General features: G+C 44.4%; 1 protein-coding gene across 1 annotated transcript; it reads left to right on the top strand.

Moving 5' to 3' along the window:
* Positions 1-16,025: 16,025 nt before the first annotated feature.
* On the top strand, positions 16,026-63,156 carry ATP6V0A4 (ATPase H+ transporting V0 subunit a4; the record flags this gene model as incomplete). Its single annotated transcript, XM_081244609.1, has 20 exons — positions 16,026-16,142; positions 17,728-17,806; positions 18,085-18,179; positions 25,199-25,324; positions 25,845-25,939; positions 27,146-27,272; positions 29,689-29,771; positions 29,978-30,071; positions 32,290-32,502; positions 35,717-35,867; positions 36,761-36,900; positions 38,563-38,720; positions 42,026-42,119; positions 45,732-45,850; positions 47,857-48,073; positions 51,182-51,283; positions 55,597-55,725; positions 59,356-59,473; positions 61,047-61,218; positions 62,978-63,156. 20 exons carry the CDS (start codon positions 16,026-16,028, stop codon positions 63,069-63,071), a joined length of 2,523 nt encoding a protein of 840 aa, XP_081100735.1. The 3' UTR covers positions 63,072-63,156.
* Positions 63,157-72,089: the final 8,933 nt, after the last annotated feature.

Below are 72,089 nucleotides of genomic sequence, written 5' to 3'. Positions count from 1 at the left end.
GAGAGAATGAGGAGTACCCTTGTAAGAAAAATGGAGAACTACGTAGCGTCCAATTTGAGATCATACCATAGAGCTGATAGAAGGAACAAAGTGACCAAGGCCTGGAGCCCCCCATTTGGAACCATCTCTGAGCTGTTCCAGGGTGACTCATCTTGCCCTTAATCCACAGTTGCACTAGAGGGCGGTGATACGGTGGCCAGGACAGAGGTGGGTTTAATAAAAAAGAATGGAACTTCCGCTTGGCTAAGGCCATATTCCGCCTCTGCCCTGGATCTCATTATTTCACATCTTCTCAGAGTATATTTCTGAATTTTCAAACATATGGAGGTTTTCTAGTTATCTTTTTGTTATTGATTTCTAGCTTAATTGCATCGTGATCTGCAAACACACTTGAATGACTTTTATTTTGTGTATTCTTTAAGAACCATCATATGGTCAAATTTTGTAAATGGTTGATGGTGCTTGTAAAGACTATCGTAGTTGTGGGGCTCAGTATTCTACGTAGGTCTATTAGAGTACTAATTGTGTGGTTCATATCTTCTATATTTTTCCTGTTTTATTTTTGTTTAATTCTATTGACTACTGAGATAGATGATTGTGGATTTCTGTCTTTTCCTTGTAGTCTTGTCGATTTTTGCATGAAATATTCGAGGTTGTAATTAGGCTTCATACAAACACAGAATTATGACACCTTCCCAGTGAATTGAACCTCCTTTAAAAAATAATTTTGTAACATCCCTTTTCATCTCTAGTAATGCTTTTTGCCGTAAAGTTTACTTTGTCTGCTATTACTATAGCTATCCCACTTTTCTACAGCAAAGTGAAGTAGACTTCTCTGGCTATATAGCGGGTTCTCATTAGTTACCTGTTTTATACATATTAATGTGTATATGTCAATCCCAGTCTCCCAATTCATCCCACCCTCTGCTTTTGCTTAGTTTTGCATGCTATATCTTTTTCCATCATTTCTTTCAACTTTCCTAAATTTTTATTATGTTTTTAGATATGTACCTTATAAAAACATAGTATAGGATTTTTAAAAACCGTTTCTAACCATCTATGTCTTTAACTGGCCAATGGCTCTATTCCCATTGACTGTATTTACTGATTGGTTTAGGTTTTTTTTGTGTGTGTGTGGTACGCGGGCCTCACTGTTGTGGCCTCTCCCGTTGCGGAGCACAGGCTCCAGACGCGCAGGCTCAGTGGCCATGGCTCGTGGACCCAGCCGCTCCGTGGCATGTGGGATCTTACTGGACCGGGGCATGAACCCGTGTCCCCTGCATTGGCAGGCGGACTCTCAACCACTGCGCCACCAGGGAAGCCCTGGTTTAGGTTTTAATCTACCATCTTACCAAGCGCTGTCTGGTTTTCCCATCTGTCTTATGTTCTGTTTTTTCTTTTTCTTACTAAGTTTGGATTGAGTTTTTTATTATTCAGTTTTTTAGAGGTTACAGCATGCATTCTGGTCTTATCAGAGTCACTATTAGTTGATACTTTTACCTTTTTCATAGATAATGCAAAGACTTTGGAGCTTTACTTATCAACTCCTGATTTTTATCCCATTATGGTCATGTATTTTTTAACTCTATACATACATTTTAACTCTAAGTCATTGCTACTATTTTATAAAATAAATTAAATTTATCCCCATATTAGCCAGTTTATTGCTCTTGACTCGTTTCTGCATGTCTGTTCTTCTATCTGGGATCATTTCCCTTCTCCTTGAAGAACAGCTTTTAGTATTCCCTCAATGTAGTGGTTAATGCTCTCAGTGTTTGTTTATCTGGATATTTTTTTTTCTTGAAGATATCCTTGAAAGATATTTTCATTGCGTGTAGAATTCTAGGTTGACAGATATTTTCTTTCAGTGCTTTGAAGATATCATTCTATTTCTTTTGACTTTTATTGTTTTTGTTGAGAGCTGTCCATCTAGTTGGTGTGTCCTTGTAGGTAATTTGTCTCCTTTTTCTATGATTGTTTCTAGGCATTTTGCTCTGTCTTTGCTTTTCAGCAGTTTTATTCTGATATGCTCAGGTATTGATTTCCTTTTATTTGTCTTGCTTGAGGTTTGTAGGCAATTGAATATGGAGTTTGATGTCTTTCATCAGTTTTGAAAAGTTCTCAGTCATCAAATACTACTTCTCTCCCATTCTTTTCTCTCCTTCCAGGACTCCAATTACACATGTTAGGCTTTCCCATAGAATCTTCTAATTCTCTACCCTCTTTTCTATTCTCCATCCTATTGTTTTCATGTGCTTTATTCTAGATATTTTCTTCTGCCCTATCTTTTATTAAATCTCTTGTCATCTGTGTCTAATCCACTTTTATAACTACCCATTCGGTTCTTAATTTCAATTATTTTAGTTTTAGTTCTTAAATTTTCATTTTGTACTTTAAAAAATAGTTTTCTGTTATTCAGTCATGTTTTTCATCTTCATGAACAGAGTGAACATAATTTTTAAAAAATCTTTGTGTGACAACTTCAATATTTGCCCACCCCATTGGTCTGTTTCTATTGTCTATTATTTCTGTTGGTTTCCATGCATGTTGTTGTGTTTCCCTGTGTACCTGGTTATTTTTTATTGTGTGAAAAATTGTAATTACATACAATTGTTTGTAGAAATAACTTGTGACCTAGGATGACCTAGGATGAGACATGATTTTTTTTTTGGTTGCTTTAATCAGGTGCTTGGGGCAATAACAATGTGCCGTCATGTCAGTCCAGGCTCAGTAATTGAGATGATTTATAGCTAAGTTGTAGATTTTGTTAGGGTCAGCTTATTTTGGTCACTTTTCCTTCTATAGAGCAGCTCTTTGGAATATTTTTCCCCAAGGAAATAGTTAGAGATGAGCACACACATGCACAAAATATATATCCAAGGTTCTCTATCTCAACATTACAATATTTGTAAAAATAAAAGCTTAGAAGCAACTTATAATGGAATAAAATGTTAAACAATTTTTAAAATTAATATGTTTGGAATAACATTTATTATTTGGGAAAACACTTGCTATATAATACAAAGCAGAAAAAGCAGGATATAAAACTGTATATTCAGTATCACTGCAGTTTTGTAAGCACACACATATATAAAGAAAAAAGTTTGGAAAGCATCTTACCAAGATGTTAGCAGTGGTCATATCTAAAATTACACTTTGATGATTTTTATTTTCTTTTTTATACTTTTTTATGTCTTTCAAATCCTCTACAAGGAATGTGTATTACTCTTATAGTCAGGAAATAAAATCAAGTTAATACATTTTTTTAAAGAGTAGTTCACAGGAAAGCAATGTAGTCACAATGGAGCAGATAGACTACAGTTTGCAATGTTTGACTGCTTGGGGAAAATTTCAATGTCAGGAAATCTTCTCCATTAAAAAAAATCTTAATGAAGTTTCAAGTTGCATATGGTACAGAGAACTGCTTATTGACAGCCTCTGCTCTTGAGGTGCCCAAGGTGTATAACAGAAAGTGCAGACAAACCCAAGAATGTCAGGACAAGAAGAAGACTAGAAATAAGACATGGGAAAAACAACAACAACGACAACATGGAATCTCAATGTTGGCAAGGCACCTAGAGTCCGCCTGGCCCAATCCTTAACCCGTAAGAATTCTCTCCTACAAACAACGTAGTAGGTTAGAGTTTGGTATTGCTGCATTTGACTTCTCAAGGTTGTTACTTGGACTTTGCTAAAATGCCTTAAGTGTGACAGGTTTATTACTAACTTTTAAGGCAGCCATGTCCACTGAGGGATAGCTCCAGCTGTGGGAATGTTAGTGAGTTACTAGCATGAAGCAGGGAAGGGCATTTTAAGGTGAAGTTAATCAGCAATGGAGGGGAGATCCTGTTCAGCTCCGGGCCTCTGTGATTGGCAATTTCTGGCTCCCTTCAGTTCCCAGTCTGACCATTTGTGCAAAATGTTTCTGTTGGTACAACAGTGTTTGTGGTCAGATTCATCTTTTGTTTAATAAACAGAGATGTGTGTTCCCCCAAAGTAATTTTAAGCTAAGGTTTTTGGGAAATAAGCTGCATGTTTGCAATAAACACTTGGCCAATTTTTCTTCTCCAGTTTTGTCCACATGAAACTAAAGAGGACCAGGTAGCCAAGTGAGAGATTGTTGGTCCTCTCTTCCCAACATCTAACTTCTCTCCTCCCTGACCTTCCAGTCTCGTCTATGACTTTCCTTCACTCTCTCTCTCATTTTCTCATCTCTCCTGTCCAGGCTGCCCAGAGCCCCTTGGGATCAGCAAAACCAACCCTGAGTCAGGAGTCCTGGATTCCAGTTTTCATGTAGTCACTTCCCGTGAGACCCTGGGGGAGTCACATCATCTTGCCGATGATGTTACCCAAGAAAGATGGTGGGCGTCTCTCTGGGAGGGGGATATAGGGGGGGAAATCTAGGGAAATGCTGCCTTCAATCCTGTGTGGGATGACCTTTGTCTGGGGTCCTCCGGACTCCCCAGAGGGGATAAATTATCCCCAGAAGGGGTTTTGCTCCATATGGTGCCTACACAAAGGGAGGTTAACTCCCGTGAGAAACAAACTGGGAAGCTACAAGGATGAAGCGAAAACCCTGTGTCCGGAGCCCTGGGTTCTGCATCCAGCTTGGTCACTGATTAGCTGTGTGACCTTAGGCAAATTCCTTCACCTCCCTGGGCTTGTTTCCTTACCTCTGAAGTAAAGGGACTGGATTAGACCTCTAAGTTTTCTTCCAGTGGCACGATTCTATGACTCTGTGCTCAGTATTGTATATTAAATGGAGAAAGAAGAGAAATGAGCTAGTAAAGTCTTTTTTTTTTTAAGAAAGTAGAGGTAGAATCATGCTGAAAAGAAACTCCCTAATAGAGTTTAGAGTAAATATTATTACAGAAAAGGTGAATAACTGGGGAAATGCTCCCCAGTGAAAAACTTGGAGAGGTGATGGGTAAAGTTGGCCAGTGACAAACTTAGAGGTGTTCTGTTCTCTTCATGATGAAATTTTATTTCCCTAAATCTCACTCCCAGTCAGCCTGTGACTTGAAGTGAAGACAGGCATGAAAGGGATGTAAAGTAGTTCTGCTCTGGAGAGAAAGGAAACAGAGACAAGACCAAGGCATGTTGAGGTGGAGAAAAGGGAGCCGGAGGGTACCATGATGGAGGGTCTTTGCCTCGGGAACGAGACGGCCATGTGCTGAGGCAGGGAGGTGGGATGCGATGGAGGGTGGAAGAGAAAGTGGCTGTCCCTGGGAGGACTCTCTCTCTCCGGGCGTGATCTAGAGGATGGAAAGCTGTAGAACAACAGTGAGGGCCAAATGGACATTGGATGGCACCAACGCACCCTGAGACCCATCACTGGAGAAGGTCTGAGGCTAGGAGGGAGTGGGGATGTTCACGGCAGGGGACGGTCCTGGCTCCAGCAAACATAATATCATCCTCAGTGTGCTGACAGCACAGACTCGTGATCTCATGAATGTTACTGTCAACAAACTGCACCTAATCGTGTGTGTGTGTGTGTGTGTGTGTGTGTGTGTGTGTGAAGCTGGATGTCATTCTCTCTCTTTTGAGCAACCTCAAATCATTCTCTTTCTGTCTCCAGCACTTTCTCTGTTAGAGCCTGTTGTGAAGGCTGGTGGATGGTGAGCTCAGTGCCTGGCCTGTGGTGGACAAATGCTAGGTAAGTGGATGGGAAAATCAGTTCTTTGAATGAAGGTGATCTGGCTGGGATTCCGTTTAGAAAAATTAGACACTGTTTTAGAAAAATCAGGTTGTTAGTGTTGCAGCTTACCTTTTTTGGAATTGCTGACGTAAATTTCTTGCAAGGATTTTGGCTTGCTTTCCACTTACCCCTTTTCATTTTTTAAATTATGTGACGATCACCTGTAAATTGATCTTGTACAGCTGAACATGTGGTTGTTCCCAGTATCGTCCTAATCCTGGGTACAGGGCTATGAGAACAAAGGAGGCCCTTTGTTGAAAGGAATGTCCACTTTGAAGTGGTGTAAATCGAGGGCTTCCCTCTTCAGCAACTCAAGAGCCATTTTATAGACAGTCCTCAGGGCACGAAAGTGTCTTGCCAGAAACCTGCACGGACAAGTGTATAGTGGCCGCAGCTGGCATTGTGCCCCAGACTTGTCTAGAGAATGGGGACTGTGGTATTAAACACTCGGTATCAAAAACAATGTTCATTTGGATAATATAGGGGATTGATTCTGCTCTAAGAATGTAGTTTCTCTCAAGACCTAATGCCAAATTTAAGTGTTACTGGGGATTCTGAGAGTATATTAAAAATATATAGTATTTAATGATTAATAGGAGAATTACTTGCATTTTTAAAAAAGTCAGTGACACAAATAGTTAAAGAAATGCGAGTGTTCTATGTGGCTTTGGTAAATCTTTTAGCCTCACAGGCCTCCACTCCAGTGAGTGGATTGGAGTAAATCTCAGTTCTTTTCTACCAGTCACTGCAAAACCCTTTTAGGGCCGGAGCTGGGCTTGGTTCTTCTCTCACTCTCTCTCTCCTTCCTTCACTGTGGAGATTTACAGTATGGCTAGAGAATTCAGAAAGTTTACTTTGGTTTTAGACTAACTGGGCTGTGGTTGCTAACACCTTCTCTTTCAACCTCCCATGAGTCAGCAGTGCTATGAAAAGTTGCCTATAAAATATTGAGCTCAGTCAGGAAACTTCCAGAGAAATTTAAGTGATATCCTTGTATGGTTCAAAGTGATTGTCTCAAATGTGCTTAGTGGGTGAGAAAAAGTAGAAGTTGCTATTTTCTAGAGTGCAACTAGAGCTCACAGAGTTCTCTTGGATAGTCAACTGTCTCTGCCCTTAAAAAAATAAATGAAACCTCCCATGATGCTTTATTTTCTCATCAGCTACTGCCGTGGTCCCTCTTTCCCTTTCCTTAGCCTGATATTTTGAAAGAATTGTTGTTATCTATCTTCTGTTCACCAGCCGCTGACTTCCCAAGGCCACAGTCTACTTTGAATTCTGCACCTTTCATTCCACTGAAGTAAGTCCATTGGGGTCATCAGTAACCTCCAGATGCTTCTCAGCCCTCCTCTGGCATGACCAATCCATGGTTCTTGAGACCCTTTCTTCTTTAGAATTCTCCTTCTTCGGATTATCCTTCTCCCTCTCTGTTTCTTGTCCATCTACTCTGTCCTGTCTTGAAACCTTGAGTTCTCCCATGCTCAGGCCTGACTTTATTGCTTCCTCCTTCTTATGGGCTGAGTTGTGTACACCCCCAAATTCATATGTTGCAGTCCTAACTCCAGTCCCTCAGAATGTGACCTTATTTGGAAATAGGGTCTTTGCAGAGGTAATTTGTTAAGATGAGGTCACACTCATACTCAAGTAGGCTGGGCCCCTACTCTAGTATGTGTGGTGTCCATGTAAAAAAGGGAGATTTGGACACAGACACATGCATGTGAAAATGAAGACAGAGATCAGATGATGCTTCTACAAGCCAAGGAACCCTAAAGATTGCCAGCAAATCACCCGAAGCTAGGGGAGAGGCATGGACCAGATTATCTCTCACAGCCATTAGAAGGGCTGATTTAACCTTGCTGACATCTTGGACTCTAGCTTCCAGAACTCCTAAATGATAAATTCTGTTGTTTAAACTATGGAATTTGTGGTACTTTGTTCGGGCAGCCCTAGCAAGCTAATATACCCCTCTGTTCTCTCCCCAGGCCAGTTCCAATGTTTTGGTCTAGGTGGCCCTTTATACCCTTAAAAATTATTGAGAACCCCAAAGAGCTATGGCTTATGTGGATTCTATCCACTGATATTTACCACACTAGAAATTAAAACTGAGAAATTCTAAGAATACTTAGATATTAGCTCATCTAAAATAATATGAAACCTGTTGTATGTTGATATAATATATAGGTTAATGAAAATAACTCTATTTTCCAAAACAAACAACAATTTAGTGAGAAGAGTGACAATTGTTTTATTTTGCAGATCTCTTTAATGTCTGACAATAGGAGACAGCTTTTGTCTTTTGTATCTATTTTTGCGTTCAATCTGTTGCTATTTGTTATTTTTGTTTGAGTATATAAAGAAAGTCTGGCCTCACATAGATATGTAGTTTCAAAAGGGGGAAAATATTTTACCAGCTTTTTCAGATAGTTGTGGATATTTTTCTTTAATACTACACCAAAACTTAACAAGTAGTAATTTTTATTTTTATTTTCTTTTTAAAAAATATTTATTGGGCTTCCCTGGTGGCGCAGTGGTTGAGAGTCCGCCTGCCGATGCAGGGGACATGGGTTCGTGCCCCGGTCCGGGAAGATCCCACATGCTGCGGAGCAGCTGGACCCGTGAGCCATGGCCGCTGAGCCTGCGCATCCGGAGCCTGTGCTCCGCAACGGGAGAGGCCACAACAGTGAGAGGCCCGCGTACCACAAAAAACAAAAAAACAAAACAAAACAAAAAATTTATTTATTGAGCTTCCCTGATGGCACAGTGGTTAAGAATCCGCCTGCCAATTCAGGGGACACAGGTTCAAGCCCTGGGCCGGGAAGATCCCACATGCTGTGGAGCAACTAAGCCCATGCGCCACAACTACTAAGCCTGTGCTCACGAGCACAACTAAGCCTGTGCTCACGAGCCACAACTACTGAGCCCACATGCCACAACTACTGAAGCCCGAGCACCTAGAGCCCATGCTCCTCAACAAGAGAAGCCACCGCAATGAGAAGCCTGTGCATTGCAATGAAGAGTATCCCCCACTCACCACAACTAGAGAAAGCCCGCATGCAACAACGAAGACCCAATGCAGCCAAAAATAAATAAATAAATAAATAGATTTTTTAAAAATTTATTTATCTATTTATTTATTTGGTTGTGCCGGGTCTTAGTTGTGGCTTGCTGGCCCTTTAGTTGCAGCACATGGGCTCCTTAGTTGCAGCAGGCAGGCTCCTTTAGTTGCAGCTCAAGGGCTCCTTAGTTGTGGCTTGTGGGCTCCTTAGTTGTGGCATGCGGGTTCCTTAGTTGTGGCATGCGACTCTTAGTTGTGGCATGCATGTGCATCTAGTTCCCTGGCCAGGGATTGAACCCAGGCCCCCTGCGTTGGGAGCACGGAGTCTTAACCACTACACCACCAAGGAAGTCCCTTAAATCAGCTTTAATACTGAATATTTTCCCAGGTCGTTAGAACCTGAAATTCATTTGGGTTAGTTTCTATTATATTTCTGAGAGTTTCTATAAGCACTTACTTGTTTAAGTCAATTAAATAGAGCTTTTTTTTTTTTTTTTTTTGCGTTACGCGGGCTTCTCACTGTTTTGGCCTCTCCCGTTGCGGAGCACAGGCTCCGGACGCGCAGGCTCAGCAGCCATGGCTCACGGGCCCAGCCGCTCCACGGCATGTGGGATCTTCCCGGACCGGGGCATGAACCCGTGTCCCCTGCATCGGCAGGCGGACACTCAACCACTGCGCCACCAGGGAAACCCAAAATAGAGTTTTTACAAATTAATTTTGGCCATACCATCTGGATATAGACTGACACAACCAGAGATCTCATAGTTTTCATTTTAAAGCTTTAGTCATTGGTGGACTTCCCTGGTGGCGCAGTGGTTAAGGATCCACCTGCCAATGCAGGGGACATGGGTTTGATCCCTGGTCCAGGAAGATCCCACATGCTGTGGAGCAACTAAGCCCATGTGCCACAATTACGGAGCCTGTGCTCTAGAGCCCGCGAGCCACAACTACTGAGCCCGTGTGCCACAACTACTGAAGCCTGTGCACCTAGAGCTGGTGCTCCGCAACAAGAGAAGCCACTGCAGTGAGAAGCCCGCGCACTGCAACGAAGAGTAGCACCTGTTCGCTGCAACTAGAGAAAGCCCACGTGCAGCAACTAAGACCCAGTGCAGCCAAAACAAAAACAAAAACAAAAAAACTTTAGTCATTGGGGACTTCCCTGGTGGCGCAGTGATTTAGAACCCTCCTGCCAATGCAGGGGGACATGGGTTCGAGCCCTGCTCCGGGAAGATCCCTCATGCTGCAGAGCAATAAAGCCCCTGCGCTACAACTACTGAGCCTGTGCTCTAGAGCCCACAAACCACAACTACTGAGCCCACGAGCCACAACTACCGAAGCCCACGTGCCTAGAGCCCGTGCTCCATAACAAGAGAAGCCACCGCAATGAGAAGCCCGTGCATCGCAATGAGGAGTACCTAGCTTGCTGCAACTAGAGAAATCCTGCGCACAGCAACAAAGACCCAATGCAGCCAAAAATAAATAAATAATTTAAAAAAAATAAATAAAACTTTAGTCATGAATTGGTGCACTACAAAACTCACTAGTTTATAAATAACAGTTGGAATAAATTAGATAATTAGATTACTTGCTCAGTTGGCTAAAGTCTTTTATAGTTTATGGAGAAGACTTAAGATCTGTCTTTGCCTTTGACAAGCAACTTTAAGGGGCCTCTTTCAGCAAGAGGGTCCTTTTAGAAGTTTGTGTTTGAAACGGTCTCTCTCCCTGTTTTTCTCTTTTTAGTTTTGGGTTCTACTGATTGAGCTAAGGCTGCAGTCTCAGGTGATGTGGCTGTGTTTACATTTCATTGAAATGATAAGATTTATAACTTTATAGGACAGAGAAAGAAAATGTATCTATTATTATAAGTCTTAGGATGATGATTATTTTAAAAAAATTTAAAGTACAGGACATTTTTTTTTCTGATATCCTGATCTTTTATAATATCTATAATCATTTTGAGAGGAATAGGTGAGGCCTTGGGGCTGGTGAAGTGTAGGTGGGTAGTAGTAGTTTGTAGTAGTTGTAGAGATTTGCAAAACAAAAACAGTTGCTTCTATTAGCCCTTGAATATTGGCTTACAGCTGATTTATTTCCTGATTACTTGTAGGAGGGCCTGGGGAATTGCTGAGGTGCCAGGGCAGGTCTTTTCTCTTGTCCAGAGGGCTTAGTTTTAAAAGTGCCTGCCAGGAGGGGGGTTAGAGGGGAGGAAAGGAGGAGGAAGGGGATCCAGTGGAGAAGGAGAAGGGAGGGGGGTCTTGCAGATGAAAGAAAAGGAGTTTGGGAAAAGGTGCATAAAAGGATAGAGAAGATGCAGACTTTGGGAGGGGGTAGGAGGGGGGCAAGAGAGTTCATTCAACTGATTTTTCAAGTTTAGAGACAGTCTGAGTCAACTTTTCATTTACAGCTTGGAGGGAAGCAGTTTTCTTGATATTACATTTAGAGGCCTCCAGACACTAATTAAACTATGCTTCCTATTATTTGTCTGTTTCTGAAACATTTTTAGTCACGCATGAAGATAGACTAATTTGGGAATTTTGAAAGTTTGCCATTTTGGCCAATGCAATGTAAATCATCCCAGCTTAAATGGACCCATTTTGATAAGTAGTTACAGGATGAGGGTCCATAGATGTTAAACATAAGGCCAGCAGGGATTTCTGGGGGTGGGTGTGTCATCTTTCTTTGAATTTCTCTCTGTAAGAGCGTTCCATTATTCCGAATACTCGTGGAAACATGAAACTCACATCTCAAGACAGAAAAATAAGCAAACAAGAAAACCCCACTCTCAGAAAGGGAGGGGGACTAGTGTCGACACCAGTAAAACCCCCAAATAAAGGCCTGAGGCTCAACCGGAAGGACCCCGGCCAGGAGACCTGATGCAGCTGATGAGACGGCTGGACCCAATGGGTCTGTGTAGGTCCTTACACCAAATCTGAGGGAGTGCCGATTGCCACTGAATCCTGCCGGCTACACCAAGTATGTTCATTTTAGAAACAGAAAATTTTAGAAACAGAGACCTGATTGAAATAAAAAGGTGTTGATTTGGGGTTTGTTAGGACTGCAGCTTGGGAGACACAAATTCAAGAAGCACGTGAATTGTGTTCTGCTGGACTACAAAATGGGGGAGACTTAGGCAAAAATGGCAAGGTTACAGTGGTTTATCAAGAATTACAATCGGAGCTGGCAAGAAGTAAGGGTGCTTGTTGACTAAAGATTGGTTGGAGTCCAAAATGGTTGCATAGTTACAAGGGGAGACCTTGAGACCATAAGGGTGTAGCTGGCAGGTGTTGTTTGGAATATAGCTGGTAGTGTCCTTGGATCTGGTATAGTTCAAAGAAAGTTCAGGTTCTCAGTGGTACAGAGACATGTCTGAGACCAGATCCTCAATAGCCACCTGGCTCCATTTTTGTCTGCCTGAACTGTGATCACTCCATTATAATTTCAATTTGTCATCAGTACTATACATACACTTTCATAAAATACTTTTTCATCAACAGTGTACCAAGAAGGGATTTCCTTGTCAGTAGAATGCTTTTGGTGCTATTTTCATAGCTGCACTGTATTCTATCACACAGCTGTGTCATAATTTATTTAACCAGTTCTGTAATGTTGAACATTTATATTGTTTCTAACTTCTTAAGATCTTTTCCCCAAAGTTTTGCAATTTGTTTTTATAAAATTATGTATGCCTATCACAAAAAGATTAAATAATCAAAAATTCATAACATGACAGCTATAAAGGCTGCATCATTCTTTTTACCAATTACAGTGTAAGGACAAACCACTTGCTCTCACTGAAATCATTTCAAAGTTCTTCCTGACAAACTAGATTCCTCTCTTGTCCATTACTAATCCTTTCTTCATGCAGCTTTCAGAGTAATTTGTTTTTTATTTCTTTCCCCTCCCCCTAGTTTTCATACTTTTTTTTTTTTTTTCCGGTACGCGGGCCCCTCACTGCTGTGGCCTCTCCCGTCGCGGAGCAAGGCTCCGGATGCGCAGGCTCAGTGGCCATGGCTCACGGGCCCAGCCGCTCCGCGGTATGTGGGATCCCCGTGTCCCCTGCATCGGCAGGCGGACTCTCCACCACTGTGCCGCCAGGGAAGCCCAGGATGTACTTTTTTCTCTATATGCTTCTCAGTGACTCCTGGGCACCAGGACCTTTGGGAGCTACTGTTCCACCCACTGACCGGAAGACACAGCACTCCCAGCTGGGGTGAAGAGCAGAAGGGAGGTGGGCGGGGGGAGGGGCAAGAAGAGGAAGGCACTAAGTGGGGCAGGGGCTCGTCTTGCCTCCGGAGCTTATCTGACGGGAGAGGCAGAGTCAACACTGATGGTGCCTTTGGAAGTTTTCGGTTCTAATCTTCCTGCTCTGCTTTGCGAATCCTGAGTTCAGTCTTTGAAACTTTGCCCAGGTGAGTCTGGACTCTTGAGTGGATCTGCCCTGTTGAGGTGGGTGGGTGTGGCCAAGTTTGGCTTCTTAATACCAGTCCTCCACTGCCCCAGGTGCAAAATTGCTGCTGCTTCTTAGCTGATTGTTTCCAAACTGCCTACACCCTGCTTCCCTCTGCTTCCTCCCAGGCTAAAGTTAGATTTTTCACCCTGTGTTCTCAAAAGCAATGGTTCTAATTCGATCATACACAAAAATCACCTGAGGGGCTGACTAAAAAGGCACATCTCAGACAACCTGGGAAGTGTGAACACTGATGGGATATTTGATAATAAGGAATTATTGTTGAATTTTAGGTGTGACCATAGTATTGTGTGTGTGTGTGTGTGTGTGTGTACAACATATACACGGAAGAATCCTTATCTTTTGAATATTTTGATATTCAAATATTTTGAAAGAAAAATGTGATGTATGAGATTTGCTTCAAAATAGCCCAGAGTAGGTAGGAGAAGTGGGTGCGGATTAGACGATGCAAAATTCAACAACTGTTGCTGCTGACTGGTGTGTACATGGGGGGTTCTTATACTATCCTCTGTACTTGTGCAGATGCTTGAAATTTTCCATAACAAAGTGCAGAGAAACAAAAAGCACGCTCCTCATTCTAGGGTACATTTTCCAGGCACTCGGGGCCTCCGTGAGGGATCTGCTCACCTCACAACGTGAACTCAGGTGGCCCCTGCAGAGAAACACATCTAATTGGCTCACTCTTTTGCCCCTCACCCCTCCACCAGATAAATGGGAAAGACAGCAAACCTCAGTCAGAAAAGAATAAATCTCTCGACTGGCTCCGTCTCTTTACCTGGGCCACCTGGAAGCTGAATTTTAGCCATAGGCTATATAGATGGATTTGTTTGTCTATTCTCCTTTGAAAGTAAGTGTTTTTGAAATTGTTGGTAAGGTAGTGTGTGTGTGTTTGTTTGTTTTCCCAAAACCATTTTTAAATGTTATTTCATTTCTCCACCGAAAAGGAGTGTTTTGATGTGCGCAGTAGATACGCAGGAAGTTGTCTCTGGGGCCCTTCTGAGGGCTCGAGCAACCTCTTCCCAAACCCTCCGCTCGCTGGGGGGTAGGTTTCTTCCTTAGGGAGGAAAGTCACTGCTTCCTGGTGGGGCCCCAAGGTCATGGCCGAGGGCACAGGTGGGGCGGGGAGAGGGAGGGGGTTTGAGCAGGGCCGGCCGGCGGGGCAGGTTTGTCTTCGCCCCGGACAGGTCGGTGTTGGTACAACAGAGCCGCCTCCCGGCCTCTGCGGGCGCCCGGGGAGGAGAAGCCGCAGGAGGGGCTCGGCCGTCGCCGCAGGGAGGTCGCCTGCGGAGTCCCCGGCCGGGCTGGTCCCATCCGGCCCGCCGCTCGCCAGCCCGACACACCCGGCCCGCGCTGCCTGCTCGGGGTCCGGCGAAGGAAGCCGCGGGAGACCCACGCCCAGGACCTGCTCGGACAAGGCTGGGTAGGAAGGAAGGGTCTCTACCTTGTGCTCTTTGGTCTGCAAGAAGCTAACGTCTTCCGTCTCTTTTCTATGAAAACATCACCGTACTTACCAGAATGGGCAGGATGAAAAATTCATTCATCTCGGTGTCAAAAGGCAAAAATGGAAAGCCAGACTCTGCATTCTGGAGGGAGGGATGAGGGTTAGCCTCTAGTCCATAAATCGGGAACGTTTTCTGAGCACCTTCTTTGGCATTGAGCTAGACTGGTGATGGAGTGAAAAACACAGAGTTCTGACCTCATGGATTTTTCTGGTTAGTGGGCAAAACAGACACTAAGCAAGTAATTGCAGATGATTATATTCTGGGAGGAATATATAGGAGGGGCCTGAGTTCACTGGGAGTGCTGGGGATGGGAAAGCTTATGGGGGAAGAGGATCCTGACACCCAGAGTGAGGAATGACAGGAGTATGCGCTGTGCGGGGAATGCAGGGTGGGGAGGAAGCAGTTGAGGTTCTAAATCTAGGGTAAGAAGGAGAAATTCTGTGAAGCTGGAGGGGAAGGCCGAGGCCGGAGATGCACGCAGCCCTTCGTTGGCTACGTCAAGGGTTTTAGACTTTATCCTGTGGGAAAATGGGACAATGGAAGGATTAAAACAGGAAGGATAAACCCAGTGTCTGGCAAATAGTAGATTATATATTATAAAATGATAAGGAAAAGGGACTCCCTCTGGGATGTGTGACAGTTCTTCCAAAAGGTTGGACTTCGAGGAAGACAATTTGGCTTGGCAGCAATAGGGTAGTCTATTGGGTCTTGGATGAGAATGGATTCTAGGTGAATATCCTTTTTCCTTATAGAGGACATACAGATTTTTTTTTTTTATTCCTGCTGACTGCACAGGGTTCTGTTGTATCAGTTGAATTATTCCCCTGTTGATGGATATCTAGGTTAGGTCTATTTATTATAATTAGTATACACAATGTTATCAGAAACATCCTTGTGAGTCTATTTCCCCATACATCTCCAAGTTTATCTGGGTGAAGAGCAGTAGAAATCTTGGGTCAAGGATATGAGTAATATAAAGTTTGGTAGATATTGACAAATTGCTCTCTAAAAAGCTGTACAAATGTAACACTTCAAGTATTAAGTGTATGAAAATGCCTGCTTCCCCATACCCTCCACAAACGTGAGTTTTTAATCATATCTTTTAATCTTTTGCCAATCTGATAGGTGGTGAAAAGTGCTACCTTGTTTTTGTTAATATTTTTAAAATCAGGAGTGATTCCTGTTGCATTTTTTAGTTCTGTTGGGTTTTAATTTGACGCAACTAAAACCAGTTTTCGTCCTAAAGTTTTCACCCATTTGTTACCTCAAATACCTTTGTCTCCTGCAGACCAAGGCTGGGTCAAGATGGCGTCCGTATTCCGAAGTGAGGAGATGTGTTTGTCACAGCTCTTCCTCCAGGTTGAAGCTGCATATTGCTGTGTAGCTGAGCTTGGAGAGCTTGGATTGGTTCAGTTCAAAGATGTAAGTACTGCATTCTTTGGAGACCAGAAGAAGGTGGAGTTTCCACTTCTTGGCAGTGAACAAAGTTCAGGGAGAAGAGCCCTGGGCTGGAATAGATGGAATTCGGTGTTTCTAGTTCTTCTGGCTAGGATTTGCGATAACACTGGGCGAGTGACTTGCAAACATGTTCTCCCTTCCTCCCTATGTGTCTCCTCTATAGGAATGTTTTGAAACTCTAATCACAAAGATGGCACTGTATTTTATTTTCTGATGTACCATCTTCAAAACATTTGATATATCCAATGGGCACATGGATTACCAACCTTGTTCTCAGGGCAGAAACCAGTTCTTCCTGACTAGTTAGTCTGAGGAAAAAGTATCCTGGAGTCCACAGTCTCTGCAGAGTGACATTCTTGGGCTAGACTGTTTCTTTTTTTTTTTCTTCCAGTTTTATTGAGATATAATTGACCTATAACTCTGTGTAAGTTTAAGGTGTACGGCATAATGGTTTGACTTTCATACATCATGAAATGATGACCACAGTAAGTTTAGTGAACATCCATTATCTCCTGTAGATACGAAATTAAATAGAAAAAAAATTTTTTTCCTTGTGATGAGAACTCAGGATTTGCTCTCTTAACTTTCATATATAACGTACAGCAGTGTTAGTTATAATTTACCATGTTGTGCATTACATCCCTAGTACTTGTTTATCTTATAGTTGGAAGTTTGTACCTTTTGGCTATCTTCATCCAATTTCTCCATTCCCTCACCCCCCACCTCTGGTAACCACAGATCTGATCTCTTTTTCTTTGAGTTGGTTTGTTTTTGAAGTATAATTGACCTACACCTATGACTATGTTAGTTCCCGGTATACAGTGATACCAGGATATTGATATTTCTTTTCATTTCAAAATGATCACCATGAGAAGTCTGTTAACCATCTGTCACCATTGGACTGTTTTGAGTATGATGTTGGGTTATCATTTCCCAGAGGCAGTTTAGATCCTCAAAAAAATCTTTTGAATCCAATTTAGAAAATTGAACTCTATTTTCTCACTAAGGTCAGGGTCAAAAGTAAGCCCTGCAGAGAAGGGTCATGTCTTGTTCTTTGTGGCCCTAGTTCCTAGCTCAGGACCTGATATGGGGCAGTTCCTCAATAACATTTATTGGGCTGAGCTGTGAAGTCACCACCACAAGGACGCTGACTTTTTGTTGAAGACAGGGATACATTGCAGGGAGCTGTGCAGTTTTCAAGGTCCTGCCATATGCATGACTCCATTGAGGAATTCAAGGCAATTTGGATAGTCAGTGCAGCTAAAAATAAGGAAACCTTAGCTACAAGAGGACTCATAGAAGTATAAGGAGGCCAGAGTTAAGGCATTTGGGGGGTTGAGTGTGAGAACATCAAGGTGTGTTTTGCCTGGAACTCTCCTGTCTTGTGCACAGAAGTATCTAGTCCTAAGATGATTCTAGCAACATTCTCCAGCATTTAAAAAAAAATAATAAAATAACCAAAGTGAATATGTTGCTACTAATGTGTGCAGTTGCTACTAATGTGTGCTTTGTGGTTTCACGTGCCTTGTGGTTTCTTCCCCCCGCCTAGTTAAATGTGAATGAGAGCCGCTTCCAAAGGAAATTTGTGAATGAAGTCAGAAGGTGTGAATCGCTGGAGAGAATCCTCCGTGAGCCAATTTTCTGCTTTCTGTCTAAAAGTGAACTGGAAGGGAGGGAAATGGTTTGCAGGGCTGATGTCCTGTAATATGCCCCTATTTGTAATGCTACTCTAGGTGATTCTGGAGATGGGTCGGGGAGGTTAGAGATGGGATCCAGGTGCTGTGGCAGGTCCCCAGGGCAATTCAGGCAGCTGAGCTGGGAAAGGCACCTGTCCTGCTTGACCTCGTTTTGTAGGTATGAGAAAGTACAATCACCTCGGGCTCTCTGATGGGGTTTTGTCCCTCAGGTTTTCTGGAAGATCAGATGCAAAATGAGATTGAGATTCAGGTGCCTGAGAAGTCCCCATCGACCCCTCTCCCACGGGAGATGATTACCCTGGAGGTAGGTTCTTTTGCGACTTTACTGAGGACAGTCCCGAAGTCTGTCTCCTGGGGACTCTGCAAGCCTCTCATGGGTCCTTTACCCCGTTGCTGAAGGCGGGGAGGCGGATTTATGTGTTGGTCTACTTTTCAGTGTTACTCCCCCAGGAAAATCCCGTGGTGCAATTTTTAGAGTCACTCTCCCTGATCCAGGAGAGAGCTCTCTTTCTCAACGTAGCCCTAGGGAAGCTCACCCCGCCTCGAGGAGTGGTTTCCTTTTTTGTGTGTGTGTGGTACGCGGGCCTCTCACTGCTGTGGCCTGTCCCGTGGTGGAGCACAGGCTCCGGACGCGCAGGCTCAGCGACCATGGCTCACGGGCCCAACCGCTCCGCGGCATGTGGGATCCTCCCGGACCGGGGCGCGAACCCGTGTCCCCTGCATCGGCAGGTGGACTCTCAACCACTGCGCCACCAGGGAAGCCTGAGTGGTTTCCTTTGGGACATAAGATTCTTACAGGTAGCAAAGTTTTGTCTATATGATGCCACTGAACAGACCTTACGCTGGCACGGGGGATGTTTTCTTTTTTTCTTTCTTCTTTTTTAAAACGACAGTCGTCATGCTGTACATTACATTCGCAGGACTTATAACTGGAACTTCGCACCTTTTGATCCCCTTCACCCATTTCACCCACCCACCCCCCACCCCGCCTCTGGCAACCGCCAATCTATTCTCTGTATCTCTGAGTTTAGTTTCTTTTTTAGGCTCCACATTCTACATGTAAGTGAGATCATACAGTATTTGTCTTTCTCAGCCTGACTCAGCTCACTTAGCAGAATGCCCTCAAGGTACATCCATGTCTCAAATGGCAGGATTTCCTTCCCTTTTTTATGGCTGAATAATATTCCTTTGTGTATATATACCACATATTCTTTATCCACGCACCTGTTGGTGGACACTTGTGTTTTTCCATGTCTTGGCTATTGTTAATTCTGCAGTGAACATGGGGATGTCGATATCTTTTTAAGATAGTGATTTCATTTCCTTTGGATAAATACCCAGAAGTGGAATTGCTGGATCCAATGGGTTGTTTCCTAATTATGTGTCTGGTGGGAAATAGCTGATGCATTTGTTCCAGTCTGGATTGAGGCCTCTCCTCAGACTGGCTCCTAAGGTCAAGTGTGAGGAGACAGCAGTTTTCTTTAGCCAAGGTCACTGTGGCCGGTGGGGCCCTTCCTCTTTCTTTCCCCTTTCTGTCTAGTTGCTTTATAAAACACTGAGTACCTGCCACGCACAGGGCACCTTAGAGAGAAGTGAAACATGGCCTTGCCCTCTAGGAGCCCGCTAGAGCAGGTGGTGGAGAAGGCAGGGTGAGGCAGAGGGAGAGGATGCTAAAAGGTAGGCAGAGCCAGATCCCAGAAGGCCCTGTAGATCTTTTTTAAAAAATAAATTTATTTAGTTAGTTAGTTTTGGCTGCGTTGGGTCTTTGTTGCTGCGCGCGGGCTTTCTCTAGTTGCGGTGTGCGGGGGCTACTCTTCATTGTGGTACGCGGGCTTTTCACTGTGGTGGCTTCTCTTGTTGTGGAGCACGGGCTCTGGGCGCACGGGCTTCAGTAGTTGTGGCACATGGATTCAGTAGTTGTGGCTCGCGGGCTCTAGAGCACAGGCTCCGTCGTTGTGGCTGTGGCGCACGGGCTTAGTTGCTCCGAGGCATGTGGGATCTTCCCGGGCCAGGGATCGAACCTGTGTCTCCTGCATTGGCAGGCAGATTCTTAACCACTGTGCCACCAGGGAAGTCCCAGCCCTGTAGATCTTGATTAAAAAAAAATTGGACTTTTTATTGTCAGAGGAGGAAGGGCTCCCTAAGGGAGGCGTGCGGGTAAGGAGGAGCTTCACTGAGTTGAACCTTATCTCTGGCTGGGTTTTCTCCGTTTGTTTTTTGTTTTCTTTTAAGATAACTTAAAATTCTTGAAATTGTTGAAGCCATCAGTAGTACAAATCTAGATCCTCTAACAGAAATATGAGACTGGCAACTCCCCTAGAAAATATTTTGGATCTTGTCTTATTAAAATCTGGATATTTTGGGAGACCGTTTTTAATCCATATGAATAGGATTTCCATAAAATCATCTCCAGTTTCAGTCTTATCACTAGTCTTCGCATACCAGCCCTGTTAATTAACAGCTCCCCTCCCCCTCACCTTCCTAAACACCTAGAGCTGATCTTGTGGACTGTGAGATATCTTAATGGCTCATGTTTTTACCATTATCTTTTTTTTTTTAATTGACGTATGGTTGATTTACAATGTTGTGTTAGTTTCTGGTGTACAGCAAAATGATTCAGTTATACATATACACATATATATTCTTTTTCAGGTTCTTTTCCATAATAGGTTATTAGAAGACATTGTTCCCTGTGCTATGTAGTATGAATCTGTTTTATATATGGTAGTGTGTATCTGTTCATCTCAAATTCCTAATGTATCCCTCCTCCCCTGCCTGACTCACTTCACTTAGTATGATAATCTCTAGGTCCATCCATGTTGCTGCAAAATCACTCTAATCTTATTTCTGAGTTTTGGCAGAAGTTTTCCTAGTTTTCCAACTTCTTAACTATTTCATTCTTTTTTTTTTTTTACAATGTTGTTAGTTTCTGGCATTCAGCAAAGTGGCTCAGTTATCCATATGTATAATCTTTTTCATCCACTTTTCATTCCAGTCCATTCTGCCTCCCTACCGCCAGCCTAATTTTTGTCATGGTGTCGCTCTATCTTGTCACTTCCCTGCTTGAGAATGTACGATGGTTCCCTTCTTGCCTATGTCAGGCCCATCCTGGCAGCAAAGCCTGTTCTCCTCAGCCCTGTCCTACCTCTCAAGTCCTCCACTGTCCTCGGGCAGGTCCCTTGACTGTATACTCTTATACGATATTGAGGATCCCAAAGAGCTTTATTTATGAGGGTTATATTTACTGATATTACTGCATTAGGAACTAAAACTGAAAAAAAGCAAAATATTTATTACAGTGGGCCCCCTACATACAAACCTTCAAGTTGCAAACTTTCAAAGATGCGAACGTGCATCTGGTTCCAGCAAAGAACCAGAACCTGTGCCATCAGCGTCAGGCGTGAGTGAAATTGCAGCTTGCTCTCCGTCTCCTGTTGCTGACAATCCTTCAGCTCTACCATCTCCCACTTCCTCTCCCTCCTCCAGTCAGTAACTCTTTTGGCCTGTTCACTCGATGCCAGCCTCTGTATGCCAGCTGTTGTACTGTACAGTTGTACCTTTCAAAGTACTGTACTGTAAGATTAAGAATGTTTTTTTTGTGTGTGTGTGTTTGTTTTTCATGTATTATTTGTGTGAAAAGTATTATAAACCTATTACAATACAGTACTACATAGCCGATGTGTTGTTAGTTGAGTACCTAGGTTAATTTTGTTGGACTTACAAACGCGCTCTTGGAACAGAACTTGTTGGTAAGTAGGTGACTTACTGTAACTCATTTAAAAATAACAATATCTCATTACATGTTAGCATTTTTTTAATGAAAAATAATTGTATTTTCCAAAACAAAAACTTTAGTGAAAAGAGTGATGTTGTTTGCAAATTTTTTAAATGCATGGCTTAATAGAAGACTGACTTCTCGTGTCCTGCTTTGAATCTGTTGGGATATGTTATTCTCATTGAAGTATGTAGAGAGAATTCAGCCTTGCACAATAGGTAGTTGGAAAAGGGAGGAGAATTTTAATAGCCTTTTCAAATAATTGCAGATATTCTTTGATATTACATTGAAACTTGACACGCATGGAGACTCTTGCTTTTGTTAAACAGGTAACAAGTATTTTTATTTCCAAATTGACATTGGTTATATGTTTTAGACAGGAGCTTAAAAAATCACTGCACCCCAATGAGTTTGTTGTGGGCTGACTGGTTGGTTTGAAACTGTACACATTTGTAATAATAACCAGTTAGATAAGGGGCAGTCAGATGTGTGCCAGCAGTCTTTGCTCAGCATTTTCCTTCTAGATACTATTTATTGTAAAGATGAAATTAAAACAACGTGTGCTTATGAGAGTAATATCTGTCTTACCATTGATCACGGGGATTGGTTAATTGATTCAGCTGATCTGGCAGTGACTTGAGTGTTCCTCCCACATTACTAGAAAGGAGAATCCTGGCAATAGTACACAGTGGCTTGGGCCCTTGCCTTGTAGAATTTCTAAAGAGGTTTTCATAGCAATCCTAGAGGGAATAATAATTCAGGAAATAAAATCTACCCACAAATCTACCATCTCAGCATAAACAGCCTTAATTTTTCTGTTTTTATTCTTGCCAGCTGTATTTTTTATAACTACGTATCCATAATATACATTATAGTTTTCTACTTTTCCATTTACTATCATGTTGTAAACCACTTCTTAGATACTGCGTAGTTCTCCAAAAAATATATATATATTTTTCGGTACACGGGCCTCTTACTGCTGTGGCCTCTCCCGTTGTGGAGCACAGGCTCCGGACATGCAGGCTCAGCGGCCACGGCTCACGGGCCCAGCCGCTCTGCGGCATGTGGGATCCTCCCAGACCGGGGCACAAACCCGTGTCCCCTGCATTGGCAGGCGGACTCTCAACCACTATGTCACCAGGGAAGCCCTCTCCAAAATATTTTTAATGGCAACATTACTTTTAATGGAATCATTAAATGGATAGAGCAGATGGTTAAGAAATGAGGATTTTGGGGCTTCCCTGGTGGCACAGTGGTTGAGAGTCCGCCTGCCAACGCGGGGGACATGGGTTCGAGCCCTGGTCCGGGAGGATCCCACATGCTGCGGAGCAACTGGGCCCATGAGCCACAACTACTGAGCCTGCGCTCTGGAGCCCATGAGCCGCAACTGCTGAGCCCGCGTGCCACAACTACTGAAGCCTGCGTGCAGTAACGAAGACCCAACGCAGCCAAAAATAAATAAATAAATAAATATATTTAAAAAAAAAAAAAGAAAAGAAATGAGGATTTCATTTTTTCCCCCAACTTGTGCCACCTATAGTCAGTGTTCAAAATTCAGGGTAGTGATTGCTTTTGAGAGGGGAAGGAATGGGATGCAATTGAAGCTGGGTGACCAGTGTGTGGGTTCATTGTGTAGTCTCCCTACTAAAGTATGTTTGAAAAATGTTAAATATTCAATTTTGTCTGATATTAAGGTGCTTTTTTAGAAGATAGGAACTAACATTTTCATGGATATCTTTTTATTTTTTGTTTGTTTAATTTCTTTGGTAAGGGTGTCTCTTAGATGGATTTTTAAAACATCTAGCATGATACTGTCAGTCTTTTAATAGGTGACCTTAACCATTTTCATGTATTGTGATTACTGAGTTACTGGCTCTTTGTTATACCATTCCTTTGGTTTTTTCCCCCCCTTTCCTGCCTTTCTGTAATACCCTTCAACCCTTTTCACCCTTCTCTTGGGTTGAAAGCTATAGATTATAGTTAAGCTTAACATCTGGAGATACATGCTTAGTAAATTTTTCCCATAAAATCTGCTGCTGGTTCAATGCTCCTTCCTTTGTGGATTATATGTCTTTTTTCCCCCAATGGCCTTTAAGGTTTTGTCTTTGTTCTATAGTTTCACTACAATGTGTTTAAGTATGGATTTATTTGTAATTGTTTTTATTAAATAATTGGTGTATTAGGATTTTTAGAAAATAACATGTATGGTACAAAGAATAATGATATAGCAAATATCAAGTGTCACCACCCTGTATAAGATGAAAAGTGACCACAGTGATGCTCTTAAAGCCCTCTGTGTGCCACTCATCACCCCTCCCCTCCTCCCTTGGAGATAATCACTACCTGAGTTTTGTATTTTTCATGTTTCTGAAATAAATTCATTTTCACTGCTGGGTAGTGTTTCTTTTATTTAATGTACCACATTTTATCCAGATAGATATTGGATGAATGAGAAATGAGCTTTCATATTTTAACATTATTTGCTAAATCTCAAATTGTGTCCAGTAGAGAGTTGGTCCTCAACTGTTGGATTTTTTAAAAATATTTATTTACTTGGTTGCACTGGGTCCTGGTTGCAGCTTGAGGGCTCCTTAGTTGTGGCATGTGAACTCTTAGTTGTGGCATGAATGTGGGATCTAGTTCCCTGACCAGGGATTGAACCCAGGCCCTCTGCATTGGGAGTGCAGAGTCTTAACCACTACACCACCAGGGAAGTCCCTACTCACCTATTGGATTTTGAATTTCAGTAGCTGTATGTTACATTTTTAAGATTTCTAAGTAGTTCTTTTTTAATACTTCCTGTTCTTTCATTTTATGATGTTTGTTTAGTAATTTCTTGTTTTACTTTTTAGTGGAAGTAATACCTTTGTTTATCTCTTCGAACATTCAAAACTCTTTCAGACTATTCTGTAAAAATAATTCCACCCACTGCGATTTTGTGTTCTGGTTGTTGATTTTGTTGGTGACTTTTCCTATCATTAGACTTCTTCATGAGCCATATTCTTTTTGTAGCCTCACTTGAGAGGGGGATTGGTTTCTTCTTCGTTTTTGTCATCTTGCCTTCTGTGCTCACTCTTCTCTGTGTTGCCTTTTTCACTTGCTTGTACCTGGTTCTCCAGGCCCCCCAACTCAGAACTGGTGGTTTCTCTTTTTATATTTTATGAGAAAATATATTTTGTATTTTATCACTACAGTGTGTTTGGGGCAGAAGGAATTCTCAACATGTAAATTTACTCCAGCTTCACCATTCAGTGTTTAAAATGGGGGAAGAGACGTGATTTGCTGAAATGCCTTCACTTCCTCATGCAGCTAACGTCCCTTCCCCCAGATTGTTTTCTGATCCCCCACATTTGATGAGAGAACTCCTGTGAGTGGCTTTACTTACAGCTCTACAATCTTGCTGAGTTTGATTGAACAGGCCTCTCAACTTCAAGCTACCTTGTGATGCACTGAATACTGCTTTGATATTTAGTTATCCGTTACTGTTAATGTACAGTAAGTGTCATAGTGCTTTCTGCCTGGCTTACTTTCTTTTCCCTCCTGCATAGACTGCTCTAGAAAAACTGGAAGGAGAGTTACAGGAAGCCAATCAGAACTATCAGGCTTTGAAGAAAAGCTTCCTAGAACTGACTGAATTCAAACATCTCCTGAAGAAAACCCAGGACTTCTTTGAGGTTGTAATTTGGGAACTATTTATTCAAGGGCCTTTTCCTCCAGAACCTCAAATTTCCATATTGACAACTGGCTGGTTTGGAATATGAATAAATTGCGCTGTTTCTGTCACATGGCTGGGCTGAGGGGGAGGGGGAGGGTTAGGGTGGCATGTGGTATTGGTTGAAATGAATGCAAAATATTAAGGCGCTCACTAAAAAGTGTGTGCCCCAAATGGCCCAGACAGAAGTGGAAGTCAGAAAAAAGCACAAGTTAGTTTGAGCAGATTTGGGATTTTGGTAGGAAGAGACTGGGGAAGCTTTTTGATCTGGCAAGGAGCACTCCGCCTCTTTTTTTTTTTTTGACACACACATAAATCTTTATTTAAAACAGAAAAATAGATCAGGTCTAAGCAGTCTACCTTTTGAATTCTAACTATTTGTGGACAATTGAAATATCATTAAAAGCAGACAAAACCATGAGGTGTGGTTTTAAGGTAGTCTAAATACATTTAAATGAAAATAGTGATTCTTTGACTTTCAGACGGAAACCAATTTAGCTGATGATTTCTTTATGGAAGACACTTCTGGTCTCCTGGAGTTAAGACCTACACCTGCATACATGAGTGGAAAGCTGGGGTTAGTGAAACTCCCTGCTCTGAAGGTTATGTGTAGATGGCTCCCTGGTCCGTAGCTCAGTGCCCGGCGCGTGGTACATTTCCCTGAGTGAGTGAATGAATGAATGGACAAATAGCGACTGGCATGAGGCCTCTTTCACACGACTCTAAGGCCTCCCTCCATCCAGTAATAAACCCAAGTCTAACCTGACCAGGTTAGTGGAGTTGCAGGTAGTGTTACCTTGTTTATGGTGATACTGACCTTCTTGAGTCTGAAGAGTGTGATGTGTGTATTGTCTCCACATGGGAAGGATGTAGTGATAATTGTTTGGATGGGGTTTCACAACTGTTCCCTGGCTTTGGAACAAGGCTATGGGATACATGTTTTTTTCCCCCTTGTCTCTGAAATACTGTTTTGGTAATAAAATAGATTTGGTGTGTGAAGTTTGAGTGTAATTAGCGATGAGGTAGTTATGCAATCGTGTCTTCCACAAGTAGAGGTAATAGGATCTGATAATACCCACCAAAATGTGTGGTGATTCAAAATCGTGGGATTTCATTCAGTGTCCAAGTAAAACTGATGAAAGTGAGTTTTAGAATTCTAGTTTTTTATTCAATAGGTACTTGGGGGCCTGCTATTTGAGGCACTAGACATTGAATTTGAAATGGCAAGGAAAATATGTACTGAAAATATTTGATCAGAAGGTAATACAGAATCAATGTACATTTAAAGTAATAGGCCAGTGAAAGTAACCATTCTAAAGTTCATTTGAAAAGTTCGGATCAGAAATTATCTAGATACCTAGATGATTGTAAAAGCAGAGATGTATAGAAATCAATATATATGTTTCAGTTTTAGTACCTTATTTGTATAAACTCATAGAGACCATTGTAGAGCAGATTGAACACTTGCTCCCTTTAGCTACAACGCTATAATGAATGGTCTATCATATTTTTAATTGCAAATAAGTGAATGTATAGTATTGGGATGATTAAGGAAACCCGGACATGTCAAAGGAAACAGGAGATCAAAAGGGACTTGGGGAAAGTTGGGGCTGGGATCCAGAGTGGCCTTGTGGCCCCTGCCCATCAGGGCGATGTCCTTACCTCCTGCTCAGAGGGAAGGTGGTCCTCCACCTCGTGATTGCACATCTTCCTATCCTACAGGGCCTTCTCCCTGCACCCCGCTCCCTGTGCCTCAGTAATATGTTCTCTTCTGACTGCCCAGGTTCACGGCTGGTGTGGTCAACCGGGAGAGGATGGCTTCCTTTGAAAGGCTGCTGTGGCGAATTTGCCGAGGAAACATCTACTTAAAGTTCAGTGAGATGGACACAGTTCTGGAAGATCCCGTTACAGTGGGTATCTCAGGCTGCAGGAAATGTTTTCTGAAATTTTCTGTAGCCCCACCAGAAGGTTCTCTCAAACACTGAGTCTTTAGCTCTATGAAGCTAATATCGATTTCCTTTTTTCCTCCTTTCTTTTCTTTTTTCCTCCCCAACCCCTCCTTTTAAAAAATACCCATGAAAGGACTGAGTCTTGTTAACACCTCGTAAGTGTTCATTCCTCCAAATACCGTAGCTATACCTGTTCCTGGAAACTTAGCTGTAGTAGTGTCAGGTGGAATGGCAGCTGTGTCTTCATCACAAAGCACTGAGAACTGATTTAGGTCAGTGCGTCCCAAGCTCCAGTGTTCATGGGAGCATGAGATCTTGTTCAATGTATCGACAGATTCTGATTCAGTGGGTGGTGGTGCCCGGGAGCCCGAATTTCTAATCAGCTTGCAGTTAGTTGCTGGAAGTCAATGGGCCACACACTTCGAACGAAGATTTTGAGGGTCCCCTTCACTGAGTGCCACACGGTTATCGCTACTAATTCTGTAGGGTATGCTTCCTCCACCCTTCCGATTAGTATTTAAATCCACTTACTTTTTTTTTTTTTTTTTTTTTTTTTTTTGTGGTTCACGGACCTCTCACTGTTGTGGCCTCTCCTGTTGCGGAGCACAGGCTCCGGATGCGCAGGCTCAGCGGCCATGGCTCACGGGCCCAGCCGCTCCACGGCATGTGGGATCTTCCCGGACCGGGGCACGAACCCGTGTCCTCTGCATTGGCAGGCGGACTGTCAACCACTGCGCCACCAGGGAAGCCCCACTTACTTTTTAATTCCAAGAAGCTGGGCTTATTTCTAAAAGAGTCATAATCTTGTCTAGAGTGAGGCTAAAAAATGTAATTTTAAGCTTTATTTCATGGAAAACAACTTCATTGTTAAAACACATACAATTTAAAATAAGAAAAAAGCACTTGTTTAAAAAAACAAACGCATTACCATTCTAATGTCTTTATTTTTTTCTTGTCCTCTTTCTCTCTAGTCCATAGCCGTAGGCAGGTGTAATTTAATATGGTTGTAGTAGTAACATGGAAATCATTCTTTTGGCCTTCTCTTGATTTTAGATAATATAAATGCCCTCCTGTATTACTATGTGCCATTTATAAATATTATTTTAAAATTCGACATTGAATCATTACTTTTCACAATCATGTTTTGACATGGGATAGTCGTGGTGGTAGAGAGAGTCTTTACAAAGTAAGATGACTTTAGCCTGATGACATTGAAGATCACTGAACAGATAGCATGAGATCAGAATGGATTCCTGGTTCTGGTGGATCAAGAGACAAGAAGATCTGAGAGATTCAGCAAAGGACTAGGGGTGAACTCCATGGTTGAAGGAACCTTTGTTCCTTCAAATAATGTAAAGCAGGCAGTTCCCCAAATCCTGAAATACTCCTTCCCTGCTCCCATGAGCAACTACCAAAGAGACAGTTCGTTCTGATATTATTTTCAGTTGGTGCCTCATATTTCCATTGAGTTGATGTGACACTAACTGTCTATTATTAGACACTTTATTTCCAATTTTTCTTCAGAATATAGACACTATGATAAGCATCTTCATGCATGTGGATTTTTATTTTGAACTATTTCCATGGTATGAATTCAGGAAATAGGATTGCTGGCTTAAAGGGTGTGAGCATTTTCATGACCCTTGATAGGTCCTGACAAGTGGCTTTTCAGTGGGGTCGTACCTGATTCCAAAGATACATGATACCTGAGTGGTGTGTGATGAGTGCGTTGCATTTGTTACCACTTTTCCAACAATGGGTTTCATTTTGCCTTTACCCCCCATCCCAAACTAAATAAGAGTAAAACAGCACATTTCTATGCTTATAGTAAAAGTTGAACATTTCCATATATTCTTGTGAAATGCATATTTTTTCCTTTCTTGTGAAATGTCAAACTTGGACTTTTAAATTGCATTTAATCAGGGTTCTTACGGGCATACAGTGAGTGTGTGAGTCCAACTTTAGACCTGGCTCTACCTTTGTTAAATATCAAACACCCACTCCCCCCCCGCTGAGATGTAAATGTTGTGTATGAGCTAACTCTGGTGAGCTAGGTCAGCTATTTTTATTTTAAACCTTGCAATATCCTGGTCCCTCTCTTCTGGATGTTTTCTTAACACATCTCTTAAGCACAGGGCTTAGAGCTGAACACAAGGCTCAGCTGTGATCCAAATAGTGTAGCAAACAGCAAGGTGGTCCCTTTAAGGCTGTATCAGCCTTCCTGGGGGCCCCACCCAGCCTGCCTCAGTGGCCTTGCCCTCAACCATCATGAGTTACGAACTTGAATCAACTGGGAGAAGTTTAAGTTTTCCAATTTTAAATTTAGAAAATTTTAAAATTTTCTAAAAATATATTTTTTACTGTTTTGATTTCCCAGAGAGAAGAAATTAAAAAGAATATATTCATCATATTTTATCAAGGAGAGCAGCTCAGGCAGAAAATCAAGAAGATTTGTGATGGGTAAGTGGCTATTAAGGGCTCTTTTCATCAGCAATTTGGGTCAGCATTAGGTCAGGGTGTGTGCAATACATTGAATACGATACGTAGAACCTAGGGGAAGGCGGTCATCTAACCAAAGTGGGCAAATGATGGGTTAGCGGAAAAGTATGTGCAGAATGCTTCTTGGCAATAACCCATGTGTGTCCTTTGAAATGTATGAAACACAGGTTTCGAGCCACCATATACCCCTGCCCAGAGCCGGCGTCAGAGCGCAGAGAGATGCTGGATGGTGTCAACATGAGGCTGGAAGATTTAATCACTGTGAGTGAGGCATTCGGGCTGGTGACCTGAGTGGGGGCTGCCGATGGGCCACATCTGCCATTTCCTTATAAGTCCTGTCTCCCAGGGCCCTTGCTCCAAGGCTGGCTGGAATGTCTGCTATGCTCTTCTGGCTGTTGTGGCAGAAGGCTTCATAATTAGGAAACAGTGTTCACTAAGCTCACGGTGATGATTCTGCATGTCAGTGATGCTTTGCCTGGGCTTAGAATTAACCACAGCCCTGGTCAACCTGCAGGTGCCCACCCCAGTCTGATAAAAGGAGCCTTTTATTGCCAGACTGGCCTAGGCCGCATCTGTGATATAACTCACTAGCCAATTAAGTCGACCAGCCAGTCTTGCTGATTCTTTTCCCACGGAATTGCCCAGTTGTGGGAGCCAAGCAATTAATTCTGTCAAGACAGTGAGTCTAGTTTCACATATGAACACGCCCCCAGTTCATATCCTCTTGTCGCATCTGTCATCACCTAGGATGGCTCTCAACACATATGATTTTCTTCAGTAAGCTTTGCAAGTAATCACTGAAAGGAGCTGGGCCTACATCAAATCGCCTATTCCAGATCAGCCCTGTCCAATAGAACTCTCTGTGGTGGTGAAAATATTATATAACCTGCAAGTCCAGTGCGATAGCCATGGACCACATGTGACCACTGAGCACTTGAAACGTGGCTAGTGCAACTGGGGGACGGGATTTTTATTTGTATAAAATGCGGCTGCTATATTGGTCAGCACAGTTCTAGGTCTTCAATGAGTATCTTTAGAAATTAGGTGTGTGTGTTTTTCGAAACTCCTAGGCTAACAAACATCTTTATCTTCCCAGAAAAAGCTGTGTTTAATTGTTCTAATCCTCTCTGTTCCCTCTTTGTCACTTGTCAGGGAGACTGTGGTTCCCTGAAGCAATTAATTACCCTTGAAGTCCTTTCCCCCCAAATACTCTGCTGGATTTTATGAAAACTGCATGAGGAGAATGGAAGTTATGCTAAACTTATATTTCGGATGACTTGAGCAGCCCCGTAGAGGTTACTGAAGAGGGTTTCTGTGTTGTATCACCAGAACAAAAACTAATTCCACTAAATAAATTCTGTGGGGGCCAAATTGCCTATTCATTCCTTCATTCATTAATTCATTTGTCATTTATTGGAGAGGTTATGTATGTAAGGCATTTTGATAGGTGTATTTGTTTCCTATTGCTGCTATAACAAGTTACCACAAACTGCGAGGCTTAAAACAACAGAAATTTATTCTCTCACAGTTCTGAGGTGAAAAGTCTGAAATCAAGGTGTCAGCAGAGCCAGGCTTCCTCTGAACGCACTAGGAAATGATCCTTCCTTGCCTGTTCTCCTATGGTTTGAGTGTTTGTATTGCCCCAAAATTTGAATGTCAAAAACCTAATGCCCAAGGTGATGGTGCTGGGAGGTGGGACCTTCGGTGAGGGTGGAGTCCTCGTGGATGGATTAGTGTTCTTCTAAAAAAGACCCCAGAGAGCTTGCTTGCCCTTTCTGCCATGTGAAGTTAGAATTTGAGGTCTGCAACCCAGAAGAGGGCCTTCACCCAACCGTGCTGGCATTCTGATCTCAGACTTCCAGCTTCCAGAACTGTGAAAACTTTCTGTTGTTCATAAGGCACCCAGTCTATGGTATTTCATTATAGCTGCCCGAGTTGACTAAGGCATCTATCTTCCTAGCCTCTGGCGGTTGTCAGCAGTCCTTGATGGTCCTTGCTTTGTAGATGCATCACTCTGGTCTCTGCCTGCATCACACATATCTTCCCTGTGTGCCTCCATGTCCAAATTTCTTATAAAAACACCAGTCATACTGGAATAGCGCCCACCCTACTCCTCATCTTATGATCTCATTTTAACTCGATTATATCTGCAAAGACCCCATTTCCAAATAAGATCACATTCACAGTTACCAGGGGTTAGTACTTCAGCATATCTTCTGGGAAGGACACAATTCAATACATCGCAATAGTACTATAAGGAATTTAGAAGAAAAGGAAGATATAGTCCGTGCCTGAGGGTTTTACCCTCTAGTGGGGGACATAAACTGCTCGTGAGAGTTAAAGGCCGGGTGAGAGCTGCAGGCCAGAAGAGGGGCCAGGAGCAGAGGACGCCTCCGTGGCCGATGAGCCTCCATTGTTGCCACACTGTCCGGCATCTCCATGAGTGCCCCTTGTTTTGCTGTTGGTATTTTTTGCCCAGGTCATAACACAGACAGAGTCTCACCGTCAGCACCTCCTGCAAGAAGCAGCTGCCAACTGGCACTCCTGGGTCATCAAAGTGCACAAGATGAAGGCCGTTTACCACATTCTGAACATGTGCAACATTGACGTCACCCAGCAGTGCATCATCGCTGAGATCTGGTTCCCGGTGGCAGACGCTGTGCGCATCAGGAGGGCATTGGAGCAAGGCATGGTGCGTGGTGCGCGGAGCAGGAGGCGGGTGGCAACGTCCAGCCTGAGCAGCCTCTCTGCCGGGCACTCAGCTTGTCAGCCTCCTCAGTCAAGCGAACCTCACCTGGTGGGATTGTCTCCTTTATCTTTGCGCCTTCGGTCCTTACCCAGGGCGTGGGCGCATGTCAGAAGCTCCCGCTCTTCTCAGCGTTTGATAAACGTACAACATTTCTTTGATCTTAGCGAGTGTGTACTGGGCACTGATGTGCTGTCACTCTGCTAGTTATACCTGTAGATACCTCCTTTGTCTAGCTGGAAAGACAAATAACCAGGCACCTGCAATAACAGCCAGGACGCAGGGAGTGGATTGCTCCCTTGTGCCAGCCGCTGTGCTGAGCACTCAGCGCACCTTTTGTAACTCTCACCAGGCTCTTGAGTCATCCCTCTAGGTGTTCACTGTGCCCCAGGAACTGATCTAGGGCTGTGCTGGCAGAACAAAGCCCTACTCTGATAGACTTTCTCGAAAGGGAGATAGACAGCAGGCTTGTCCCTAACTAATGTGATTTCAGGCAGTGATGCATGGTGAACGGGAAGTAAAGCAGAGGGAAAAGAAAGGGTGTGGGCAGTGAGGGGCCTGTCCGATCACCTATTCACCCCATTGGTGAAGAAGGGACCCTCTGCCCTAAATATCGCAAGGTGGCCAAACACACGACACCTGATACTGGACAGATGAGGTGGGCCACAGTTTATTAGTCACATATACTCACAGCCCAGGGGAGGACACTGCACGTCACACAGGGCCACATGGAGGTTGCACTTGGGACCTGCACTTGGGAGCAGAATGAATCAGTAGGAGCTATAGGGGAGGCAGGTTTTATAGTGACAGGAGGATAGGGGGACCCCTGTTTCCATGGGAGAATGTGATTATTAGCTTGTTTGAATGATCTTCTGGGGCGGCAGGGAGGTGAAACTCATCAGGTTGAAGCCTGGGCAGTGTGCCGTTGGTCTGGCTGCTGGGAGAACTGGCTAGGTGGGGAGCCTTTCCTGTTAAGTGGGTGGCATAGCTGGTGGGAGCAGAGGAATGCATGGCTCGGCCTTTGGGGCCCTGAAGCTTTAGGCATTTCTAATACCGTGCTAGGGCTGTTGGGGAGAAGGCCCCTCCGAGCAGCTGGCACTGGAGCAGACTTTCCTGCACGTCATGGGAAGACGAGGCAGGGTGGGAGGAAGAGCTTTCGGTGAAGGGTCTGAAGGGACCCAACCTGGAGGTCGGGTTGGATGAGGAGATAGGAGCTATCTTTATCCCCTCTGTACAGACGAGGAAACCGAGGCACAGAGAGTGGAAGTAACTTGACCCCGGTCCTGTAGCCAGGAGGTAGGATTTGAATGTCCCCACATCGTGGTCCAGTAACTACCCAAACGGGGCACTTACACAGAGCGTTTCACCCCGACTGGGAGGGGCAGCTGCTTCCCAGAGGAGTGCATGGGCTGAGCCGTGGAAGGGCGGTCGGTGGGCAGGTGGAGGGAGGTGGGGCGGCCGGTGGTTGGAGCTGGGGCGCAGCAAGTTGAAAGGCTTCGAGTATGGTCGGGGAGAGACTGCAGGGCAGGTGCTGGTGGACGGAGTCTCTAGTGTGTCTTCCTGTGCTGGAGCGACATGGTCCCGTTTGGGTTTTAGAAACATGTCACTGCCGTGTGGGGCAGACAGCCGGGCTGTGGGAGAGGGCTGCCCTAACGCAGCGGTCTGCACCCAACAGTGACATCCTGTCATCGTGAAGGGGCCAGACTCCTACAGGGCTACTTGGGACCATTTCTACAGCATCTCCAGTCCTCTGAGATGATTACTTCGCGAGGTCGGAGTGGAGGACCTGTGTGGGTAGGAGGTGAGGAGAGAAGTGGAAGGGGGTGGCTATCATTATCATCATCACATAAGCAAAAGATACTTACTCCATGGCAGGCATGGTGTCAGCTCCTGGAGGGCATGTTTAGAAAAAAGGAGGAAGCCACAGTCCTTGCCCTCAAGGAGATCATAATCACACGTACGAAAAGGCATATAAAAATGGAGTGAGGATCTCCTCGACTTGCTGTGTGACCTTGGGGAAGTTACTTAATCTCTCGGCACCTTAGTTTCCTCATCTGTAAAGTGAGGCTTGTGGTGATGCCTGTGTCATCGAGTTGTTAGGAGGATGGCTGAGCACTCATTTGGTTGGTGCTAAGTTGTACTGAGTGTTCAGGTGGTAAAAGCACTGCTGGAGTTTGGAGTGACCAGAAGGTTCCTGGGGGGTGAGCTGGAGAATTGTTAATACTTGGAGAAGGGAAGAAGAGAGAAGCCTAGTATGGAGTTGGCTGATTTCCATGGAGAAGTAGTGCAGGTGAAGGTGTGAATAGAGGATTAAATCAGTGTTGTAAAGAAGTCTGGATTATGAGACCAAAGAGATTTGATTTCATTCTTTAGGTAATAGGAAGCCTTTGAAGATTTTTGAGTAGGAGGGTAACATGACTAAAGTAGTGCTTTTTGTTTATTTTGTTTTATTAAAAGAAGGATTACGCAGTCTGGAGTAGGCACTAAATGGAAGGGAAAGAGACTGGAGTCCGATGGTGAGGCTCGGGGCCAGGCTGGTGGCTGTGGGAATGGGAAGAGGAGGGACTTAAAGGGGACGATTAGCAAGATTTGGTGATTAATTGAATCAAGAGAAGGGACGAGTCTCATGATTCCAAAGTTTCTGGAATCTGGAGATTGGAGATTACTGAGAGGTCAGGGGAGGACCTGGCTATGGGGCAAGTTGGTGAGTTCAGTTTTAGGCTCCTGGATTTTTGGGGGGTTGCTGAGACATGAGTGTTTGAAAGCCTAGGCAGGCAATTAAAAGAGAATTGAAATTTCGGAGAGGGTCAGGGCCATTGGGAATATAGGCACAGAATTAGGAAAATGAATGAACTCTTGAGAGAGTAAGTGGGAAGGAAGGAAGGAAGAGTGGAGGGCTCAGAACTGTGCACAACATTTGCAGGAGCAGGAGAATGGAAATTGCCAGAGAATCAGGAGGAACTCTACTCTCTCGACAACTCTCCTGTAAGAGAAATTAGATAAGTACTAACTTTACAGATGAGGTCATGAGTCTCAGAGAGGTCAGAAAATTGTCCCAAGTTCACCCAGTAAGGGATGGCAGGAGGTGGACTGTGATGCACCTGCTGACACCTAGCCTATGGCTCTCTTCCTTACATCTTCTTATATGTTCTTTTTGCAGGAACTAAGTGGCTCCTCCATGGTCCCCATCATGACAGCAGTGCAATCTAAAACAGCTCCTCCCACATTTAACAGGACCAATAAATTCACAGCTGGCTTCCAGAATATTGTAGATGCATATGGTGTAGGCAGTTACCGGGAGATGAACCCAGGTAAAGGGACTGATGTGTTGCGCAACTAAGCAGCTTGAAAATGAAAACTGGATAAGATTTACCCCTTCGGTGGCCTTGGCAGTTAATCACTTTGAACTGTGACATTCCTAAAATCCTATTTGGCTTCCTAATGCCCTGCATTGTCTTTTGCAAATGGTGATTAGTGAAAGATTTGCTCTTTGTCAAGATTTCACCTGTTCTCCCTTAAACCGTAGATGTATCAGGCAGCCAAATTCAGTTCTTGTTTCCTTACTGATTCAATGAGGGTCATCTGTAGGCATCTGCACAGTCCCATGGGCGTTGTGTGGGAGAGATGGAGATGGACGTAGACAGGACTTGTAGTCAGAAGACTGGAGTCACAAGCTGTGTCACTAAGTTGATTTGTAAAATAAAGGGGATTTGTAAAATAGACCAGATGTCCTTAAGCCAAGCAGTTTATGGTGCTGTTCTTCTCCAGCCTGAGTCCCAATCTAATTTGTGACCCATACTGTAGGGACCCTGGAAGGTTGAGGGTCCTGTGAGTAACTGCTGGAGGTGTGTGGTGCATGGAATGGAGAAACAGACAAAAGATGGTGGTAGAAAGAGTATAGAAAGCACTTAGAGATAGGAAACTGGTTTTAAGTCCCATTAAGCTTTGTGATCATGGGGAGAGTCACTTAGCTGCTCCAAAACTCAGCTCATCTGTAAACTGGGGAATAATACTACTTACTCATTGATGAGTTAATGTATGGGGGAGGTAAGCGAGTGTCAGGGGTGGGGATGGTGAGGGAAGACAGAATCAGAAAGACACAAGGAACCAGCTTGTAGATCGTGGAGCCTGGTAGAGACATCTTTGATGTGGGGCCCAAAGAACGTTGGGAGGACTCAGGCTGTTGTGGGTCTCACCTCTACAGCTCCCTACACCATCATCACTTTCCCCTTCCTGTTCGCTGTGATGTTTGGAGACTGTGGTCACGGAACCGTGATGCTACTGGCAGCCCTTTGGATGGTCCTTAATGAGAGACGCTTGCTGTCCCAGAAGACGGCCAATGAGGTGAGTGTTCATCAAATGTCTCACCTTGTTTCTTGGAGGTTATAAGTAGAATATTAAAAATGTGAATATTGTTTTCACCATGGAAATAACATGTTGTTATAAAAAGTAAGAGAAAGATGGAAAGTAAAAAAGGACCAAAGTTCAACATAAAAACTCCTGGCCAAAAGTAAATCCTTTGGATGGTTTGGTGCAGTAGCATCTTTGTTTTTTGTACCTTACTTGACAAGGCGTTGATCTTTTCCTTTACTTTTTTTTCTTAACATTGATTTTCTCCTTTGATTATAAAAGCAATATATGTTCACTGCAAAAATGGGGAAAATACAATAATCTCACTACCTAGAGAAAATCACAATTAATGTTTTTTTTTCTGTGCTTATACACAGGTATATAATTTTCTAAAATTGGGATGAAATAGTGCATATTAATTTGTAGCTTCCTTTTTTTTTCACTCAAAATATCACAAATATTTTTTTATGGCAGAGCCCTTCTACGATCAGCCCATGATCAGCATTCTTATGAACTGCTGAGAAATCCTGAATATTGGGTCTTCACTTGCACACTTGAAGTTTCCACATTTTCTGTGAAATCCCTGCACAGCGTTGTGAAAGTTAAGACAATTCAAGTCCGCATTGTTTCAAAGTTAATCAGCTATCATCACTTTATGTCCACTGTAATACATTATATAAACTGGAAACATGCTTTTCACTCTGTTCTGAATTTTAAGAATATCTGCAGTCTTTTCATACAAGTTGACTTAAGTTGAGCTAGTTCAATGATGTCATAGCAAGTCAGTCATAAGCAGCGTTAGTGGGAGAATCAACCTGTGACCAATAGAGTTTTCCATGACAAGCATCTTAACAGCTGTGCTTTCCTATAATAAATATTTAAAGTCTCAAATGGACACTTCAGCAGTTCTGAGAACGGCTGATACACATTATCCTGTCCTAAGGAAAACGCTTTACTCTTCTTGGTGGATGTGCTTAGACAGAGACTCACTGTTATAACAAGACCCCAAATGAGTGTAGACTTCACTTGCTGTAAAACTTAGCAGCATAGGAGGCAGGTCCTAGAAGCACTTGAGGTAGCTGCCACCCACTTTCAAGTCCCTTCCTTTATAAGGGAAGCCTCAGCTTCTTCAGTTTCGTTTTCTAACCAAGGCTGAATTAAAGAGTATGAAGCTTATAGTGCTTTGTTTCCACAGTAACAGCTACCATTCTAGGACTTTTCTGAATCACCCGTAGAAGCTCAGGAATATCAGGACGTGTGTGCCCTGTTTGGATCACTTTTTTTTTTTCTTTTTTTTTGCCGTACGCGGGCCTCTCACTGTTGTGGCCCCTCCCGTTGCGGAGCACAGGCTCCGGATGCGCAGGCCCAGCGGCCATGGCTCACGGGCCCAGCCGCTCCGCGGCATATGGGATCCTCCCGGACCGGGGCACGAACCCGTATCCCCTGCATCGGCAGGCGGACTCTCAACCACTGCGCCACCAGGGAGGCCCTGTTTGGATCACTTTGATGCCTGCCTGGTCACATGGCCCCTCTGGGTGGGATGCCCATGTGCCTTGCAGTGGCTGTCCCAGTGGTGCTGGAGGCATCCTGTAACACACGTCCCCGGGGTCTGGTTCAGAGCCCACTGACAATCGTCCTCTGTCTCCCTGGGGCCAGATTTGGAACACCTTCTTCCACGGTCGCTACCTGATCCTCCTCATGGGCATCTTCTCCATCTACACGGGCTTGATTTACAACGACTGCTTCTCCAAGTCTTTCAACATCTTCGGCTCTTCTTGGAGCGTCCAACCCATGTTCAGAAATGGCACATGGAAGTAAGTTGGGACAGAGCTGGGTCACTCAGTGGCCATCCAGGTGGCCTCAGTGACAGTTCTCATGGCCGGGGGATTCTACGCCTGGCTCTGCTCAGAGGTGCGCCCACCACTTCAACAAATAATTTGGTTTTATCTATTGAGTGTGAGACCTTGTACCACTTCCTCAGTAACTGCGCTGGTAACTGTAATACATGGAAAGAGTTTTTAAAATTTCAGCTGAATTAAGTAGGTATCCTGGAGTGCATCCCATGTGCCAGGCACTGTTGCGAAAACAACGGTGGGGCAGGTATAAACTGGGCATCTGAGTAGCAGTCGTGGAAGTGAGGCTTCCGGGAGAAGGAGGTGGCGTTTGAAACATACCTTACTTGGCAGGGAATCGGGGATAGAGTGAAATTATGCAGCCACATACTTAGGACAGAAGGCTTTGCTTTAAGAAAGGCTGATGCAGGTTTGAACTATAGATAAGGGATTGGTTTTCCATGTTCCCATGCCCGGACTCACCAGAAGGGCATTTTTTTTTTTTTTGACTGCTCAGAGCAGCTTGATTGTTGAAAGCAAAGGAGGAGACGGTTAGTTTTGCGCTACTATACTTGTTCCCTGTACTTGTGGGTGACGGGGTGAGGAAGGCAGAGGGTAGGATGTGCAGGCTGGTGAGAAGTTTGGGCTGCAGGAGAGAGACCTGGAAGCTCTCTGCGTCCCCACCCACCACACCTTCCGCAGGCATCCCCAGTTATTATGCAGTGTGTCAGACACACAGTCATCAGGATGGAGACAGCGCTTCGGAATGGAGACCTTTATGGGGAGGGAGAAAGATTTTCGAGTCTGAGGGGTGGGTCAGTGTGATGAATTGGGGGAGAAGAGGAGGGCAGTGGAGGGGCAGGGGCTTCGAGGGAGAATGTTGGCTCCCTTGGGATCTTTGGGGCACCTTCGGCTGCCTGCATCACACACTCGAGACAACCACAGTGGTTTCCGGGTCACTTTGCGAGGCCTAAAAGTCCCAGGTGATGTTCCCTCACGTCTGCCCACTCACCTGCTTCAGGGCAGCGTCAGGTTTCTCTGTCTCTTTCTGGAATGTCCAGTGGGAAGTGTGACAGGAGAGCACCGCGAGAAAGGGGAGGCGGAGATGTGTAACCGTATCTGCAACCTTGCTTCCATCTTTTCTCTCTCAAGCATGGTAGGACTTTCTATTTAAGGCACGTCAGGGGTCTTATCTGCTCACCAAAATCTGCACCACACATCGTAAGTGGGGGGAGAGAATACACCATCCGTCTCATCCGAGGATTTCTCAGTTAGGAAAGATTCAACGCAGGGTTCCTTTCGACGTGAATGTTCCTAAGTGCATTTGGGGGCTTGGTGCTGACTGAGGGCCCAGGGGGGCTCAGGGGCTATCGTAGTACAGGTGGGTGTGTCACAGAGGCTCCGTGCCTCTCCTTTTAGTCCCTTTGCTGGGTCCAAGTGCCCTGTAGGAGAGGACAGGAATGTTGAACAATAAATAAGTAAATAAAAATGAAGAAGAAAACATTTTGCAGGGCTACAATTACAGATGGCTATGTGTATGGGGTTTTGTTTGTTTTTTCTTTGCAATTAGTATCCTGAAGAGCTGCCTACAAGAACAAAACTGTCATAACATTTGGAGAGAAATGGCTGAGTTTTGCTCTTCAGCTTTAAACTCATAAGCACAGTGATGGATCCCGAAACATGTGTTAAATCAGCATAACTTCAGCAAACTATTTACACAAAATTTCATTTGCCCTGGAGTGTGACTGGGAAAAGTCCGAGTCAACTGACTTACTCTGCAAACGTGGGTTGTGTGCATGTAAATTACCCTGGCCCCAGTTCCAGGCTGTGGAGGCCAAGCCTAGTCGGAGAGACCCCAAGCTCAGCCCCACGCCCAAGCATGGATGGTATGAAGCACACCCTCTTCAGCAGGGAGGCGAAAGGAAATCGTAGGCATCCATCAGAGCGGCAGAGGGCCCAGCGGGCTGATTTTGTCACTGGCCACAAGCTAGGTCTTGGGCCTGCTTTCCCTGACAGTGGGCTAGAGACACTGTCACACCATCCTTCAGCCACAGACCACAAGAATCACGTGTGTTGTCACCAAAATTGGGTTGATTGACTCAGTGAGGGAGATGGTGCCCTCTGGGGATGGTGAGCATCTCAGTAAGAGGGTGTTAGAAGGGCTTAGAGGATTTGGCCTCTGGGAGGATAAGGGGAATGTTGGTCATTTTTGTGGTTTGGACAACATCCTTATTTTGAACTGTCCGTATTTTGATATCAGATATGATTGTGGAATGGTCTTGTTTTTGTCTTGATCCATGATGGTCACAGGGTGGCCTTGTCTGATGTTGTTCTGTGAAACAGATAACATGGCTTAGCTGTGGGCGCCAGGCCAGTTCCCTCTTTTTTCTTTGTTGGCACACAAACACATCTCTGATCATTAGATCCAACCATTTGCACTGAGGCGTGCTGTTAGGACCGGAGTCTAGGTCTGAGATGGCTGGTCAGGGCCAGCTGTTTACACTGTCTCTGAGGGCCTTGGTCAGCATAGCCAGGCTTCCTCATTTCCCCTGTGCTACCAAATACCCACCACAGCCCGGCTGCAGGAGGGAGGGAGTGTATTTCTCGGCAGCCTCTCCACGTTGCCAACATTCTGTTCTTCATCCTTTCAAATACTCATCCTTGGGCCCCTCCATAGATGTGTGCTCTTAAAAAAAGAAAAATTAAGCCCTAATGTTCTTAACCCCTTCAGGTTTGCACAGATGGTAAGAAATTCCTGCCCATTGACATTTGTGCTTCTGGGTGAGAATGGGACACAGATTTAAAGGCAGTTAATGGACCACAGCTTTCAGGGGCTGAGTTTCCCAGAGGTCAGGGACCACGTGTGAAAGCCCGTTCACTCCTCCAGGATCAGTTCTCGTGCTCCCAGGGGAGATTTCCCAGCCTGGTCCCAGGGCTGGGTTTTATTTCCTCTATACTCCTGTCACCCTTGCCCCCTGCCTCTTTTCTGATGTAGTATAACTTTTTCTTGACTATACCCAGTCAGGCTGAGAGCCCTTTGGAAACTCAGACTGTGACCTCCTTGGGGGCCAGATGGTAATTTCTGTAGCTCAGTACCTAGGGTGATACTCAGCACATAGTAGGTATCCAATACCCATTTGTGGAATAATTGAATGAACCAATTGGTGAGTTGCACCAACAGTTAGGCTTTGATTGGCTCGCAAGTGGCTGACTGATGGTACTGTAGTATTTTTCCTACCTCTAGTTGATCATTGGTTTTGTTTTGTTTTTCCTTTCTCCCTCTGTAGTACACAAGTAATGGAAACGAATCCATATTTACAGCTGGACCCAGCTGTTCCGGGAGTGTACTCTGGAAATCCATACCCTTTTGGGATTGATCCGGTAATAATGTCTTCTGAGATTAAATATTTATTCTGTAAAATGTCTCGCTGAGGAGATCTCTGTGTGGAGGGGACGAAAGTGCCAGAACCTGTCAAATCCACCAACTTGTACTGACATAGAATAGCATGTCCTGGAGGTTTTTGTGACACACTGCAATGGATTCAAGTAAATGTCCTACCTGCACCCTTTACCCAGCCCCTGGGTCATTTTCCATGCAACTTCCCAAACATCTGCCTCTTTCTTCTCAGTTATACCCTTGGTGGTTTACAGTTGCTTCTTTAAAAGGCCCTTGGTTGCTTGGAAAACATGCATATTAGATAAGCAATTTAGCATCCTAACCAAGTTCCCAACTTTGGCGTTTTCTTGCAGTGATTAGCATCTCTCTTTTTTCCTAGAAAAGTGTGGATTTGCTTTTATATTTGCTTTATTTTATTGCATAGAATTATACAAGTTTTAAAAAAATGTGTTAACTCTAATGGTTTGTTATATCTACCTCAATTGGATTTGAGCCAAACAAACAAAGGTGCTTCCTCGCCCAGCCTGCAGGTACAAAGAGATGTCAAGAAGACACATCCCTATTTGGGTAAAACCCCTCACACGATGGCTTATCACCATATTGCCACCAGGTGGCGGTCTTGTGCTCCAAATGAGCACAAGTGTTTGGAACTGAACTTGGCACATGGGGTTCATAAAAGTTTCCTGTATGCTCATTTTTTTGGAAGAGAACTTGAGACCACAGTTTTACTGGCTGACAGTTGAGAGTAATAGCACTGGCCCTAAAGTTGGTTCTCTGGTCTCTCCTGTCTTGTGGGTCATCTCCTCTTCAGTTTTCCTGTTCCTCCCACTTGCTGCCCACCTCCTGTCTCTTATAAAAACAGCAAGCATCACCCAGGATTGGTTTATACTTGCCACCCAGGGGCACTTGCATTCTAAGTTTTATCAAAAGAGGCGAAGTCCTTGAAGTCCTGTTTGTAAGCTGCAAAGTGCTAAAGAGAAATGCAAGTTGTTATTTTTGTAGACTGGAAGGCTTTATCTTCAGTCCAAGGAATTTCATGATTAGCGAACAGGCAGCGGAGGAGTATCAGAGGGGAGTGATTTTTAGGGTCTGGTTGACCTTCCTTTCCTTTTTTTTTTTTTTTTTTTTTTCTTTTTGCGGTATGCGGGCCTCTCACTGTTGTGGCCTCTCCCGCTGCGGAGCACAGGCTCCGGACGCGCAGGCCCAGAGGCCATGGCTCACGGGCCCAGCCGCTCCGCGCATATGGGATCCTCCCAGACCGGGGCACGAACCCGTATCCCCTGCATCGGCAGGCGGACTCTCAACCACTGCGCCACCAGGGAGGCCCTACCTTCCTTTCCTTTGAATCTCATTGCTCCTACTGTCCTGTCTCTTCTCTTCACAGCCCCCATCTAATGCATCAGCAAATCCTGTCTACCCAATTTTGCTCCTCATGGACAAAGGGAGGGTAGCAAATTTCACGATTCAGAATTGAGTGGTCCAGTCTTTACTCTGTGTGCAATTTTGTCATCTGCCCACTAGTTAGAAAAGAAAAGAAAAATGTGAGGGTGAAAGGGAAGGTGATGTGTTGAAAATAGTTAATTTTTTCCTAGTAACATTTAGATTTTTGAAGATTTTTGGTCTTTTTAAACATTATAAAATAATAATATATATGATTAAAAACCCATATAATACAAAAATTATTAAAAAATAAAAAGATAAAGCAGAAACTAACACACCATTGTAAAGCAATTATACTCCAATAAAGATGTTAAAAAAATTTTTTTAAATAAAAAGAGTTGCCTTTCTTACCTTTCCTCTTCCTTCAATCTGATTGCCCAGAGATAATCTCTTTAATAGAACATTTCTGTGTTTATATTAGCACTTATATATATTAATGAAGGGTTTGATTTTTACATAATGTAAATTTCTACAGCTGCATTTATTAACTCTGTTGAGGATCTGTTTGTGAATCAGAGCACAAAATATTCGGGCATCAGAGCTGAGGGGGCTTTCTAAAGGCGTCTGTAAATATTTTATAATAAATGAACATTACACAATGGTTACAAGCCCATGTTTTAGAATCAGATAGGCTGCGTTTAAATCTTGGCTTTTCTATTTACTTGCTATGTGATTTTGAGCAAATTATCATCTCTGGGTCTGTGTTTCCTCATCTGTAAAATGGGTATAATAATAGCCCTCATAGAATTGTTCAGAAGAGTAAATGAATTTTATAGGTAAAACACCCAGAAGAGTCTGGTGCGTAAACAGAGTAAATGCTCCATTTGCTGTTATATTATTTCTCCTTGGGTGTGTAAGTAACTTAGTCTCTCTGAGATTTTGATAAATGCCCTTATCTGTAAAATGGGAGTACTTATAACTATCTCATCGAGTTTTTGTTAGAATTAAATGAGATAAATACACTTAAAGAGCTTAGTATGTACCTGGTACTTAACCATGAACATTTTTTAGTTTTTCCAAGCTGGGTCTAAGGTGTACTGGTAACCCTGCCCTTACTGTGTTGAGTGATTCTGTCGAGACTGGCCAACCAGGAGGGCAAAGGGAAAAAGCAGAGGGTGGAGGGCAAGCCTGGTGCAGCTTCAATGCCAGGGCAGATGGGGAGGGTAGTGGAGGTGCCTCTGGGGTCTGAGCACCTGTTATAGGAGTCCCTTTCCCCCATCTCCCCAGCAGCCCCCTTAGTGATTGTTCAGCTGGCAGCCGCTCAGGACATTGTCGAGACAGAATCAGTGAGAGGTGGTTCCTGCATGGGGGCGGGGAAGGTAACTGTGCACTGAGGCTGCACTAGGTGGATGTCGACCCCTTAGCAGAAGCAGAGGAGTTTGGAGGAGGAAGTAGTTTAGGAGGAAAGAAAAGAAGACCCTGTGGCTTTGTTGGTTCTGAGGAGCAAACCCTCCAGATGCCTAAAGTTCCAGAGGGGTCAGAGGTGGGAGCAAGGACTTGAATCATTCACATGGGGGTGGGTGTTGGAGATTTCTGTGGGGAAGAAGAGCGTTAGTGACTGGGGCCATTAACCAGGGTGAGACCACGGCAGCCCCCAGCCGCTGAGTGCTTGTTCTGTGTGCCTGTCTTGTACGGGCAGGACAGGTACACGCGTCCCTCTCTGTGCCAATAAGTGTTGACTACAGGAGGGGCTTCTTGAGAAGGGCCTGGGAAAATGCTTTGTAATGTAAAGCGCTATAGAAGTTCAGAGTAAAAGGTGGCATTATTAAGAGGGGATTGGCTAAATTCATGGGCCAGAAATCTACACCATTAATGTGGGAACCCAGGCAAGTTTGAGATCTCTCCATAATGTTTCAGAATGTCTTTTCATTTAGAACAGGGGAAAAATCATGTCGTTTTTTTTTTTTCTTCCAGTTACTTGATGTTTTACTAATGGTGCTATTGGTTCCAACACATTTGTCATGAGAGTTGCATTTATAAGGGGTTTGGTCCTTTTCTTTTTTTCTTAGCCTAAAATGCATGTGCTGAACTGGACAGAAATTTGAAACTGTGGTTCCCAGAGTGACTTTTTCAGGGGAAATCGAGCTCTCGCCCCTGACTCTGGGAGAACTTCCAGACTCTGGTCTCATGTCTTTCTTGTCACGTTTCCCTTCCAGGTTTGGAACTTGGCTTCAAACAAGCTAACATTCTTGAACTCCTATAAGATGAAGATGTCAGTTATCCTGGGAATTGTCCAGATGGTTTTTGGTGTCATTCTCAGCCTTTTCAATCACATGTAAGTTTCACAATGAACTTTCTGCCTGTTGGTCTGACCATGTCGGGGATGAGCAGTGGCAGAGCCACCAGTTTGCTCCTGTGTCCCCTCCATGCACGTTTCCTTCCTATGGGGATTGCTTTCCCCGGTCTCTTGGCTTGAGCTCAGACAAGCTGGTTTGCCAGAAATGACACCTCTGTTTCTCCTGAGCTGAGTGCACCTTTCACCTCAGAAATATTTGAGGGTTCAGAAAGAGACTGCAAGGCCACAGTGCTATGTGTCGTCCCAGCCTGCAGGGCCTCCGTTGGTGCTAGATCCAGGCTTAACTCCCACCAGTGGGCAAATGGGGACATAAGTGCCCTCAAATTCTGAATTCCATTTGGTATAATTTCATCCTGCTGGCAGCAGCCTCTCTCTCATTTCTTTGACTGTTAACATTCTCCCATCTCTTCTTTCTGTTAAGATTGATCTCTAGAAAGCTTCTCAAACTTGCATATTTGTGCTAAAGTTGTGAATGTTTGAAAACAGCCTCAAATATGCCTACTTAGAGATACTTTTGTGGACATGGCAGCTTGTAGGTATTGCTGAAACCCACCTGCCAGGAGGTCAGCACAGTGCCAAAGAAATGGTACAGAGTTTCGAGTCAGAGATTTGACTGATGGTTCTCTTTATAGCTGTGTGATCATAGATGTGTAGTTTAACGTCTCTGAGATCATTTTCTGCTGTAGAATGGGAATAGAGGAGTCAGAAGGGGTCAATTATTGTGCAGTAACAAACAGCTCCCAAATCACAGTGGTTTATGACCGTGATGCGTGTCATCGTGGGCCACTGGGGGCGCTGCTCATCTCATCCTCACACTGGGACCAGAGCTGATGGGCTGCCACCACCTGGAAACTGCCAGTTGCTGTGACAGGAGAGTGTGGTCAGTTACCCACTGACTCTTAAGCTTCCACCTGGAGTGACACCTGCCACCTCCATTCCCATTTTATTGACCAGAGCCAGTCACTGATTGGACTGACCTCCAATCAGAAAACCAATAGATGTACGATTCTACTTAAAAAATAAGAACTATTTAGTGAGTAAACGAATGACAGCGCCTTGGTACTCCTGCCTGCCTGAAAGTGCTGTGAGAGTTAAATGAGAGAGAAAACCGGGAAGTGCTTTCTGGACTATGATTGACATCGTGTGTCAGGCTGGCCTCAACTATCTCTAGTAATCCTGCTTTATCATGGGATCTCCATTTTTCCCTCCAATAACTCTTACAATTGACAAAGGGTCTGGGGCCCTTTTCTGACATTTTAACTGGATGTCCCCCAGCTTAGTCTTGTGGGACTCTCTCTATGTCTTAGAGCAGAAGTTGGCAGACTTTCTCTGTAAAGGGCCAGATAGTAAATGTTTTAGGCCTTGCAGGCCAGATGGTCTGTGTCACAGCTACTCAATTCTGGTGTTGTAGTGTGAATGCTGCCACAGACTATATGTAAACAAACGAGTGTCAGTGTGTTCCAATAGAACTTTATTTATGAAAACTGAAATTTGAATTGCCTATAATTTTCACGTGTCATCAAATATTCTTTTGATTTCCCCCCCAACCATTTAATGATGTTAAAAGTTAAAGCTGTACACAACTAGGTGATGGGCTCAGTTTGGCCTGTGGGCCATTGGTGACCGACCCCTGTCCTAGGGCATCCTTAGGGGAAAAGCTGCCAAGCCATGCTTCTGTATCCTTGTACCATTAACTGTGTTGATATGAATTAGGTCTGCATGGGAAGCTGTGGCCAGATCATCAATTGTCTATGTGAGCCTGCCCTCTGCCTCAGACTTTATCTTCTAGACCCTGGTTCTCTCTGAACCTTTTGTGCAAAAGCACCTTTCTTTCTCATCTTCTCCAGCCATGCATGATTGCCGCTTGCCTGGGGAGTGGATGCAGGGTTCAAAGAAATGAACATTTGGTGATTTGGAGAGAATAGTGAGTTGTTGGTATTCCTTCAATGTTCTGTCTTGTATGTGTGTATGTTTTCCCCCCTCAGATTCTTCAGAAACACTCTCAACATCATTCTGCAGTTCATCCCCGAGATGATTTTTATCCTGTGTCTTTTTGGATACCTGGTCTTCATGATCATTTTCAAATGGTGCTCCTTCGATGTATCTGTGTCCCAGCGAGCGCCGAGCATCCTCATCCACTTCATCAACATGTTCCTGTTTAACTATAATGACCCTTCGAATGCACCCCTATACAAACATCAGGTATTTATGGGGCTTTTTTCTTCTTTTACGCACTTGATTATGTTCAATCTCTCTCCTACTCTTGGGTACTGCAGAGAGTAATTATTTGCAAGGCTGAGCCATCTCAGCACCCGATGTGTTAGGTTCTTCAAATTCAGAAGGTCTTATTGGATGAACGTCTGGGTGCTGAGGGCAGTGCTGTGGTGTGGCTCCAGCCATTCCTATCTGGGTAATACATGGGAGGGATTATTGCTGTGGGGTTGAAAATTAGCTTGTACGTTGTCTGCGAAGAAAGAAAACAATAATCCTTCAGATTGATTGGCTTGAAACTGTAAATGCTCTAAATAGCACCTTAAAAATGAAGAATCTTTTATTATAAAAGTAAACTGTAGTTAAGGTTCACAAGAAAGAAAACTGAAATAGAGTCAAGAAGAAGAATCCCTCTGTTCACATGGGGAGTGAGTTCCTGGAAAACTGAACCAAACTCATGCTGTCCTATGAGCTTCCATGGCTAATTGGAGATGCTTTCTTTCTTTTTTTTCTTTGGGCTCTTCTTCTATGGATGATACCTTCCAACAGTTGGATGTTATTGCCATTCTGACTTCTGTTTCTTTCAGCCTCATTATCAACTTAGTATTTTATTTTAAAAAAGTATCAATGTCCCATGAGAGGTGGGTATAAAAATATCTCAGTGGCTAATTTTTGGTAACACAAATAGTTCTTTTCCTCTGGCCTCTCCCAGTGATAACCTGATCATATTGTTTGCTGGTAGATTTTCACTAAGGGAGAACCCACTTATATAGGTTCTAATTCCTCTGGATCAAGCTCTAGGGCTAGATTTCCCAATACCAGGTGGCCCCTCAGAGCACATGGCACCTGCCAGTGACCGCTCATCCTGGGTCCCAGTTACAGCCACACGTCCTCATGAGTTTGAATCCTAGCTGTGTTCTCCTCCCCTACAGAAGCAGCAAATAAGAAGAAGAAAAAGTAAGGAATGATTTTAGCTAATAATCAGAGATGACATATAGCTCTGAAAACTCTCTTGTATCCCACCTTACTATTGTTGCCCCTGTTTGTTATACATCGATGGTGTAGGAACCATCCCTAGACTACTGGCATTAAATGAATGAATCTGGAAGGTTCGTTTATGCAATGCTGGAGTCTAAACGAAAGTTCACTTGGATTTCCCAAACAAGTCTTCTCTTTGAGGCTCGGTACTCAGATTCGCCACATAGTTCATGTGCTGATTCTTTTCCTAAAGACTAAAGTCCTGTCCTAGTGCGCTGAGCATTGAACAGTGAATGGCTTTTCCAGCTTTTTTCCATTCAAAAATGTTATTTGGAGTTGGCTGGTTTCCACACCCTGGAATGAAGATTGATTATCTAGACACAGTTTGCAGTTTCCATAACCTCATCTTCCCGTCATGCAGCTGGAAGAGACAGTGTAAGTTACTAATACAAACACTGCCCTGGTTGCTTCGTGCCATGTTTCAATATCAAAGAAGAAGAGCAACAGATAAGTAGACATCTTTGGTTGCTTTGTACATTGTGAGGGGAAAAAGCATGATATCTAAATGGGCAAATGGCAATGAGGTAGCTTTGAGGACAGGGGCCTGGGACTGGCAAGTGCCGTGTGTGTTCCCATGGTTCTCCCCCTACTTGGGAGCAGTTAAGAGTGGAGGAGAGGGCTTCCCTGGTGGCGCAGTGGTTAAGAATCCACCTGCCAATGCAGGGGACACGGGTTCGAGTCCTGGTCCGGGAAGATCCCACATGTCGCAGAGCAGCTAAGCCCGTGCGTCACAACTACTGAGCCTGAGCTCTAGAGCCCGTGAGCCACAACTACTGAGCCCGCGTGCCACAACTACTGAAGCCTGTGCGCCACAACTACTGAGCCTGCGCTCCAGAGCCCGTGTGCCACAACTACTGAAGCCAGCACGTGTAGAGCCCGTGCTCCGCAACAAGAGAAGCCACTGCAATGAGAAGCCTGCGCACCGCAACGAAGAGTAGCCCCCGCTCACCACAACTAGAGAAAGCCCGCGGCCAGTAACAAAGACCCAACTCAGCCAAAAATAAAATAAAATAAAATAAATTTATTTTAAAATAAAAGAGTGGAGGAGGGTAGGAGATGGAGCAGATAAAATGTTTCCACTGTTATCGGGGTAAATCTTGTTACAATTGGGATGATAATAAATTGTCTCACTGGGTGCTTGGCCAGAGCAATTAAAGAAATGTGAGGGCTCAAGAAGCGTTTTCCCTTTTACCCTGAGCACCCCATTTCTACACCTTTACAATGGCTCTGATGAAGCCTTCCCAGGAGTCCTGGTTCTTCAGACCATAGCAGCTCTGGGTCAGTCCTCAAACCCAGTGACTCGGGAGGGTAGGAAAAAGAGTTGGAGGTGAGGATGTGAAAGGAAATATGTGACAGGATGATAAAATGGGACGACTCCTGGGCTTCAGCGGGGCATGAAGACCATAGATGCCTCACTCCAAAGTGAATTGTGACAGAGAGAGAGACAACAAATGAGAGTTCAGCCCAGGCATCCCAGGACCCGTTAGGTAACTCACCCACAGTGAGTCTGTGCGAGTAGGGGACGATTTTTTTGCAAAAGAGAGCAAGAGGGCTTAGTAGTACTGGAAATACAAGGTTACTGATGGAGACAGTAAGTTTGTGACTTAAAGTGACCCAAGGACTTTTGGTCACTCCAGAGTGACCAGTGCAGTGCCAGGCCTTCTCTTTGTCCAGGGCCAGGGCTGACTGTCCCCATGGAACAGAGTCAAGGGGACAAGGGACAAATAAAGTTGCCCTTATGATGTGGCTCATGAGCACTTCTGTCCAATGACAGGCTCCACATGGTGTGGGTGTATGATACGGGACCACTTGGAGAGTAAGGAATAAAGAGAGGGAGACTCCAGTGTCCACCATGAGTGGACACCCCGTACCACCAGACTGACAGTTCTCTCTCTGCACTGGAAATGGCCCAAGATGGGAGGGTGAATGGGTCCATTGAAATGCTTGAGATCACTCCAAATAAAGTGCAGCTGAAATGATACATATTTACCATTTGTATCATATGAAATGTGCTGTGCAATCACCTTGAAATGATAGGATCTTACGGTTTTGGTCTTACAGCAAGAAGTCCAGAGCTTCTTTGTTATTATGGCTTTGATTTCTGTGCCGTGGATGCTTCTGATTAAGCCGTTTATTCTTAGAGCCAGTCATCAGAAATCCCAGGTAAGCACCATCCACTTCCATTCACTCACTGTGGGTAGGAATCGTGGGTTCCCTGCAAATGTAAGTTGGGGTTTAGAGAGAACACCGCATTTACCAGGGCCTGAAGGACCTGGTGTGGTGAGGAACTGGCCCACCCCAGGTATGCTTCCTACTGTAGAGCTCAGCTTTTCCTTGGGGCTTTCTTGATTCCGGCATAATGGTCACAGTTAAATCTTACGTGCTGCAAACCGTGCTTGGGGTGTGTGTGCTGAGTCAAGTGGTAGTTAATGACTTTTAAGGCTCTGAATGTGGTTGTTTTATTAGTTGAAAATAAGAGTCTTTTACTATAGTTTTAGTGTGCTAATGAGTGTTGAAAGTTGTTTTCATCAGGATTCTAAAGTTGTGGGGAAAAAAGTAAAGTTGTGGGCTTTTACTGTATTATGTTACAGATGGTGAGGGGGAACTAGAGGAGGAAACACGTTTAAATAAGTCTGTTCTTGTTTTTCTGATTTTCACCCTATTGTCAAACACCAGTTTCAGCCCACTTCCTCCTTTTGTCTAAACTTCTCCTGAGGTTCAGGTTTACTCAGGGGGTGACGAAGTGTTTACTGTCAGCCTAAATCAAATAGGATTTGGGAAGATTAACCTTCCAGGGAGCATTAGAGTCTGGAAAGGACACACAGGCACTGTTTGAGATGATGGGTCTCTGCTTCCCTCTGTTAGTGCAAAAGATTAAGTGGTCTATGCTGAGATCACCTATGTTTTAAGTGGTTGGAAATATTTTCAGATAAACCTTTTTTTCTAAACTCAGACGTGGCTGACAGTAGAGTCAGGGACCTAGGTGGGTCCAGGCTGGAGTTCAGGAGGTTCGTCTCTAGGTGGCGCTCTCTTTGTAAATCACCTGCCTCTCCCACTATTTCCTGCCAGCCTTGACCAGATCCAAGACCTGTCTGAAATATAATTTATGTGGGATACAAATACACAGGAAGGCAAACCAAAGAATACTTGTTTATTGTTTGGTAAATAGGTGAGAGACCAAGATGGTAAAGGAGAGTTGAGGTGGACCATTGTCCAAATAGGTGAACTGGTGTTTCAAAGAAAGGTGGCAAATACCTTTCTGCAGAAATAGGTGCAACTGTCTTTCTTAGAAACTCAACCTGTCCGTAAGTCGAGGACTAGGTTACTGCTGGCTCGCCTGAGTCCCAGGACTCTCAAACCATAGCTTGTCTTATTCTTTGCTCCACAAAAGCTGTTTAAATAGTGGCTGAGCCCAAAGTGACGGATTTCTCCCTTTTCCCCAGGGATGACTTGTATGACAGGGAAGGAGGTAGAGGTGCTTTTGTAGTCGGCCATCTTGGGCGATACCTCCTAGGCTGATTCAGGGGAACAGGGGCTCCTAAAGACTGCTTGGAGGCCTGCCTCCTTGGCCCCTGGGATGTGTAGCTGTCGATTGACTCCTTAGGCTGCTGATTAGATGGTCCTTTTTCAGGTCAGAAACATTTCCTTCCACCTCCATCCAAGAGGTGATTCCATCATGGAATTATTTGGCCTCCTCTCAATTCCCCCTGTGAAACCTTAAAGAGGCCCAGTATATAGAGATTATAAACAGACTTGTTCTGATGGGCCTCGGGGGGAAATGAGCAGAGGTCCCATCTCCTCAGGCTCCTCTGTAACCCTGTAGCCCTGGGTCCCTGCAGGACATGGTTTGGAAACCCCTTCCCTAGAGGGCCACCTGTGATGTGGCCCTTTTGACACGCACCCTGTAGGCAGCCAGTGAGCACACACCTCCTCCCCAGAACTACTCATGCCAGCCCCCTGGACCACCTGGACCACCCACATTCTGCTTCCTCTTCTGACTTGCTGCTGTGGACCCAGGTCTCCTGTCACTCCGTATCCCAGGTCACAGTGAAGTAACTTTGCATTTCTATTTAAAATCTTTACATTTACATGCGTGTTTTCTATGCTGAAATTCATTGAAGTATAACCTACATACGTCAAAGTGCACAAATGATAAGGGCACAGATCAGTGAAGTATCATAACATGAACACATCCGTGTGACCAGCAGTCAGATAGAGACGCAGAACACCATCAGACCCTGAAGTCCCTGTGTGCCTCCTTCCAGTCACTCTCACCCCAAGGTCAACCATTATCCTGACTTCTAACACCATAGGTTAGTTTTCCCTGCTCTTGAACTTTATGTAATTGGAACCATGCACCACGCCTTCATTTGGATCTGGCTTCCTTCATCCAGTGTTATGTTTGAGAGATTGTGTGTGTGTGTGTGATAGCTATGTATTATAGTATTCCCTTGCATGAATATACCACAATTTGGTTATCCATTCATATATTGATAGCTATTTGGCTTTTTTCCAGTGTTGTTAGTAATTACAAATAGTGCTGCTGTGAACATCCTTGTGTCTGTCTTTGTGCACACGTGTTTTACGTGTTTTTAGAAAGTTGCAAGTAACTAATTTAAAATTGATTACTATTTTATTTCAGACGGCATCCAGCTCAAACATTGTGAGATGTTTAGTTAGGGGGATTGCAAAGTATATTTTGAATGGGAAGAAGAGTCAGTGAGATCCACAAAGTCCCAGTGTCATGCTTCTACACAGTTGTTTATACTCATTTGAACCAATTTCAGGATATGACCAGAAAAGGCTAGCATTTAAAGATGGAAATGGAAAAACTGTCTTCTGTTTCTTCTTTGGTATTTTCTTCCTTAAGTTGATGGGGAGAGAAAATAGGATTTCAAGAAGACAAAGTAATGTTAACTTGAGCCCCATTCCTCACCATGGGGCAAGGAACCATGGGCCAAGGGGAAAGGCTTACCCAGAGCCCCATCTTGGTACCCAGCACCCTGGAATTCCTGTCCACATGGACACAAGCCCACTTCCAGGGCATAAAAAGGGCCAACCACAGCGCTGGCCTGGGTACCACTGACCCTGGTGTGGCCAAGGGACAGCAGCACTCCCAAGGAGGGAGTGTGGGTGGAACGTAGACATTTGGGTGGGAGTGTCCACGCATGTGCACACGAGGCCACAGCCCTTGTGCTGTGAGATGAAATCACAGGTGAGAAGGGAAGGGTCGCACGCTGGGGTGCAGGGCCAGCTCTCCCATGCTGCCATGTCCTGGTGTGGGATGCTGAATTTGAACCTGGTCTTCCAAGTTCTTGTGAGAATTTATTTATCAAGACAGAGGCCAGAACATATTTTATTTAGGAGTTTGTTGGCTTGATTGATAACTTTTAAATATTTAAACATATGGCATGTGGGCTTTCATTTGTACCTTCGCCCAAAGATCTGCAAATATCAGGTTCAGACCTGCTGAAGAAAGAAAGGTAAAGATACTTTAATGCCTAATTTGCTATACGCCACCTGTGAAATCATTCTAGGAAGAACTTTGGATGTGGGACATTAAATTTCACAGTGACTTGAAAGAAATATTTTCTTCAGATTCAAGGAGAAAACCAGGCCAAACTGAATGGTGACTACACCTAGATTTTTTTTTCCGTGAATTTTTTTCTCAGCTATTTTTATAAAGTGATGTTTTTATTTTAAAAAGTATGTTTGTGTTGGAAAAGTCATTGTCTAGTCCGTTTGGGCTGCTGTAGCAAAATACTGCACACTGGGTGGCTAAAACAACAGAAATTTATTGCTCACAGTTCTGAAGGCTAGAAGTCCAAGATCAAGGTGTCAGCATCGTCACCTTCTGGTGAAGCCCCTTTCCTGGTTCACTGCTGACATCTTTCTGTGTCCTCACCTGATGGGAGGAGCTTGGGAGCTCTCTGAAGCCTCTTTTATAAGACACTAATCCCATTCACGAGGGCTCCACCCTCATGACCTAAGTGCCTTCCAAAGGCTCCACTTCCTAATACTTTCATCTTTGGGGGTTAGGATTTTAACATGAATTTTGTGGGGGGACACAAACATTCAGACCATAGCAGTCATTAATCCCTCCTAATTTTGCTTGTAGAAATCTGGCTGTTTGGGTCACACGATGATTGGTTTACTGTAAAGAGTGTGATTAATTTGGCATATTCTGGAACACAGTGGAGAAAAGCAAGTGCCCTGGAATTAGACTGCCTGGATTTGAATCCTGGCTCTGCCACTAACTAGCCTTACCAGCTGTGCAGTCCTGGGCTCATTTCTTAACCTTTCTGTTACTTAAGTTTACTTCTCTGTAGAATGGGGTGCTTACATAAAAAGATTGAATAGAGGGTTTAGAACAGTATCTGGAACATAGCTAATATTTAATGAGAGCCTTTATTTTATATAGAAGTTTTGTCATTCTAAGGGTGAATTTGACACTGCATTTTCTTATTTGCTGAAAGCTACAGGCCTCCAGGATCCAAGAAGATGCCACCGAGGACATTGAAGGTGACAACTCCAATTCTTCCGTGAGCCCTGGTCCCAGGGCTTCTGCAGGTGCCCATGGGGCTCAGGATGACCATGATGAAGAGGTATTTGGGGGAGTTCCCTGGTGACCTAGTGGTTAGGATTTGGTGCCATCACTCCCATGGCCCAGGTTTGATCCCTGGTTGCGGAACTGAGATCCCACGAGCTGCATGGCCAAAAAAAAAATTGCTTATCTAAAGAAGAGGGAAGAGGTATTTGGGACTTGACACCCTATGAAGACGTCCAGTTTGTACAGATTCTAGAAGCCAGATCTAGTCAGGGATGATGCTCACATATTTAACAACCAGTAGCGTGTGGGCACCAGCCAATCAGAACAGACTTAGGCAGTAGAGCTGGGAGGGTTGGGAGGACCCTGCTGGTGGCAATCCTGTCATCACTGAGTCATGGCAAGTTGGGGAGGTCCCAGGAAAGGGGGGCCACTTAAGCTTACAGCTACTTACCAGCCAATCAGGGAGCATTTTAAATAATTACACCCAGGTGCTGCTCTATCTGTGAGTATGAGGTGAATATCAGCCTCACGTTTAGTGACATAGAAGGTCCTAAATGTTACTGAGGTCTCCTTGGCTCAGAACTGTGCCCCTGGGAGTCTGCTACATTTATGATGATCTTTCCCATCAGTGACCCTCACTCATGAGAGCAGAGGCCAAGTCTGGTCCCTTATATTGAAGCAAGAAGTGGGTTATTTATTCCCAGTCCTCCTCCCCAGCGTAAGCACACTCAGACGCCATCGCCGCCTCTGGCCTCAATCCTGGCTCAGTCTCTTCTTTGTTCACTTATCTTTGTAACATTGTCTGCCTCTCACGTGAAGTCACAAATTCATGTGTTCTTCTCTCCTCCCTCCCTGTCCCTTTCCATCCAAGGACAGCCACTCCTCCCTCAGGAATGTACCATGTTTTCCCAGACAAGACGGCTGGCTGTTTTTATACCATGACTGAAGTCACCCACAGTCCTGAACCCCGGGTGGGGGGTTTTAACCCGAGCTCTGTTCTAATTCTGGAGTGGGGACAGGGTTCCTGAGGCCTGAGAAGTGCTATAAATAACTCCGTCTGTGGTGTTAACTACTTAAAAAAAAAAACAACAAGTATTCATTTGCACCAATGAATAGTCAATTAGAATTAATGAAAAATCTGGATCATGGAAAGTTTTCCCAACAAGATTCCAGGTACAGACAGTAACCCATATTCACGGCGATTGGTATTACTAGGTCTGTCAGACCTGCTGGAATGTTTTAGAATCCAACCCACACATCTTCTGACTCATCAAGTCCCAGCCTGTCCAGTACAACCTTCCTCATCCATCCTCCTCGTGGCCTCGGTATATATCCGGTCAACGTTCACCTGCCACGTCCTTCGAGAACCAGCTGCCTTCACTGGGGGTGGCTTCAGGCTCCATCTGACGGCTCTTTCCCCGAGTACAATCATGCCTGGGTCTCCCAGCACAAGGCACATACAGGCTCGACTCTGCTTCCCCCTCCAGCTCCTGTCTCACTTCTCTCCACACCAGAGTTAGCCAAACTCCAGGTTAAGGGCCCAGTTCTCCAGACTGCCCAGTCTACCCAACACTTCTGACACCAGCCACAAGTTCAGAGGTCCCCTCAGACTCCCTCATGTTCAGTTATTTGTAGAGAGCTCACAGAACTCAGGAGAATGCTATACTTTCAATTACAGTTTTACTTACAACAAAAGTCTACAAGTCAGAACCAGCCAGAGGAAGACACAAGTAAGCAGAATCTGACACTGGGAAGGTTCCAAATGCAAAGCTTCTGTGTTCTTAGGGATGCATGACTCTCCCAGCATTGACATGTGGCAGTATTATCGTATTGTTAACTCAGGAAGCTCCCCTGAGCTTCTGTGTCTGATGTTTTATTGGGGTGTCATTATGTAGGTGTGATTGACCCAAGTGCAGTCCAGGTGGTTGCACTCAATCTCCAGCTCTGTCCCCTGCCTGGAGATGGGTTTGGGTTGATAATGTGTGGCTGAAAGTCTCAACTCTCTAACCACGTGAAGCCATCTCCCACTTAAACTACCAAGTGCCCAACCATAGACACCTCATTAGCAAAAGTGGTGAGGTGTGGTCCCAGGGACGGACCATGAATATCAGACGTCTCTTTCACTTGGGAAATGCCAAGCGTTTAGAGGTTGCCTCCCAGGAGCCAGGGCAAAGCCAGACCTCTCTTTGGCTGAGGTTAATTCTTCACCAGACATTCCTCTGTTACTGTGACTCTCTCTACCCACTCTCTCCATCTCTGCCCATCCCCACCCCTTCCGTTCCTCCCTGCTGTTTTCACTGATGAATGGGAGGGGAGGCACTGATTTTGGTCCTTTCCCCATAGCATTTGACTACAGCCCCCAGTGACCACAACCCCATTTCTTCCTGGATATCCCTCCATCCTTGACGTCCTGGACCGCAGCCCTGTGACTGCTCCCAGTTCTTTGACCTTTTCATTTCATCATCAGTTTCCTTCTTTCTTATCTCTGAGTTGCGATGTTTCCTAAGGGTGGCAGCTCTTCTTTTCATCATCTTCCCCTTGTTCATCTTCTCGGTCCTCTCAGCTCCCACTCTCACTCCTCGCACAGGTATGGTCCCAGGTGTCCCTTTCCAGCCCAGACTTTTCCTCTGAGCCTGTTCTGCCTCTGCTGGTCTGTGCTGAGAGATTCAGCCTGTATGGCCAGCTATCACCTGCAACGCAACACATCTGGGCATCAGCTACTCCCCTTCTCCAATTTATTCATTTCTGCCAGTGCCATTCTTTCACCCATTCGGACTCAGGGACCTCAGAGCCCCTGTATGACCCTGGCCCTGCTGGGTGAGGGACCCTTCTCTGTGTTCCCATGACACCCCTGCATTCTTGGTTATTGCAGTTCCCATGCTGATGTGTGGTAACTGTCTGTTTGCATCTTCTCCCTGCTGGGTGGTGAGCTGCTTCAGGGCGGTGAGCTGCTTCAGGGCAGGGATGGTGCCAGTCAGATAGTTTCCCTCATAACATCAGAGTACATGAAAGAAAAGAATGATCTGTTGCTGTCTTTGCACTGTTCCTTTCCCCCTCATACCTGGATTACTAAGGTAATCAACAAGTTGGCTTTTTTTGCTTATGGGCTATCCTTTCCCTGATCCATTTTTCTACCAGATTAATCTTGCCTCCAATATTTCTTTATTTTATTGAGATACTTTTACTGGTTCCTCATGACTCCAGGTGGTTTTCTCGATTGTGTCCATCCTTGCCTTTCCCACAGCTTCCACAGCTGACTCTCCTCACCTCAGCAAGCTCCCAGTCGAGCCAAATGGTTTTTCTCCCAAACTTACCTTCATGATGTTGCCAGCCACCTGCCTTTTCCTTACCTGGAGTCATTTTCTTTACCAAGAATGATCTGGCTTCTCTTTTTCCCTCCCTGTTCTTCACGGCTCAGCACAAATCTCAGCTCCCCTTACCAACCAACCACTCTGCTGCTTTGAGCTCTTTTCAACCATTTCTGGGAAATGTTACTGCACACACACCATATCCTACTTTGGGCTGCTCATTCTCTTTCTACAAGTATATTAATACCTATTTCCCCCTCGTTCAACTGGAAATGTCTTAACAGCAGAGTCCAGGCCTTATTCGTCCGTTGTATCATTTGTAATACGTTTGAGTAGAAAGTACTTAATGAAATAGCATTACAAATTCTCTCTTTCAGTTCAACTTTGGAGACATCTTTGTGCATCAGGCCATCCACACGATTGAGTACTGCCTGGGCTGCATTTCCAACACAGCCTCCTACCTCCGGCTCTGGGCCCTCAGCCTGGCGCATGCACGTGAGTGAGCGGGCCGCACGGCAGGGCCACCATCGCCTGTCCCTTTGGAAACAGTTGGAATGTACTTTTAGGTGAAAGTGACTTCTGGGTCATTTCTGGTGCGCTGGCCAGAAGAATGGCTCTTCTTTCATAGTAGAAGTGACTTTTTTCAGTAGGTCTGGCTTTATCTTGCTGGAATGGTTTCCCTCTGTATCAGCTTCCAGTTGCTGCTGTAAAAAATTACCACATATGTGGCAGCTCAGAACACTGTGAAATTGACTATCTTACAGTTCTGGAGGCCAGAAGTCCTATAAACAAGGTGTTGGCAGGTCTGTTTTTTCTGGAAGCTCTTGGGGAGAATCTATTTCCTTGCCTTTCCTAGTTTCTACAGGCCCCTTGCATCCCTTGGTGTAAAGATTCAAGCCCCAAGAATGACTTAAGTCTGGAATCTTGACTCATCAGCTTACTTTGTAAAACCCCTCTTGATTTCTGCCTGCTTCTCCTGTCTTGTCTCTTGGTATTTCCCTCCATGCCCCACTGGCTCCCGATTACCCCCACCCCCTTCCCCATTTCATGTGCAGTGGCCACAAGGAACTGCACCAAGGCTCCCAAAGATGCCACACTAGCTGGGCCCCTCTGTGTGTTTGCCCCGCAGCTCCCTTGCCTGTAAAATTCTTCCCTTCTTTAACTCTCTCCCCACCTGATGTCTCATCCTTCCTTCAGAACTCAGCTTGGCTAGCACCTTTCCCGGGTAGTCTTCCTCCCTGGTCCCCAGTCTGGAAGGTGCCCTTCCCCTGGGTTCTGGAGGTGCCCCTATCCTAGCACCGATTGTAATTCTGTCTCATTAGCCTGTCTCCCTACTAGACTGTCGGCTCCTGAAAGGCAAGGACCCTGACTTTTATCTCTGCATTCCCAGCACTGGGCATAATGACAAGAACAGAGAAGCCAGGCCAAAATGTGTGCTAAAGGGATAGAAAGCAAAGCAGTGAAAGTGAGCCTGATTGTTGACTTACAGCAAAAAGCAAGTGCTCAGCGTTGGTGTGGTCTTGACTGCTCTGGCTGTGTTTGTTTCCTTGCACAAACTCCTGTAATTACAGTATCTCCCTGGAAGGGGTGGGGGGGTTCTCTGGTATCTCTTCTTATAAGGGCACTAATCCCATCATGAGGATCCCACCCTCATCTCCCAAGTGCCATCACTTTGGGGTTAGGGCTTTAATATATGAATTTGAGGGGCTGGAGGAGAAACAAACATTCAGTGCATATGAAATCATAGTACATGTATTCTTTTGTGTTTTGCTTCTTTGGCATAAGATGATGTTACTTGGATTTATTCACGTTGCTGCCAGTAGCTATGGTTTGCTCACTTTCATTGGTGAATAATATGCCATCATATACTTGTCCTCTTGATGGAAGCTCCTCCAAAGCTGTGTAGACAGTCTCACGCAGGTACCCCAGGGCACACATGACCGCGTTCTCCACCTGGGAGTGGAGTTGCTGAGTCGTAGTGTGTGCAGGTCCAGGATTATGGTGTAAGAATAATCTGCATTTGCCAGATAAACCGTGTGGTTGAGAATGTTTCTCTTGCATCTTGCAGAACTGTCTGAAGTGCTCTGGACCATGGTGATGAACATTGGCCTTCGCGTGCAAGGCTGGGGAGGACTCATTGGGGTCTTCATCATTTTTGCCATATTTGCTGTTCTAACGGTAGCCATCCTTCTGATCATGGAGGGCCTCTCGGCTTTCCTGCATGCCCTGCGGCTGCACTGGTAAGAACTGGTTGTAGGGTAGATGCTCTCAGTGTGCTCTAGGGAAAGAGGATGGGCTGTAGGGCCAGCCAACTGGGTTCAAATCCTGACCTGCTGTGTGACATTAGCAATTCACGTACCTTTTTGGAACCTTAGTTTAGTCCTCTTGTTGGTATGATATTAAATGATGTAATACCTGGGAGCATATATACATATACAGTGACTGCTCTGTAAGACATGTTAGAAATGGTCATTTGTTCTTATAATTGGCTTCATAATAACAGATGTTCATTTGTTATTATAATTGGCTTCAATTGTTGGTCAGATGACGGATCTGAAAGGCTCACAGAGGGCAATGCTGAGCAAATCTCGGATGTCTGGCCTTTGTTGCTGAGTGCTGGAGTTATACCAACAGAGCAGACAACTAAACTCTTTTTTTTTTTTTCCTTTTTAAATTAATTATTTATTTATTTGGCTGCGTCGAGTCTTAGTTGCAGCTTGCGGGATCTTCGTTGTGGCATGCGGGCTTCTCTAGTTGTGGCACGCGGGCTCTCTAGCTGTGGGGTGTGGGCTCAGTAGTTGCAGCTCATGGGCTCAGTTGCCCTGTGGCATGTGGGATCTTAGTTGCCCGACCTGGGATCGAACCTGCGTCCCCTGCATTGGAAGGCAGATTTTTAACCACTGGACCACAAGGGAAGTCCTGCGACTGAACTCTTGGAAAGTGGAAACAGAAGGAGGGTACCGAGCAGGAGGAAGGGGCTCACTGGAGGCCCTTGACATTCACAGATGTGTCCAGAGACTGTCAGCCATCACTGGGCTGACGAATATGAAAACATCTGTTTAGGCTTCTCTCTCTCCCAAGTCACGTTTCAGCCGAGAGTTTTGAGTGTGCTGTCCATACTGAAGCATCAGAGCTCCTGTGCATCCTGAACCAGACTGTCCTTAGCAACCCTGGGGCTTCCTCCCTCCCTCTGTAGCCACTGTTCATAAAGAAAAGGTTTCACACTTCACCTGTTGAGTTGAGAGAATCACAGTGTCCCCCACCCGAGGCTATAACGTCATTTCTCCCCGTGTCATTAAAGAAATGAACTCTGCAATATAATAAAGCGGAAATGATCATACATGATATCCGTTATGTAAGTTATAAAAATATAAGTCAAGGCTCTGGTGGTTCTGCAATCACGTAAGCCCCGCAGTTTAAGATCAGAATGGAAACGAAAAACCTCGTACAACCTGGTGACACGCTGTCTCATCAGCAGCTCCTCATCCGGTACTGCCTAGCAAGGGCTTCTCGGCTGGTGGGAGCTGGGGGAGGTCATGCTCTGGTCCTTGAGGCCACTAGCAAAGGCCTGGAAGAAGTGGGGTCGGGGGAGGGGAAGGTGTAAGAGGGAGGCAAGAGAAGGATTTAAAAAAAAAGCCTCAGGGCTTCGCTGGTGGCGCAGTGGTTGAGAGTCCGCCTGCCGATGCAGGGGACACGGGTTCGTGTCCCAGTCCGGGAAGATCCCACATGCCGTGGAGCGGCTGGGCCCGTGAGCCATGGCCGCTGAGCCTGCACGTCCGGAGCCTGTGCTCCGCAACGGGAGAGGCCACAGCAGTGAGAGGTCCGCGTACGGCAAAAAAAAAAAAAAAAAAAAAGCCTCAGAGGGTTCCTGTGGTGGCTGCCAGCCTGGGGCGCCTTCGTCACCTGGTGCTTCATTTTACACATGCTCAGCCTCTCCTCTCCAGCTGCCAGCCTCTCGTTTATGTGTTCAATCCCCCTTCTCCTTGCCCCTAATGACAGGGTGGAGTTCCAGAACAAGTTCTACGTCGGGGCTGGTTACAAGTTTTCTCCATTCTCCTTTAAACAAATCCTGGATGGGACAGCTGAGCAGTAGCTGCACATCTGGTGGCTGCAGCCACCTCTTCCATCGGTCACCTCCTGCACCAGTCTCTGTGCCAATGAAAGAAGTTTCGTCTGTCTTTAATGTCAGCCTGCATAAGGCAGTCCATGGAATGATTGTTCTCGCTAACCAGAGGGAGGAAGCCATGTATTGTATCTGTAAGCCTTGGGATTTGATATGACTTAACCATGTCGTAGAGAGACTACACATGCAAGTCATTTCAACCTCATGCGGGGTCTTAATCGTCAAATCCTAGAATGATTGAGAAATGGGGAGAGGGGAGTGCCAACCTGAGGTTTTCTTGTAATTAAACTTCTGGGCCATTCACTTTGTTATTAAGGTGTCTTTTTTCAACATTATTCTGTAAAATTTAATATTGATAATTATAGGCCAAAGCTAAACAATAGAGTTACACAAAGTAACCCTAGAGAAAGGTTATGGTTTTTTATTCCTCATTTCCTCCTTCCTCAAATACCTTTTTTTCTTGTCTGGGGCTAAGTTTTATAGGATTAGGGACTTTCTCAAGAATTTTCACTCCAGGTGAGGAAAAACAGATAATGTTCTCTGTTCAGATGGAGGGCTGGCCCTTCGTGGCTCGAATTGTTAAATCCTGTGGAATGAAGTATGACAACATGATATCATCAGTGATTTTGTTTCTTCTCAGTGCACATTGTGCTGGAGTTAACTGGAGAAAGAGATCTGTAGGCTTCAGCAACTTCTGGAAAATGGCTTGCCGGAAAGGAGACTGCCAAACAGTCTACCCTGATGCTCTCTGGGTCAGCTGGCCCCAGAGTCACTTCTTATGCATCTTCACTGGCAAACTTCCAAGAGCCAGGTGTAGAAGAAGATGTGTTCCATCGACTAGTCTGAACAGCCTGTATTCAGGTTAATTACCATCGTTATGGTAACTATACTGGTAGAATTAAGTGTCATTAACATTGGTGTAGTGCTTTACAGTTTACAAAGCAGTTTCACATAGTATCTAGCTTGTAATAAGTTTCCAGAAGATCTGACCAAATACAAAATTGCCTTTTGGACAGATCTCTATTTTTTTTTTAAGCTCCCACCTGCCCCTCCGTGTAGTGGGGTTGACCGGTGTTCGTGTTCAAGTGTTGTTGTTCAAACCCAAGGAAACGTCCATGTCACCTTCCACGTTGGTGTCCTGGCTTGTGCAGCACAATTTAAGGCCCAAGCAGGTGCTCAGCAAGTATTCATTTAATGATTAGAACGGGTTGAGCTCAAGAATGATATAGTTGGAGTCAGAAGACTCCTTGTCTATGAGTTCCAACTCTGATACTTCATCATGTGTGCTCTTGGGCAGGAACTGGAGTGTTCCACACATTGCTGGGGGTCAGAGAGCACCAAGCATGGATGAGGTACTCAGCCAATGGCATTGATCAAAGAAAAGGACAGACTAAAGTATGTAAATGGTTCTTGGAAGTCCATAAATCCCCATGCTGCCAAGGTCACCAGAGAGTTTCAGGGTTCTCTCAGCTCATCACCGCCCTTCTCAATGGCTATCTAAAAATACGCTGTGCCTAGATGGATCACAGCCTTTCGCCGTTTAATTCTAAACCGTGATGGCTGTGAGAAAAGGCATGAAAAAACAAAGCTGCCCGCTGCCCCTTGCCTGCTGAGACCCCTGTTCTTTCAGAGATCCCCGGCCTTCCTGAGAACAACATAGTAGTTTCCTCCAAGGGTTGGCAGCCTCTTTCTGTCTTAATGAGAGATGTAATTTCCCCCTTAAAAAGGGATTGGGTGAAGGGCTGCTGAGAAGAGTGTGTGACCGGCATGTCACTCAGTCGCCCAGGATGCAGGGTTGTTCCTTAAAGAATCCTGTTCACAGAACTAAGCTGAAAGGGGAGGAGAAGACCTGCGAGCCAGGCTTCTTGGGAAGAGAAGTCCAGAAGCCCCCAAGAGGCCATCAGTGGTCCAACGTCTGTGTGAGCCTCAGCTGCAGTAAGGAAGAGCAGAAGAGCCCGAAACTGGAAAGCTTTCCAGGAAACAGAGAGGTAAGAAACTCCGACGGGCAACGTAGAACTGGATTGACTTTCTCTGCTCTGGGGGCCGAGGGGATTTGACCATTAGTACTTGGCTGAATACAAAAATTTGGCTCTTCTTACTGATGATATTGCAAAACAAGTTACATCTCTCTCTCTCTCTCTCTCTCTCTCTCTCTCTCTCTCTCTCTCTCTCTCTCTCTCTCACACACACACACACACACACACACACACACACACACACACACACACACACACACTTCAGTTTTAAAAAGATCTACATGGCCCAATTATTTTTGGCTCAAAAATTAAGTGTAGCCAAATGCAGTAGAATAAAATGTCCATCAGTTCCTTAGAAATTGTTTGAATGAAGCCTGAACTCCATCTGAGCCCTTGAGTTTCACAGTGAATCCCCAATATGTCAGTTCTTTGAAGGCAGGCAATGGTTACTTTCCTATTGTAGGTTTTCAGGAATGATAGTGAGGGATGTGGAGCGTTCTTCCCCATGTTAGTCCCTATTTTCTTGAATTGGTCTGACTGGTTATCCATCTATCCATCCCTCCATGCATTTATCCATCCATCTGTCCTCTTCCTAGGCTAGAAGGGATTTAGAATGACTTAGGGAGCCAAAGAACAGAAGATGCCAACTCAGCTTTTCCAACATTCTATTTCAGCATTGAGATTACAAGCTCTATCTCTCAGTAACTTTCCTCATATTCATCTCCAAAATATTTTGTCCTCTTTATAAAAACTTTTTAAATGAAACTTTTGGCTGGAACTCAAGAAAATATAGTAAGAGAATACTTTCCATATCTGTTAACTTTGAGTTAGTATTCAAGTGTCCTCTTAATGACTTAGAATGAAAGCCCCTTTATTTTTTTACTTATTTATTTTTTAATTAATTAATTAATTTTTGGCTGCGTTGGGTCTTCATTGCTGCCCGCGGGCTCTCTCTAGTTGCAGCGAGCGGGGGCTACTCTTCGTTGCGGTGCGCGGGCTTCTCGTGGTGGCTTCTCTTGTTGCGGAGCATGGGCTCTAGGAGTGCGGGCTTCAGTAGCTGTGGCACGTGGGCTCAGTAGCTGTGGCACGTGGGCTCAGTAGTTGTGGCTTGTGGGCTCAGCAGTTGTGGCACGTGGGCTCAGTAGTTGTGGCTCGCGGGCTCTAGAGAACAGCTCAGTAGTTGTGACGCATGGGCTTAGTTGCTCCGTGGCATATGGGATCTTCCTGGACCAGGGCTCGAACCCATGTCCCCTGCACTGGCAGGCAGATTCTTAGCCTCTGCATCACCAGGGAAGCCCTGTAAGCCCCTTTATAATTCACAGATGTGAATAACAAAATCCTGATAATATCCTATCAACAACCCTGCACCCCTACAACCAACATGCCTCCACCAAGGAATCCTGTGGTTGAAGGCCCCGTATAACCTACTAGGGCGGGAATGAGAACTTTCTCTGTTGCGGGTAGTTTATATGTTTGTTTTTTCCATCCCTTGGCAACCTCCCCTGACATTGGGAATGCACCTGAGCCTTGACCATCTTCAAGGGCTGGGCATTAGAAAGATTGATGTTACAGTTGGCGAAACTGAATGGGTTTGCTCCTCTGAATGGAGTCTGGGTCACACGTGACTGCCAGCTTTTTTGTCCACCAGCATCGCACCCCTGCACCAACCAGGCCATTCCATGTTCAGAAGGATTTTCTTTCTGTAAAATACGCTGGTTTTACAATTGAAAGCAATGTAGAACAAGCACGTTTTTAGTGAAAATTACCCCTTTTGTTGTGCTCTTCGTAAGTATAAGGTGACTGGGTTGGGTGGATATCACTGTTACATATCTGATTAGAGAGGTTATTTTTGGTCTTATGTTCCAATAGGCATATGGCACATGTGAGGGCTTCTTAACACCACTTAAGCTGACCCTTGACATTTAATCAATCTATTTTAGAAAACAAGCAACTTTTTTTTCCTCCCCCCAGTTTGGGTGGTTTTTAATTTGAGTCCAAGGTGTTTTCATGTTGGCCAAATATTAGCAATAATTGCCTTTGGAGAGATATACATTTGATAACTCTGTAGATGCTTAAAAACTAACCCTGAGTGTATTTGATTTGTGATTATGGTGAAATTTTAGAAATTCAGTTGATACCTTTATTCAGAGATGAGAAACAGTGTTACCATGAGGGCTTATGTTGCAGTGAGCCCTGTGCTGTATTATACAAGCACTGTCTCATTTAATCCTCATAACACACTTAAAAGAAGGAAGTTTATCAGTTAAAAATCACACATACCTGGCTAGTCTGAGTGTAGTGGTGTTTACAGTTGATCACAGACAGTTACAGATTTCTTTGTTCCTTCTTTACTCCCACTGCTTCACTTGAGTAGCCTAAAGAAAACACACACACACACACACACACACACACACACACAGAGCTTTATTTTTTCCCCATGGAAAATATGTCTGGAAGTGAACCGTTCAAGGCTGTAAGAGAGCTCCACATCCTCATCGTCAGGTCCCAGGCTCTTTCTAGCTTACACTCTGCCAGTCTTAGCCAAGAGTTTCCATCTTTCCAACTTCACATTTGTATCACCACCGAAAATGGCTGCTGAAGCGCCAGCCATCGTGTCTCCATCATCCGGGGAGGAGGCAAAGGGGCAAAAGAGGGCTTTCTTAGAAGCTCTCCCTAACAACCTCCACCTGTATCTCGGTGGTCACCCCATAAGCAAGCTCCAAGGGAAGACTTGTTACTGGGAAGGCAGCAAGCTATTTCTCCCACAGGTAGCTGGTATTATTTTTATTTTCAGATGAGGGAAGAGAAGAGTCTCAGTCGCAGTCTCACCATGGCCGCTGACTTCCTTCCTTTTCTCCCTCCCCCTCTTCCTCCCTCCTTCTTCCCTCCTTGTCACCTCTAATTCCTCTTCTCTCCTCCCTTCCTTCCTTCTCTCCCTCTGTCATCCGTCCCCTTCCCTTCCTTATTCCTTCCCTCCTTCATCCCTCCTTTTCTTCCCTCCTCTCCCCATCCCTCCTTCCCTCTTTCCCTCTTCCTTCTTTTCTTCTTCCTTTCTTCCTTCTTTCTTTCCTATGTTTATTAATTTAGTAGGGATAAAAGAATACCTAAGGATTTTTATTACTATAACTTTGTCAGTTATTACAGAAGATGAACAGTTTTCCAGTTTTGTTTGCAATTTCTATATCCTCTTGTGAATAACCTGTTCATATAATGTTCCCATTAATCCATTAGGATCTTAATTTTTTTTCTTGTAATTTGTGGTTTATATCTACTACAGACATCTACTGCATATATAATGGCTATTCTTGTTCTTTTAATTTTCGAGATTGTGGTAAAATACACCTAATGTAAAATTTACCATTACGGCAATTTTAAAGTGAACAGTTCAGTGGCATTTAGTTTTACAATTTAGTTGCACAATGTTGTGCAACCACCCCCCCGCTAGCAAAGGCTAGGCACCTTGTGCACTCGTGGCCAGTCAGTGATTTGATTGTTTCCAGGTCAAGTGCCCATTCTGACCCAGGAGCTCCAGGCCAGTGATAGAGGGCAGGCGGGGCTCATGGCCCAGGGGATAGTGGCTTAGGGAGCACTGTGACACATCAACTGCGCATCTTTGTGGGTTCATTTCTTCCAGAAAGAATTTTCATAGTAACAGACATAGCCTTTCTAAAAGTTCAAACAATGCAGAAAAGTATAAAAGAAGAAAGAAAAAGCCACCCCAAATTCCATCTGCCAGGTAATTCTTTCCTTACCTTTTTCTCTTGGCCAAATCCTCCTTGTCCTCCAGGTCTCAGTTTTTTAGGACTCGCCTCCCTGGACCCCAGGACTCGGCAAAGCAGGGCCTCCCTTACGTTGCCAGAGCAACCTCTGCTACCCTTGGGACCATGTGGTTCCCACCTGAATACTTGCCTTTATCCCCCATTAGACTGTAAGTGCTTTGGGGGCAGGAACCCTTTTCATGATATTTTATTGTCTGATACATAGTAGTGTTCCATAAATATTTGTTGAAAGACAAAACAGTTTCAGACATCTCTCCTGAAATTTCTATGCAGGTATGTATTTAAATGAGATTTTATGAATTGGGATCATTGTATACATACATTAGGTACATACATATTGGAAAATGCTTTTCAGCGCCAAATAGCCTTTCACCTAAGAGCTTTTAAATGACATTCTGTTACAGGAGTGTATTATAATTTGTCTGGTCACTTCTCTACTGGTCGGCATTTAAGTGGTACCCAATTCTTTCATTGCTGTTGTCAAAACAACAGTGTGTTGAGTTTTCATACACCTTTATCTTCATTCACCTTTTTTTTTTTTTTTGCGGTACGCGGGCCTCTCACTGCCGTGGCCTCCCCCGTTGCGGGGCACAGGCTCCGGACGCGCAGGCTCAGCGGCCATGGCTCACGGGCCCAGCCGCTCCGCGGCATATGGGATCCTCCCAGACCGGGGCACGAACCCGTATCCCCCGCATCGGCAGGCGGACTCCCAACCACTGCGCCACCAGGGAGGCCCCATTCACCTTTTTGATTACCTCACTAGAATGAATCCTAGGAGTGAAATTGCTTAGTCAACATTCTTTCTTCTTTGCCTAACTGCCTTCTGGAGAAGTTGTAGCCATGTACCCTCCCACCAATATCAGTGCCTGTTTCCCTTACATTGGGCACAATTGATCTTTAAGGTTTTTGCAAATCCAATAGAGGAAAATAACCCACTTTAATTTGAAGGCATAGTTCTCTTCATATTATGGAAACCAAATAATATCAGTCTCTTCAATCAAGAAACATGAAATCGCAAATGTGAGCCTCTCTTCCTGCGATCAGCTTGTTTCTTTTCCTTTTTTTTGGCCATGCCACTTGGCTCATGGGACTTTAGTTCCCCGACCAGGGATTGAACCCTGGCGCCCGGCAGTGAGAGCGTGGAGTCCCAACCATTGGACTGCCAGGGAGAAACCTCAGCTTTAATTGAAGAGAAACTGAAGCAATTATCTTGGACCTAACACCTTTCTCTCCAGGAGCTCTGTGATGAATCACTTCTCTTTGCTGATAAGAGAAGGAAAATATGTAGGGTGTTTATGACCCATGGAGCTACCTAATCAGTTAAAACACACACATCAAATTAAAACTTAATAGTAAGTGGCAGATTTCCTGGGTTTCTTTTCTTGCCACTCAATACTTTAGCAACAGACTTGCTGGAGATTGTTTTATTACTCTCTAAAACGTAAGCCTTCATGATTGTTAAAATTGTAGAACATGTTTAGACTGCTATGAGAAGTCATAAAACTTGACTGGTAGAAGAGATTAAGTGTTGATTGAATATTGAATTTACTGCTAAGCATTTTAGTTGTAACTGAACTTAAGATGAACTTACTGCGATTTAAAAAAATTATTTTCCCACCAAACTAAATTCTTTTATTCTCTAACACTAAAAATGGCCAGAATCACTTTTGGTTTTTAAGTTGGCTACTGCGATTGGCATGGCTATTCTTCAGAAAAAAATGGATATAATTTATATACAAAAAGATTCATCATTTTAGAGTGTATAATTCAGTGATTTTTATAGTCGCAAGGTTGTGCAACCATCACCACCATCTAATTCTTACTGAATGACCTCATTTTCATATTTTGATTAAGTTAGTTTATCATCTCAAAACATGATAGTCATAGCCAATTTTTAATGTGCTCTGAAGTCCTTTTTATAATCAAATTAAGCTGATTTTTCTCATAACTACTTTATTTTAAAAGTTACCAGATAAAGAACACCCCTCCAAAGGGTATTTGGACAACTTCTGGAAAGGGAGCAGTAGGAGTTTCTAGAACAGTGTATCTTTGTGAATTTCAGCCTCTCAGATGGGCTGAGAGACCAATCATTTTTACTTTTTCCACTCTGTGAAAATAACAGCTTTTTGTACTTTTCATGGTCTCCCTTGGTAGAGAGGATTTCATGAACTCATTTCTGAGCGTTATTGATTTCTCTCCCATCTGGGAATATTTGTGTCTCTGTGACAGTGTTTTAAGAAAACAAATAATATCTACTTTACAGTATAGTTGTTTTTATGTGTATCTTTTGTGTCCCCAGCTAGACTAAAAACTTCTTAGGGAAGGGAACACTGTCAGACCCTCCTACAAAGTCTCCACAGGAGCCCATACAACAAGATACAGAGCTGGCACTTGGCAAACATTGATGACCTTGACGTGCTTCTCTACAACCGCTCTGCAGCTATTTCTGTGTTCTGGGGAAAGGGGATCTTTGAGTTCTGATTCTGCTGCTTCTTAGCGGTCTGACATTTGAAAAGTTACTTAAGAATCTCAGAACCTCATTTTTTGAATTATTTACTTTGAAAAATATTACACATCTTCAAAAGCAGAGGATAGTCAAATAAACCCCAATGTACCTGAAACAAGAGGGAAGGAGGTAGGGCACAACCTTTGAAAGAATGACATAGCCCGAGGACAGGACATAAACTGATTAGAACCAAATGGGTCCAAGATGGCAGACAAGTCGACTGCACTAGACCTTGAGCCTCAGTACACACTCACATCAGCAAGCTAAATGACACACCCACAGAAGCCATGACAGTTCCAAGACCGACCATAAGGATCAAGAAGTGGGCGGTGGCCCAGTTCCTGGAAATCCCCACCCCTTTCTAAAATAGCTGGAATACTCCTCCCACTCATTAGCCTAGGAAATTACACACCCCTATAAAAACTGACAACTCCATACCCTGGTGCCTTTCTCACCTTCTGAGATGGCCCACACTCTGTCTGTGGAGTGTGTTTCTCTCTAAATTCACTTCTTACCTATCACTTTGTCTCTCACTGAATTCTTTCTGCGATGAGACATCAAGAACCTGAGTTTCATTAAGTCCTGAGACCAGGTGTGTGATCTCAGTTGGAAGACTGTGGGTTTTGGCCAGGTTTGAGTCTGGCCACGTGGGTTCAAGTCCCAATCTGAGGTGCACGGTTTCACACCCACTGTCCCCTTCAATAATTTTCACCATATGGCCATTCTT

This window comes from Mesoplodon bidens (assembly GCF_964165515.1).
Source record: "Mesoplodon bidens genome assembly, chromosome: 9".
NCBI lineage: Eukaryota > Metazoa > Chordata > Mammalia > Artiodactyla > Ziphiidae > Mesoplodon > Mesoplodon bidens.
The sequence above is the reverse complement of the archived record's forward strand: the minus strand, read 5'-3'. Positions and strand labels throughout refer to the sequence as shown.